This window comes from Bufo gargarizans, chromosome 11 (assembly GCF_014858855.1).
Source record: "Bufo gargarizans isolate SCDJY-AF-19 chromosome 11, ASM1485885v1, whole genome shotgun sequence".
Lineage (NCBI taxonomy): Eukaryota > Metazoa > Chordata > Amphibia > Anura > Bufonidae > Bufo > Bufo gargarizans.
This window is the reverse complement of record NC_058090.1, coordinates 24,939,996-25,012,084: the sequence shown is the minus strand read 5'-3', so window position 1 is coordinate 25,012,084 and position 72,089 is coordinate 24,939,996. Positions and strand designations below refer to the sequence as shown.

Sequence of the window (72,089 nt, the reverse complement as noted above, 5' to 3'; positions counted from 1 at the left end):
AAATAAAACCAAAAAAAATTAATTATAATGCTCCATGTGCTGGCCTTTACATAACTTCAGCGGATCAACCGCTGCTCCTAAACAGGTGTAGAAAATCGTAAATGAAAATGCCGCTCTCTCTCTTCCACATCACACCTACTTTTTTAACACTGGGCGTGAGCGGGGAAAAGTCGCCGATTTTCGGCGCAAAGTATTTTTGCGCTACAATCTGCGCCTGAAATACGCCTAATATAGGCACATTTCTGTATCATAAATGACCCCCCCAATCCAAGAAGATTGATGTATGGTAGTGGTATCTGTGGTGCTTGCTACATTGTTTCAATTCTGTTATTCTTTGAGAAAGTAGTCATTGAATTACAGATTGCAAATGACATGTGAGCTCAGTGCCCCCCTGACATGTTTTGCCGCATACGCTGCATCATCGGTTGAACGCCATATGTCTGGCACTATATGGCGGCATCTATTTTCACGTTCTCCCATACAATACGTGCATTTGTTGCTCTCTGACTGCATTTAAATCCAAAGCAACTGCAGAATTTTCCAGATTTTTCATGTTGGATACGGGGAGCTGCATCTGTTTGCACCCAAGCGAAGCCTCTGCTCTGACAGTGCCGCCATTCACTGTAATACTGATATACAGACAACTGCCGCAGCAGCTGCTACACCTCGCGGATGTATGTACTGAAGAGTAGGATCTACCAGCAGGTTAAATCCACTTACATTTTGCATCCTGTTTAAGTAAATGGGGTGTTTTATACCCGTTTGCAGGCAGCAGAAAAGAATCCATGTTTTCTTCATACAGTTTTTTTCCGCGCGAGTGCAATGCGTTTTGCACGCGCGTGAGAAAAAACTGATTGTGGTACCCAGACCCAAATACGGACTTCTTCACTGAAGTTCGGGTTTGGGTTAGGTGTTCTGTAGATTTTATTATTTTCCCTTATAACATGGTTATAAGGGAAGATAATAGCATTCTTATTACAGAATGCTTACTAAAATGTGGCTTGAGGGGTTAAAAAAATATATATAATTAACTCACTTCATCCGCTTGATTGCGCAGCCTGCATCGTCTTCTCTCTTCTTCTTTCAGGACCTGCCAAAGGACCTTTGACGTGAATCTTCCATCTTCCATCTTCATTCAGCAGAACCTGTGCTGACGTCACCGCGTTTACCACGTGGTGAGCGCGATTACGTCATCGAAGGTCCTTTGGCAGGTCCTGAAAGAAGAAGAGAGAAGACTACTATCTCTCCTTGGGGAGAGCGCCTTAATCGGCGTGAGGAGACTTATAGGCCATACATGCTCCTCTGGAATTCTAGGAAGAAAGAGATGCAAATTAGCTCTTAGCAAGCCCCGCCTCTGATGCCACCAGATGTAAAGCAGCTATCTTATAATGATATATATATATATATGTTTGACCCTTCAAACAAGCCTTGAGGCATGACTCGGATAATACATAAGCCAGTACCTCATCTGCAGACAGCTGTTTCGGGGTGATTGCCCCTCGTCAGTGCAGATAGCTGTCTTATATCTGGTGACATTAGAGGCAGAGCTTGTTAAGAGCTCATTTCCATCACTTTCCACCTACTGTAATTTTTTATGGCACCTGAAGGTGCACGCGTCCTTACACTCTTTTTTTTTTTATTTTTTACATTCCCAAGTCCTTTTGCTCTTATAAGCAGTGGGATGAGGGACACCCAACAGCTGTAAGAGATCTGTGCTGGGGGTCTATATTGACTATACGTCGAGCCCCCTATAGCGGCAGCTGCAGCCTGTACAAGGCACTCTCTATGGAGGGAGGCATGTTCCAACAGTTTAGGTCTTATCTCTCGAATGTAAATAGCTGCTCTCTCTCTGCTTTGTGAGGATCTGATTAGGCCCCGTCCGCTGCCAACATCAGGTTTAATATGTTCTTTATGTAGCAGAGAGAAGCTCAGGCTTTGAGGTTATGTCATAGGGGTGACAGCTGCTCCTATCCGGCAGGAATTCGTACCATGCCGCCAACATTCCTTCTTCCCCCTCTCTGTTTTACATACAAATGTATTGGAAGTGTTACAAAATAAAATTACAGTGACATTGTACCCGAAACAGGCGACTATTGTTACCGAGGAGGAACCCAAACAGCTTCTAGTATGCCTGGGGCCCCCTGCAAGAGCCCCGCAGAAAACAGCCCAGCAATTATACTGTTATTACAGAAATACAATAGCTAGCAAATGTTTCCTGCCATGAGTAGCTTGAAAGTAAAGATAATTTGTAAAAGTCAGGTCATGAAATGCTAAAGCATATGAACTCCATTTTATATATTTCACAGATTTTTACTTCCAAGTTAGCTTTACAAACATATCTCATTACTTATCCTGTACTGATCCTGAGTTATGTCCTGTATTATACTCCAGAGCTGCACTGACTATTCTGCTGGTGCAATCACTGTGTACATACATTACTTATCCTGTACTGATCCTGAGGTACATCCTGTATTATACTCCAGAGCTGCACTCACTATTCTGCTGGTGCAGTCACTGTGTACATACATTACTTATCCTGTACTGATCCTGAGGTACATCCTGTATTATACTCCAGAGCTGCACTCACTATTCTGCTGGTGCAGTCACTGTGTACATACATTACTTATCCTGTACTGATCCTGAGTTACATCCTGTATTATACTCCAGAGCTGCACTCACTATTCTGCTGGTGCAGTCACTGTGTACATACATTACTTATCCTGTACTGATCCTGAGTTACATCCTGTATTATACTCCAGAGCTGTACTCACTATTCTGCTGGTGCAGTCACTGTGTGCATACATTACTTATCCTGTACTGATCCTGAGTTACATCCTGTATTATGCTCCAGAGCTGCACTCACTATTCTGCTGGTGCAGTCACTGTGTGCATACATTACTTATCCTGTACTGATCCTGAGTTACGTCCTGTATTATACTCCAGAGCTGCACTCACTATTCTGCTGGTGCAGTCACTGTGTACATACATTACTTATCCTGTACTGATCCTGAGTTACGTCCTGTATTATACTCCAGAGCTGCACTCACTATTCTGCTGGTACAGTCACTGTGTACATACATTACTTATCCTGTACTGATCCTGAGTTACGTCCTGTATTATACTCCAGAGCTGCACTGACTATTCTGCTGGTGCAATCACTGTGTACATACATTACTTATCCTGTACTGATCCTGAGGTACATCCTGTATTATACTCCAGAGCTGCACTCACTATTCTGCTGGTGCAGTTACGGTGTACATACATTACTTATCCTGTACTGATCCTGAGTTACATCCTGTATTATACTCCAGAGCTGCACTCACTATTCTGCTGGTGTAGTCACTGTGTACATACATTACTTATCCTGTACTGATCCTGAGTTACATCCTGTATTATACTCCAGAGCTGTACTCACTATTCTGCTGGTGCAGTCACTGTGTGCATACATTACTTATCCTGTACTGATCCTGAGTTACATCCTGTATTATGCTCCAGAGCTGCACTCACTATTCTGCTGGTGCAGTCACTGTGTGCATACATTATTTATCCTGTACTGATCCTGAGTTACGTCCTGTATTATACTCCAGAGCTGCACTCACTATTCTGCTGGTGCAGTCACTGTGTACATACATTACTTATCCTGTACTGATCCTGAGTTACGTCCTGTATTATACTCCAGAGCTGCACTCACTATTCTGCTGGTACAGTCACTGTGTACATACATTACTTATCCTGTACTGATCCTGAGTTACGTCCTGTATTATACTCCAGAGCTGCACTGACTATTCTGCTGGTGCAATCACTGTGTACATACATTACTTATCCTGTACTGATCCTGAGGTACATCCTGTATTATACTCCAGAGCTGCACTCACTATTCTGCTGGTGCAGTTACTGTGTACATACATTACTTATCCTGTACTGATCCTGAGTTACATCCTGTATTATACTCCAGAGCTGCACTCACTATTCTGCTGGTGTAGTCACTGTGTACATACATTATTTATCCTGTACTGATCCTGAGTTACATCCTGTATTATACTCCAGAGCTGTACTCACTATTCTGCTGGTGCAGTCACTGTGTGCATACATTACTTATCCTGTACTGATCCTGAGTTACATCCTGTATTATGCTCCAGAGCTGCACTCACTATTCTGCTGGTGCAGTCACTGTGTGCATACATTACTTATCCTGTACTGATCCTGAGTTATGTCCTGTATTATACTCCAGAGCTGCACTCACTATTCTGCTGGTGCAGTCACTGTGTACATACATTACTTATCCTGTACTAGTCCTGAGTTACATCCTGTATTATACTCCAGAGCTGCACTCACTATTCTGCTGGTGGAGTCATTGTGTACATAGATTACTTATCCTGTACCGATCCTGAGTTACATCCTGTATTATACTCCAGAGCTGCACTCACTATTCTGCTGGTGCAGTCACTGTGTACATACATTACTTATCCTGTACTGATCCTGAGTTACATCCTGTATTATACTCCAGAGCTGCACTCACTATTCTGCTGGTGGAGTCACTGTGTACATACATTACTTATCCTGTACTAGTCCTGAGTTACATCCTGTATTATACTCCAGAGCTGCACTCACTATTCTGCTGGTGGAGTCATTGTGTACATAGATTACTTATCCTGTACTGATCCTGAGTTATATCCTGTATTTTACTCCAGAGCTGCACTCACTATTCTGCTGGTGCAGTCACTGTGTACATACATTACTTATCCTGTACTAGTCCTGAGTTACATCCTGTATTATACTCCAGAGCTGCACTCACTATTCTGCTGGTGGAGTCATTGTGTACATAGATTACTTATCCTGTACTGATCCTGAGTTATATCCTGTATTTTACTCCAGAGCTGCACTCACTATTCTGCTGGTGCAGTCACTGTGTACATACATTACTTATCCTGTACTAGTCCTGAGTTACATCCTGTATTATACTCCAGAGCTGCACTCACTATTCTGCTGGTGGAGTCATTGTGTACATAGATTACTTATCCTGTACTGATCCTGAGTTATATCCTGTATTTTACTCCAGAGCTGCACTCACTATTCTGCTGGTGCAGTCACTGTGTACATACATTACTTATCCTGTACTAGTCCTGAGTTACATCCTGTATTATACTCCAGAGCTGCACTCACTATTCTGCTGGTGGAGTCATTGTGTACATAGATTACTTATCCTGTACTGATCCTGAGTTATATCCTGTATTTTACTCCAGAGCTGCACTCACTATTCTGCTGGTGCAGTCACTGTGTACATACATTACTTATCCTGTACTGATCCTGAGTTACATCCTGTATTATACTCCAGAGCTGCGCTCACTATTCTGCTGGTGGAGTCACTGTGTACATACATTACTTATCCTGTACTGATCCTGAGTTACATCCTGTATTATACTCCAGAGCTGCACTCACTATTCTGCTGGTGCAGTCACTGTGTACATACATTACTTATCCTGTACTGATCCTGAGTTACATCCTGTATTATACTCCAGAGCTGCACTCACTATTCTGCTGGTGCAGTCACTGTGTACATACATTACTTATCCTGTACTGATCCTGAGTTACATCCTGTATTATACTCCAGAGCTGCACTCACTATTCTGCTGGTGCAGTCACTGTGTACATACATTACTTATCCTGTACTGATCCTGAGTTACATCCTGTATTATACTCCAGATCTGCACTCACTATTCTGCTGGTGCAGTCACTGTGTACATACATTACTTATCCTGTACTGATCCTGAGTTACAGCCTGTATTATACTCCAGAGCTGCACTCACTATTCTGCTGGTGCAGTCACTGTGTACATACATTACTTATCCTGTACTGATCCTGAGTTACATCCTGTATTATACTCCAGAGCTGCACTCACTATTCTGCTGGTGCAGTCACTGTGCACATACATTACTTATCCTGTACTGATCCTGAGTTTTACAGCAAGACACGGAGGCTCATATTGCTTTCTCCTTCTTTACTTTCCACCAATAGCAGCAAAGAAGAAATTTACATAATCATAACAACAAAGGCCCCTCCCCTCTCAGATCCTATATCAATCGGCTCCTCTTCAGAATCCTCCTCTTTCTTTGCTGCTCCACCAGCTAAGTACATCTGCATTTTCTCTTGTCATGTTGCTATATTGCTGTGTTTCTTGTAGGATTGTTTGTCTGCGCTGCTTTCATCTAGGGTGACTAACCCTTATGTGCAGCGCTTCCTGGTGGGTTATTTCCCCACTGTTTTTTATCCCCCTTTAGGTTCTGTATTTGCCTTCAGTTATCACTGTCCCCATTTTGGCCTGTGTTTCATTTTCATCCCCTTGCCACACTCCGTTTCTGCGCAGCGTTCCCCTTCAGTTTTCACTGTCCCCATTTTGGCCTGTTTTTCATTTTCATCCCCTTACCACACTCCGTTTCTGCGCAGCGTTTCCCCTTCCCGACCGCTTGTCTCTACATCGGGAGGCGGGGCCTCCCTCCCCGTCTTCCTCGCTTCACTCTGCCCGCGATTCGGGCCTTGCTCCCCGGCCGGCCGCGAGATCTCGCGAAATCTCGGCGGCCATCTTGGATGACGCGATTGTCCCGCGAGATCTCGGCGGCCATTTTTGTTTTCTTGGTCGCGATTTCTTGTGGGCAGTTCATACCCTGCGTTCCCTGCTTGCTGCTCCTGCCGCCCTCGTTCTTCTAGCTGCGCCCCCCCCTGTATTGTGGTACCTTGCGCTGTGCGTTACTAGGCTAGTCATTGCTTGGTTACGTCCCCCTTACTTGCGGCCAGTTATTTTCAGGTCTGATTACCTCATCATGTCCCACCCTGCCCAGTCTCCCACTAATGCCCCCCCCCCTCTTCTCCTGAGGATCATAGGGCACCTGGGGAGGATGCACAGGCGCAGGCTTTTCAGCGCTCTGTGTCTGATGCTATCATGGCTGCCATGGCTCCATGACCACCATTCTGTCCCAGAGCATTACCTAGGCGCTATCTGCGCAGCCTACAAGAGTAGCTCTGCAGGATACCCAGAACACACCGCAGCCTACCTGTATTGAGCCTCCTGTTTCTCAGGAGAACTTGACTGGTGCGCATCCTGCCACCCAAGGTAACGTGCATAGTTCACGTGCAAGGGCCTCATCACGCCAGGCAGAACGGGCGCGAACATGGAAGTGCGCTAGAGCACAATCCCCTAATATGTCTGACTCAGACAGAGCATCGGACGAGGAGGCTTTTGCGGATGTGGATTATGTGTCAGAGGAGGATATTTCTCCCCCATTTGAGGGCCCCTCAGTTTCCGCTCCTGCGGCCTCCTCTGCCAAGGACGTTGCGTCCTCCTCCGCCATGTGTCGGTCAGACATTCTGCTGGACTCAGCGGGTGAACCTATGTTCAACCCCGACACTTTGCGTCATCGGCGGAGTGGCTTCCCACTGAACAGGTGGGTAGCTATTTGGAGCACTGAGTGCGTCGCCCCCTGAGCTGTGAAACACGGAACAAACTTAGGGCCAAGTGCCCCAGGCCACTAGTCCCCATTAAGGTCTGTGACACCCCTGTGGTGGACCCCAGGATGTCTCAGTTTTTGGCCAAAACTGGTTGGAACCCTTAAAAGGGCCTGGACTCCGCCCTGCACAGCTGCCAGGATAAAGTGCTGGATATCTTCGGCCCGCTGGCCGAGATTTTCGAACTAGCTGAGGTAGCTAGGACTGAGGGCTCCCCTATTGACCCTGAAGACTTGCGGGGTTGGACCCAAAGGGCGATCTGCATCTCTGGGAATGCCAACACCACTTTGGCAATCAAAGGCGTAAGGCCATTTTGTTTAAATTGATCCCAAGTTGTCAAATTTGGCGCGCACAGAAGCGGGTAAGGACGCCCAGGGTCTCCTGTTCGGCGATTCCTTTATTAAGATATGGGGCAATTTGTTGGCACCTTCTCCGTGCTAGACAAGGCCCAATAATCCATGCGCAGGGTATTTCAGGGACGGGTCTCTAATCGGGCCGGCAGTAGCAGGGGCTACCTGTCCGGCCATGCAAACTTTCAGGCCCGTGCCGCAGGTAGAGGTTCCTTTGGTCAGCGACCTCCCTTCCAGGGTCAACGCGACCCATCTCCTTTCTTCTCGTCCAGAGGAGGCCAGTGGCGATCTCGCTCCTTTAGAGGCAACCCGACCTCTCGCAGAGCCTTCGGTAAGTTCTCCTCTGATTGGGGATTCTATGGCCCCTTGTGTAGGGGGCAGATTCCATCTTGTTTCTCATGTTTGGAGCCTCATCACATCAGACCCATGGGTGCTGACCACAGTCAGTTTTTGTATAGAGCTCACGGGGTCCCGTGCATGCTTCCCCTCCCCCCCTGCCCATACCAATGTCGCGCCCGGATTGCGCACTAGTAGATTCGGAGCCCTGTATACGGTGGTGCGCTACCGTCATTTCACAATGGAGGGGATTCACCTCCTTCGAGATCTTTTGACACCAGGAGATTGGATGGTAAAGCTGGATCTAAAAGATGCTTACCTGTCAGTCCCGGTGGACCCTCGTTCCAGGGACCTTCTCCGGTTCTTTTGGAGAGGAGGGATCTGGAGGTTCACTTGTCTCCCGTTCGGGTTGTCTTCGGCTCCTTGGTGCTTCACCGAACTGCCGCGTCCGGTCGTGTCATGGTTGAGAAGTCGGGGTGTTCGCCTCATCATTTACCTGGACGACATCCTCCTGATGCACGAATCCAGGGCGGGTCTTCTGGAACATCTGCAGTGGACGGCGGACCTACTGACGGACCTCGGTTTCCTCCTCAACGCGGAAAAAAAAATCATGCCTCATCCCATCGCAGAGGATGGAGTTTCAGGGCTTTAGGGTGGATTCGTTCTCGGAATCCCTCAGCCTTCCAATGACGAAGTTACGTGCGATCCGCAAGGAGTTGAGACATGCTCGTCTTGTCCCTCACCTTTCATTACGTCACCTGGCCCGCATCATTGGAGCTTCCTTCCGGAGTTGACCATCGAGTCGGATGCGAGCCTCCAGGGATGGGGGTCTCATTGCAACGGAGTCTCCACGGGAGGATCTTTGTCGGCGGAGGAGTCTCTCCTCCACATCAACGCCTTGGAGCTCCTGGCCGGTTCCTTCGCGGTCAGGGGTTTTTCCAGTGGGATCGCCAATGCATGCATCAGGCTGCGGATGGACATCGTCTCGGCAGTCCGTTACGTCAACCGGTTGGGAGGTACCCACTCGGCAACCTTGGCGCGGTTAGCCAAGGAGTTTTGGTCGTCTTGCCTCTCCAGGGACATCAGGGTGCAGGCGGAATACCTGCCGGGTCTGAGCAACGTCTGGAACTCTCGCTACCTGTCGGATGGCAGCGATTGGCAGTTGGATCCGGAGGTGTTCTCGGCGATTTCGGACATGTGGGGCCTGATGACCATCGATCTCTTTGTTTCTCGGCTCAACCGGCAACTCACCCGGTTTTACAGTTGGCGTCCGGATCCGGAAGCAGTGGCGGTGGACGCGTTCCTCCAAGACTGGTCGACTTCCCGCCTTTACGCTTTTTCCCCGTTCGCAATGATCCCGCGGACTCTCCTTCGGGTTCGTCGCCGTCGGGCGGATTTGGTACTGGAGGTCCCGTTCTGGGGGTCTCAAGTCTGGTATCCTACGTTGCTGGGGATCCTAGTGGAGGTACCTGTTCTTCTCCCGTCTCTCGTGGACCTCCTTCGCAACCCTCAGGATCTTCTCCTGCTCGGCGGTTCCCTTTGGCTGTTGGCGTGCCGGATCTCAGGACACCTGGAGCTGTCGATGGCATTTCGGAGGCGACTCGACAGTTACTGGACAACGCATGGGCTCCCGGCACCAGAAAGTCTTATCGGGCAGCCTGGAGAAATTGGGCTAGCTGGGGCTTGGAACGGGACTTGGATCCCGTTTCGGCACCTGTAGCTCACCTTTTGCAGTTCCTCACCTCCCTTTTTGAGGCAGGTAAGGCGTACCGGACCATCAACCTCTTCAGGTCAGCTATTTCCTCTACCCATCAGGGTTATAAAGGCGTCCCTGCGGGTCAACATCCTTCGGTTTCTCACCTTTTGAGGGGTTCTCGGTTGGTGCGCCCTCCTCGGCCTCGTTTTTCGACTACCTGGGACGTCTCTCTGGTGTTTCCTTTTTGTCCTCTTGGCCGGAGAATTCGGCTCTCTCTTTGAGACTGTTGTCCGCTAAATTGTTGGCTTATTTCTTGCGGACGGGTCTCGGATGTTCGGGCCCTCGGCTTTGGCGCACGTTCTTTTACCCCGGAAAGGCGTCACTTCCAACATTTCGCGTCGCACCAAGACTTACATCAATTCTGTCTCCTATCCCAGTTTTCCTTCTGCTCTGATTTTGTGTCCTGTGGCTTGTCTGAGAGAATATGCGTCCAGGACTAGAGCCCATCGTTCTTCGATTTGGAGGACGTTTTGCGGTTGGCTGATTGGTCTCATGTTACCACGTTTAGGGAATTTTATTTTCGTCCCCAGTCTCTTTTGTTTTCTTCTATTATAGATCGGCTTTGAACTTGCAATATGAGCCTCCGTGTCTTGCTGTAAAACTTAATGATTTTCCTATTCCATGACGTAAAGTCATAGTTTTATTAAAGACACGGAGGCGAGTATTGCCCGCCCTGTTCCCGCCCTTGGGTCTCCTCACGGTTTTTTATTGCAGTGGATTTTTTCCTTGTTTTTCTGATGATGGTCGTTTTTTGTTAATATTGTTATTGTTATGGTTGTACCTTTTAGTGTTACTGTTATCAGATCTTTTATGCTCTTATTATTTATATTATTATTATAATGCTTATTATTATTATCGTATATTGTTGATCTGTCATTTTATCCCTGTCATGTATGTTTGAGTACCGGGATTTCCGGATGTGACGGGTCTTGACGTGTATGTTTCACCTGGGCCTATGGTCTGTTCTCTTTTTCAGGTTGAAGGTCGATTCGGAATTCGGTGCCGTTTTTCTGGCTGAGTTGCCACGGTGTCTATGGTTCTACGTCGTTCTGAGTTTACAGAAGTTAGCCAGGGTGGCTCGATTTTGCGGTTTGGTGGACCTGAATGGTGGTCGTTCCTCGGGTCCAGTTCCGGTTCCAGTTTCAGTTACGGTGTTATGGATGGTGTCGGATACAAAGAAAGAGGAGGATTCTGAAGAGGAGCCGATTGATATAGGATCTGAGAGGGGAGGATCCTTTGTTGTTATGATTATGTAAATTTCTTCTTTGCTGCTATTGGTGGTTCAGTAAAGAAGGAGATAGCAATACTCGCCTCCGTGTCTTTAATAAAACTATGACTTTACGTCATGGAATAGGAAAATCATTAAGTTACATCCTGTATTATACTCCAGAGCTGCACTCACTATTCTGCTGGTGGAGTCACTGTGTACATACATTACTTATCCTGTACTAGTCCTGAGTTACATCCTGTATTATACTCCAGAGCTGCACTCACTATTCTGCTGGTGGAGTCATTGTGTACATAGATTACTTATCCTATACTGATCCTGAGTTATATCCTGTATTTTACTCCAGAGCTGCACTCACTATTCTGCTGGTGCAGTCACTGTGTACATACATTACTTATCCTGTACTTATCCTGAGTTACATCCTGTATTATACTCTAGAGCTGCACTCACTATTCTGCTGGTGCAGTCACTGTGTACATACATTACTTATCCTGTACTGATCCTGAGTTATATCCTGTATTTTACTCCAGAGCTGCACTCACTATTCTGCTGGTGGAGTCACTGTGTACCTACATTACATTACTTATCCTGAACTAGTCCTGAGTTACATCCCGTATTATACTCCAGAGCTGCACTCACTATTCTGCTGGTGGAGTCACTGTGTACATACATTACTCATCTTATATGTTGAAGCTGCTTATTGCAAAGTGGACAGGGCTCCAAGTTTCTGCCACATGGGGGGATTGGCCATAGGACGTATAGGGAAACTTACTGCTTGGTCTGCTTGAGCCCTCCTTATGGCCACCACTCAGAAGTAATGGGATGGTGGTCGCCGTTTCCCTCTTGACCCCTGAATCTGTATTACCTTCCTGAGGCAATAGGATGGAACGCGGCAGCTGGAGCCAGCCACCACAGAGGGACAAATTCTGGGGATATATATTTTGTACTGCTGGGGCACTTTGCGATGCCCTATTTTATTTCTCTCTGCTGCGGCGGTATATTGTGCTTTAATGCGTTATTTGGCTCTGCTGGGGCGATACTTTGTGCTAGAATATAGTATTGCTGTTCCCACCTACTTGTGTGGACCCCCTACAACATGGGGCCACTTTTATTTTTGTTCAGGGGACACTTTAACTTCCCAATCCGCCCCTGTTCTGCCATGTCCTGTTTGGAGCAGACCAGCTTGTCCACGATGGTGCCCATGCTCTGCATTCTACACTGGTAGACTGTAGCTTGCGGCCAACGGTACATTAGATGCCCCTCGCGGGGCAATAGCTACTGCTGGGCCCCATTCACGTAATGCCATGCTTTCAAGTGTCTGTGGCCCATCCAAAAGATAGTCCTAAGGCCTCCCTTTAAATAATTGATTCCAGATAAGGCTACTTTCACACTAGCGGCAGGACGGATCTGACAGGCTGTTCAACCTGTCGAATCCGTCCTGCCGCTATTTCGCCGTGCCTCCGGACCGCCGCTCCGTCCCCATTGACTATAATTGGGACGGGACGTAGCTCCGGCGTAGCACGGCAGTGCACGGCGAAAGGCCGCCGGACTAAAAGTACTGCATGTCCGACTTTTTAGTCCGGTGGCCTCTCACCGCGAACTGCCGTTCTGCGCCGGAGCTCCACCCCTGTCCCCATTATAGTGAATAGGGACGGAGCGGCGGCACAGCGAAATAGCGGCAGGACGGATCCAACAGGGTGAACAGCCTGTCGCATCCGTCCTGCCGCTAGTGTGAAAGTAGCCTAATGATATTTATTCATTGTAGAAAGAAAACATCTGCAACAATCCCTCAATTTAAATCAGTTCTTGCTGTCAGTGAATAGAAACAGTTTGCATCCAGAAGCTAAAGCATTATAACCCTCTTACTTCTCACTGCTGAGAATGAGTTACAGTTGCACCCAGAGTAGACCCTCCTCTATGAGCTGAACAGTCTGGACTCCAGACTGATGCATTTTATCTGCACTGATACATTGTAGCAAACTCTAAGAAGATCAGCGAGATCTGTGCTGCTGATGTGTTCTCAGAGAACTGTCTAGACTGGATACAGATCTAATAAGCCCTCAGCCTAAACAGCAATATTCCCATTCACTGACAAAAAGCAGAGATCCTGATAAAAGGGAGGAATTAAAACACAAAGGGGGTCATTTATGAATACTTTTTGGCATATATCTGTTGCAGATTTTGGCGCAAAGGTTATTTGTGGCAAAATCTGCGACTTTTGAACATTTTACACCGCTCACACCAAAATAAGGGGGCGTGATGTGGGCGAGTAAGATTGTGGGCCGGCAGGCCCGTCTCATTTATCATCTTCTTTTCCAGCTTTTGGCGTAGAAAATTACTTAAATGTACGCCAGCAAGGGAGCTGGCGTAGATTTATGCTTGGTGTACCCTGGCGGATCATGCGCCGCAGTTATTTAGACGCCTGCACCTTTAGATAACTTTGGCGCATCCACCGCCAGGGCAGGCGTATTAAGACCGGGTCTTTCTGGTCTTATTGAATGACCCCAAAAGTATCTTAGAAAGAACTAATTATTACATAATGATTGAGCTTTACTTTGATAACACCAGAGCCCCCTGCAGCGTGTGCTGCCATATAGTGTAAGGAACAATCGGCATTAACCGCGGCTTCCATGTTGCGTCAGGCGCTGAATGCATGGGGCGGGCAGGGAAGAGGCCATCGCTGCTGTAGCTAGATTCTTTTCAAATGTCAGGATGAAGTGTCCTTATCTTTGGTATTTGGGTTTGTGTCAGACGTTTGTGCAGAGACGATGTGCAGATCTGCGGTTACAATGCCCCTAGAATTCATTGCTTTCTGCTGGATAGAGTATAGGGTCATATTTCTGTCTCCTCAGCACGATATGGTGGCTGTCGTGTTGTGTCTGCGCTCCTGTCTGTGCCTTCCTCCGGGCCTCATCTCTACAGGTTCCCGACTTACTTGTGACAGGATCAATGTCAGACGGCTGTAATACAGCCACACATTATGGTACCTATTACAGCTGAAACACCTGGGTCCCCAACTAAAAATACAATCGTACACAGTGACTTCACCAACAGAATGGTGAGTGCAGCTCTGGAGTATAATACAGGATGTAATGCAGGATCAGTACAGGATAAGTAATGTATGTACACAGTGACTGCACCAGCAGAATAGTGAGTACAGCTCTGGAGTATAATACATGATGTAACTCAGGATCAGTACAGGATAAGTAATGTATGTACACAGTGACTGCACCAGCAGAATAGTGAGTACAGCTCTGGAGTATAATACAGGATGTAACTCAGGATCAGTACAGGACAAGTAATGTATGTACACAGTGACTGCACCAGCAGAATAGTGAGTGCAGCTCTGGAGTATAATACAGGATGTAACTCAGGATCAGTACAGGATAAGTAATGTATGTACACAGTGATTGCACCAGGAGAATAGTGAGTGCAGCTCTGGAGTATAATACAGGATGTAACTCAGGATCAGTACAGGATAAGTAATGTATGTACACAGTGATTGCACCAGGAGAATAGTGAGTGCAGCTCTGGAGTATAATACAGGATGTAACTCAGGATCAGTACAGGATAAGTAATGTATGTACACAGTGACTGCACCGGGAGAATAGTGAGTGCAGCTCTGGAGAATAATATGCATCAGGTATTAGCAGAGGCTTTCCAGGATTTGTTAGACAGCCTGCAGCTAGGTATCGCTCATCCATTCCTGTGACTGTTGTGACGTAGATGTAAGAGACACATTATAACAATGTAAATAAAGCGGGGAGTAAAATAATCACTATACATAAACACATATGGTGGGAGCTCTCATCTGGGTCCTTTCCAATAAACCATAAGCAGTGACGGTCGGAGTTCACATCAGTGCGGAGCGCCTCCCATTTTTCACTTATCCCCTGGACCTGCGCCCAGACTTCAGAGGAAATACCCATTTATGTCCTAAACAATGGAGATTTACAGACGTTTTGCTGTCCTCCACCACACGACTGTGCTCAGGATTACTGTACTGTGCCGTCCCCGTGACATAGCAGCAGCATAAGTCTATGAATCCTGGGAAAGAGAGCTGCAAAAATAGCATTTTCCTTGTATCTGATACTAAAGCAGGAGTGCTTGGTGCCCATGCCTTCCTGGGAGCCTGTTGGCAGGCATAGTGCAGTACCTGGCACAGCCACACCCATACACATGGCGCTGCACCCTAATGGGATGCAGATTTTCCTGTGATCAACAAAAATTGTGATCACTGGCGCTATTTCGCAATGCGGAGTGATAGTGCTGCAAGAAACTGGCGGTACCGCAACCAACTAAAATAATTGCGCAGAAACAATACTGTTTTTCATATTGCAAACTATCAAATATAAACCGTCTCTTAATTGACTCCTGTTGAGATTCCACCACATCCAATATTCCCCTCTACGAATAGCGCAGTTGGTTCGTGATATAAATCGCTCCTACCTTAGTTTCTCCCGGGGTCTTTTCCGTCGTTGGTCCTGCTGTGGTAAAAGCTCCAATGGCTTGGCTCAATCCCGGAGTCCTTTAGAGGCAGTTTAGTTATTTCTTTCAGATGGAAGCGCGCAGCGGCCGGTAGCACGCCTCCTGTTTGATGCTCACGCTCCGCTATGGACAACGGGATTGAGCCAAGCCATTGGAGCTTTTACCACAGCTGGACCAACGAAGGAATAGACCCCGGGAGAAACGAAGGTAGGAGCGATTTATATCACGAATAGTGTTGAGCAAACTTGTGTTTTAAGTTCTGCGTCCAAAGTTCGGGTTCGGGTTATCGAAGAATCTCGTTATGGATTCCAAATTCTGTTATGGTCCGTGGTAGCGGAATCTTTTGATAACCCGAACTTTGGACACAGAACTTAAAACACAAGTTCGCTCAACACTAATCACGAACCAACTGACTATTCGTAGAGGGGAATATTGGTTGTGGTGGAATCTCAACACGAGTCAATTAAGAGACGGTTTATATTTGATAGTTTGCGCAGAAACAATACTGTTTTCCTGTGATTGCTCATTCGTGTAGGTCAGAGGGGTCCCAGAGGTCAGACCTAGGTTAACCCTTTCCTTTCATGTGCAGTAATAGGACAGCTAGTTTATGTGAGCAACTGTACTATTGTAGCAGTGATGGTGCGGGATCAATCGTGCTGCGCCGTCCCTTGTTGGGGCTCCAGTCTCACTGCTGGAACCACAGTCAACTCCGATCCTGACAATTTAACCCCATAGGTGCTGCGGTCAATGATGACCTTGGCATCTAAATGGCTAGATCACTCCATTTGGCCCCCGTGTGTCACAGCCATTGGGTGCCCAAGGGTTTCCATGGCAGCCAGGGCCCTAAAAAATGGCCCCCCAGGCCTTGAATGTGAAAATCCTTTTGGAAGGACATAGTAGTCTATGTGACGTAATACACTACAGTACAGAAGTATTGCAGTGTATAACATGGGTGATCAGAGGGCTGCAAGCTCAAGTCCCCTACTGGTACTTAATTTAAAAAAAATCTGAAACAAAAACCCTGAACGTGATGCAAAAAAAAAAAAAAAAAACTTAAACTATATGTTTGGTATTTCCGTAATCATATTGACCTGCAGAATAAAGTCATCCAGTCTCTTCCCATTGTTGTGGATATCTATGGTGGTTAGGCTGTATATATGTGATGCTGCAGCTCTTCTATGAGGTTCTGCATCCGCTGTGGTTAGAGTTGTATACATACAGTGGATATAAAAAGTCTACACACCCCTGTTAAAATGTCAGGTTTCTGTGATGTAAAAAAATTAGACAAAGATAAATCATTTCAGAACTTTTTCCACCTTTAATGTGACCTATAAGCCGTACAACTCAATTGAAAAACAAACTGAAATCTTTTAGGTAGAGGGAAGAAAAAATATAAAAATAAAATAATATGGTTGCATAAGTGTGCACACCCTTAAACTAATACTGTGTTGAAGTACCTTTTGATGTTATTACAGTCTTTTTGGGTATGAGTCTATCAGCATGGCACATTTTGACAAGATTTGCCCACTCTTCTTGGCAAAAACATAAAAAATCTGTCAGATTGCGAGGGCTTCTCCTGGGCACAGCCTCTTCAGATCACCCCACAGATTGTCGGATTCAGGTCTGGGCTCTGGCTGGGCCATTCCAAAACTGTAATCTTCTTCTGATGAAGCCATTCCTTTGTAGATTTGGATGTCTGCTTTGGGTCGTTGTCATGCTGGAAGATGAAGTTCCTCTTCATGTTCAGCTTTCTAGCAGAAGCCGGAAGGTTTTGTGCCAATATTGACTGGTATTTGGATCTGATTCCCTCGAGCTTAACTAAGGCCCCAGTTCCAACAGCCCCTTGGCATGATGCTGCCACCACCAGGCTTCACTGTGGGGATGGTGTTCTTTTGGTGATGCGCAGGGTAGTTTTTGCGCAAAACATATCTTTGGGAATTATAGCCAAAAAGTTCCACCTTGGTTTTATCAGACCATAACACCTTTTTCCACATGCTTTTGGGAGACTTCAGATGTGTTTTTGCAAAATGTAGCCTGGCTTGGATGTTTTTCTTCGTAAGAAAAGGCTTTCGTCTTGCCGCTCTACCCCATAGCCCAGACATATGAAGAATACGGGAGATTGTTGTCACATGTACCACACAGCCAGGACTTGCCAGATATTCCTGCAGCTCCATTAATGTCGCTGTCGGCCTCTTGGTCGCCCCCCAGACCAGTTTTCTTCTCGTTTTTGGAGGGACGTCCAGTTCTTGGTAATGTCACTGTTGTGCCATCTTTTCTTCACTGTTCCATGGTAGATCTAATGCCTTGGAAATTCTTTTGTCCCCTACTCCTGTCTGATACCTTCTAACAATGAGATCCTCTGATGCTTTGGAAGCTCTCTGTGGACCATGGCTTCTGCTGTGGGATGCGACTAAGAACATTTCAGGAAAGACCAACTAGAGCAGCAGAACTTTATTTGGGGTTAATCAGCACTTTGAGGCACTTTAAACATTTTTACAGGATTCTGAACACGGCTACATCCCCAGTTATAAGGTGTGCACACTTATGCAACCACATTATTTTATTTTTTTGTTTTTTCTTCCCTCCACCTAAAAGATTTCAGTTTGTTTTTCAATTGAGTTGTACAGTTTATAGGTCACATTAAAGGTGGAAAAAGTTCAGAAATTATTTATCTTTGTCTCATTTTTTTTTTTTTACAGCACAGAAACCTGACATTTTAACAGGGGTGTGTAGACTTTTTATATCCACTGTGTGTATACTTTTTATATCCACTGCTGCAGCTCTGCTATGAGGTTCTGCACCAGCTGTGGTTGGGGCTGCATATATATGTGATGCTGCAGCTCTGCTATGAGGTTCTGCATCAGCTGTGGTTGGGGCTGCATATATATGTGATGCTGCAGCTCTGCTATGAGGTTCTGCACCAGCTGTGGTTGGGGTTGCATATATATGTGATGCTGCAGCTCTGCTATGAGGTTCTGCATCAGCTGTGGTTGGGGCTGCATACATAGGTGATGCTGCAGCTCTGCTATGAGGTTCTGCATCAGCTGTGGTTAGGGCTGCATATATATGTGATGCTGCAGCTCTGCTATGAGGTTCTGCATCAGCTGTGGTTGGGGTTGCATATATATGTGATGCTGCAGCTCTGCTATGAGGTTCTGCATCAGCTGTGGTTGGGGCTGCATACATAGGTGATGCTGCAGCTCTGCTATGAGGTTCTGCATCAGCTGTGGTTGGGGCTGCATATATATGTGATGCTGCAGCTCTGCTATGAGGTTCTGCATCAGCTGTGGTTGGGGCTGCATACATAGGTGATGCTGCAGCTCTGCTATGAGGTTCTGCATCAGCTGTGGTTGGGGCTGCATACATAGGTGATGCTGCAGCTCTGCTATGAGGTTCTGCATCAGCTGTGGTTGGGGCTGCATACATAGGTGATGCTGCAGCTCTGCTATGAGGTTCTGCATCAGCTGTGGTTAGGGCTGCATATATATGTGATGCTGCAGCTCTGCTATGAGGTTCTGCATCAGCTGTGGTTGGGGTTGCATATATATGTGATGCTGCAGCTCTGCTATGAGGTTCTGCATCAGCTGTGGTTGGGGCTGCATATATAGGTGATGCTGCAGCTCTGCTATGAGGTTCTGCATCAGCTGTGGTTAGGGCTGCATATATATGTGATGCTGCAGCTCTGCTATGGGGTTCTGCATCAGCTGTGGTTGGGGCTGCATATATAGGTGATGCTGCAGCTCTGCTATGAGGTTCTGCATCAGCTGTGGTTAGGGCTGCATATATATGTGATGCTGCAGCTCTGCTATGGGGTTCTGCATCAGCTGTGGTTGGGGCTGCATATATATGTGATGCTGCAGCTCTGCTATGGGGTTCTGCATCAGCTGTGGTTGGGGCTGCATATATATGTGATGCTGCAGCTCTGCTATGAGTTTCTGCATCAGCTGTGGTTGGGGTTGCATATATATGTGATGCTGCAGCTCTGCTATGAGGTTCTGCATCAGCTGTGGTTTGGGCTGCATATATATGTGATGCTGCAGCTCTGCTATGAGGTTCTGCATCAGCTGTGGTTGGGGCTGCATATATATGTGATGCTGCAGCTCTGCTATGAGGTTCTGCATCAGCTGTGGTTAGGGCTGCATATATATGTGATGCTGCAGCTCTGCTATGAGGTTCTGCATCAGCTGTGGTTGGGGCTGCATATATATGTGATGCTGCTGCTCTGCTATGAGGTTCTGCATCAGCTGTGGTTGGGGCTGCATACATAGGTGATGCTGTAGCTCTGCTATGAGGTTCTGCATCAGCTGTGGTTGGGGCTGCATATATATGTGATGCTGCTGCTCTGCTATGAGGTTCTGCATCAGCTGTGGTTGGGGCTGCATATATATGTGATGCTGCAGCTCTGCTATGAGGTTCTGCATCAGCTGTGGTTGGGGCTGCATATATATGTGATGCTGCAGCTCTGCTATGAAGTTTTGCATCAGTTTCCAAACATTCCAGCCAGTGCATCAATGATTGACTGTAATAACCCATCCTGCTGGCAACTTTTCCCACCCTCCCCCTCCTGCTGCCAGGCAGAGGGTGGGCAGGAGCTGACCAGCCAGCTGTTCTCTGGACCCTCACCAGCTCCCCCCTCTCCCCGCCCTGCTCCCCTCCCACCCTGAGAACTGCTTGGGGTCGGATGTGGAAGGTCCCGGGTCAGAATTCCTGCAGTCAGGCAGTGGGGCGCGGTGCTGCATCCTGTCCTCCAGCTCTCATCATGCGGGCCCGCCTGCTCCCTCTGCTGCTGCTCTGGCACTGCCTGCTGGCCTGCACCGCTGCTATCTCCCGGCAGGAGCTCTTCCCCTACGGGGAGCACAGGGGGGACCTGCTGCTGCCGGAGGGGGACGACGAGACGTCCCAGGTGCTGCCGCTGGATCAACCCATTCTCTTCTATGAGGCGGAATTTAAAGAGCTCTATGTGAGTACATCCCTGTGCAGAGCTGTGCATAGGGCATAGACCAATGTATGATGGTGTATAGACCAATGTATGACTGTATGAGGGTGTATAGAGCAATGTATGACTGTATAGAGGATTGTATGGGGGTGTATAGAGCAATGCATGACTGTATAGAGGACTGTATGAGGGTGTATAGACCAATATATGACTGTGTATAGAGCAATGCATGACTGTATAGAGGACTGTATGAGGGTGTATAGACCAATGTATGACTGTATAAAGGTGTATAGAGGAGTGTATGAGGGTGTATAGAGCAATGCATGACTGTATAGAGGACTGTATGAGGGTGTATAGACCAATGTATGACTGTATGAGGGTGTATAGACCAATGCATGACTGTATAGAGGACTGTATGAGGGTGTATAGACCAATGCATGACTGTATAGAGGACTGTATGAGGGTGTATAGACCAATGTATGACTGTATAGAGGACTGTATGAGGGTGTATAGACCAATGTATGACTGTATAAAGGTGTATAGAGGAGTGTATGAGGGTGTATAGAGCAATGCATGACTGTACAGAGGACTGTATGAGGGTGTATAGAGCAATGTATGACTGTATGAGGGTGTATAGAGGAGTGTATGAGGGTGTATAGAGCAATGTATGACTGTATAGAGAACTGTATGAGGGTGTATAGAGCAATGTATGACTGTATAGAGAACTGTATGAGGGTGTATAGACCAATGTATGACTGTATAGAGGAGTGTATGAGGGTGTATAGAGCAATGTATGACTGTATAGAGGAGTGTATGAGGGTGTATAGACCAATGTATGACTGTATAGAAGAGTGTATGAGGGTGTATAGACCAATGTATGACTGTATAGAGGACTGTATGAGGTTGTATAGACCAATGTATGACTGTATAAAGGTGTATAGACCAACGTATGACTCTATAGAGGAGAGTATGAGGGTGTATAGACCAATGTATGACTGTATAAAGGTGAATAGACCAATGTATGACTGTATAGAGGAGTGTATGAGGGTGTATAGAGCAATGTATGACTGTATATAGGACTGTATGAGGGTGTATAGACCAATGTATGACTGTATAGAGGACTGTATGAGGGTGTATAGACCAATGTATGACTGTATAAAGGTGTATAGACCAACGTATGACTCTATAGAGGAGAGTATGAGGGTGTATAGACCAATGTATGACTGTATAAAGGTGAATAGACCAATGTATGACTATATAGAGGACTGTATGAGGGTGTATAGACCAATGTATGACTGTATAGAGGACTGTATGAGGGTGTATAGACCAATGTATGACTGTATAGAGGACTGTATAAAGGTGTATAGACCAACGTATGACTGTATAGAGGAGTGTATGAGGGGGTATAGACCAATGTATGACTATGGAGGATTGTATAGGGGCATAGACCAATGTATTACTGTATGGAGGATTGTATGGGGGCATAGACCAATGTATGACTGTATGGGGGTATGGACCAATGTATTACTTTATTGAGGACTGTATGGGGGTATAGACCAATGTATTACTGTATAGTAGGCTGTTTGAGGGCATAGACCAATCTATTACTGTATGAGGGTGTATAGACCAATGTATGACTATGGAGGATTGTATAGGGGCATAGACCAATGGACCAATGTATTACTGTATGGAGGATTGTATGGGGGCATAGACCAATATATTACTCTATGCGGGTATATAGACCAATGTATGACTGTATAGAGGACTGTATGGGGGTATGGACCAATGTATTACTGTATAGAGGACTGTATTGGGGTATAGACCAATCTATTACTGTATAGTAGGCTGTTTGAGGGCATAGACCAATCTATTACTGTATGAGGGTGTATAAACCAATGTATGACTATGGAGGATTGTATGGGGGCATAGACCAATGTATTACTGTATGGAGGATTGTATGGGGGCATAGACCAATGTATTACTGTATGGAGGATTGTATGAGGGCATAGACCAATGTATTACTGTATGGAGGATTGTATGGGGGCATAGACCAATGTATTACTGTATGGAGGATTGTATGGGGGCATAGACCAATAGACTACTGTTTAGAGCACTGTATGAGTATATAGACTGTATTACTGTATAGAGGGTTGTACGAGGGTGTATAGACCAATGTATGACTTTATAAAGGGCAGTGTGAGGGTATATAGACCAATTTATGACTATAGAGGACTGTATGACGTTATATAGACCAATATATTACTGTATGAGGGTATAGAGACCAATGTATGACTGTATAGAGGGCTGTATAGTGGCATATACAAATGTATGCCTTGTTGGAGGACTGTATGAGGGTGTATAGACCAATGTATGACTGTATAGAGGGTTGTATGGGGGCATAGACCAATCTATTACTGTATGAGGGTGTATAGACCAATGTATGGCTGTATAGAGCGCTGTACGGGGGCATAGACCAATCTATTACTGTATGAGGGTGTATAGACCAATGTATGACTGTATAGAGGGTTGGTGTGATCCAGTACATTTTAATGTATATGCTGCAGAGCACCTCATAGTCTGAATGTACAGAATCCACTGCAGGACGTTTTGAATGAATGTGGGGTGTGCGCCGCCCCGACCTGCGTGTCGCCGGTATGAGGGTGTATATAATCCATCACAGCGTGACTGTATGGGAGGCCCAGAAGGCATCGTTCTGTATGAAGGCTATTGTAAAAGTGCACAGAAGTGTCCGGCATCACTATATTATGTACAGAGCATAGAGCCATCTGCCTGCATGGAGCTGGGCATTTGGCCCTCTGTGCCAGCCTCTATATGTGCACAAAAATCTATAGAAGCACAGCACCCACATAATAATGACAATCATAACAGTGCCTTCATCCCAGCGGCCATTGGGCCACCATAAAAGTGACACTGGCAACAATATCACTAAAGTATGTAATAGTGTCCTTGGTGCGCCCATAACAGTGACAGCGGTCTTAATGCTCTTATAACGGTGACGGAGGCCCCATCAGAGTGATGGCAGTGACAGGGGCCCCATCAGAGTGATGGCAGTGACAGGGGCCCCATCAGAGTGATGGCAGTGACAGGGGCCCCATCAGAGTGATGGCAGTGACAGGGGCCCCATCAGAGTGATGGCAGTGACAGGGGCCCCATCAGAGTGATGGCAGTGACAGGGGCCCCATCAGAGTGATGGCAGTGACAGGGGCCCCATCAGAGTGATGGCAGTGACAGGGGCCCCATCAGAGTGTTGGCAGTGACACGGGGCCCGAGGGCCGTGGTATAATGTATATTGATGATTGAGTGATCTACGCGGTTTGTTACAATGTATCTTCTAGGTTTCCGTATTTACTGTATCCCATTATTAATATCCTTGTATCACTGGCGTCTGTTGTTGTCCTCCATTCTTTGTGATCCCAGTGAGGCGCCCGTAGCCTCCACCTCTGGCAGACGGCCATGTTTTGTACCTCGGCTCAGTGTACAGCTTCTGTCTCCCACTCTCATTGTTACACTATAGACAGTGTTTGGGCGTTCTCCTCGTGGTGAGATTTCTGGGGTGTAGTAAGTGAAGGGGGAATGTCCTGTGCGGTCTCTCGTACAGGGAAGTTATGTAATATGTAGTTGTCTGGATGTAATAAATCTCATGGACAAGGAGGGATGCTGAACAATGGCCTCCGACACCTGGCACCCCAGCCCATGCCACACTGTCGCATATTGGTGGCATACCGATGGCACACCAGCACTGTTGGTGCTATCTAATGGCACACTGGTATTCGGGCTCCCCAACCAGTGACATAGTCAGGTTTATGTTCCCAGGCCAGTAACATGCTGATCCTTGAGGTGTCAGTGCAATAAGAATGCTGACACGGGGTCCCAGTCTAATGGTCCAGAAGTCCACGATGAGCCCCGGGATTACGAAAGACATGAGGGTCTTACTTAAAGGGGTTTTCCGGGATTTAAGAAAACAAAAATACTTAAATAGGACTTCATTATAAATATATTCCTAAATACCTTACATTAGTTTTAATGGCTAGTTTTATCTGGGGAGCAATCATTAAGAAAAACAAAATGGCCGCTGTCCTATTAGTGCACACAAAACCTGTCCTAATCACACAGCAGGACACGTTACTTCACAACACTGAGGTAATGAGCTCTCCTCTTTACTTGTAAGGGATTATGATCCTGAATACAGATTAGAAGATCTTCAGCTGAATCTCTGTAGGAATGGAGTTCATGTGGAGGCATGAAGTACAGAGAGGACGGTGAGGTGTGGATAATAAGCAGCAGCACTTGTTTACAGTCTCCATTACCACAGTCTGTCCTGTCCGTCTTCTCTGTACTTCATGTCTCCTCATGAACTCCATTCCTACAGAGATTCAGCTGAAGATCTTCTCATTTGTATTCAGGATCAGAATCCCTGACATGTAGAGAGGAGGATGAGGCAGCTCTTCAGCTCAGTGTTGTGAAGTAACGTGTCCTGCTGTGTGATTAGGACAGGTTTTGTGTGTACTAATAGGACAGCGGCCATTTTGTTTCTTCTAATGATTGTTCCCCAGACAAAACGAGCCATTATAACTAATGAAAGGTATTTGGGAATATATTTATAATAAAGTAATATGGGGCATAGATCAATGGCACACGGACACTTGGGGATCCAGATCAATGGCACACGGACACTTGGGGACCCAGATCAATGGCACACGGACACTTGGGGACCCAGATCAATGGCACACGGACACTTGGGGACCCAGATCAATGGCACACGGACACTTGGGGACCCAGATCAATGGCACACGGACACTTGGGGACCCAGATCAATGGCACACGGACACTTGGGGACCCAGATCAATGGCACACGGACACTTGGGGACCCAGATCAATGGCACACGGACACTTGGGGACCCAGATCAATGGCACACGGACACTTGGGGACCCAGATCAATGGCACACGGACACTTGGGGTCTTAAATAAATAGCACACGGACACTTGGGGTCTTAAATAAATAGCACACTGACACTTGGGGACCCGGATGAATGGCACACTGGCTCCTGATACTCCTGTCAATTTTGAGTTCCCAGGCAATACTGTGTTGACACTTGAGGTTTCAGTCCAATAAGGCGTTAACCTTTGGGATCTCAGACTACCACCACCTCGGGTTCTAGGACACTGGACATGGGCTTGATAGCACTTTGTAAACGTGAACATGCCGCGTGTTCCCACAGCCGGCCAGTATTTCATGACAGGAGCCGGACGGTGGGACAGTCCGAGCTCCTGCACACAATGAGAGTCTATGCAGTAATTGAATCACTTGCTGATTTCCCTCCAGTTTGCATTAGTCTTGAAATGGAATTTTTCATCCCGGAAGGAGGGCACGTTCCTCCATGAATGATGCTGCGGGTTGTGTGTCCGCCATTACATCACAACGCCTCTCTGTCTTGTTTGTTGCCATGCAGTTTGGTTTCTAAGAATTCCTAAATCCCACTCACTGAGAACAGCATAGATGGAGGGATGAACTGAGTCACGTTGTCTGTCTCCAGTGTCCAAGTCTTTGCCGTCCCATTAGTAGAATTGAAGATGATGAGGGGGAGACCATACTGAAGCTTTGATCATGAGACCTTCCAGATAGAGACATCCTCGCTTGGAGGTATAGGCCCCCACTTAGTGCAGGTCTGAAGGACAACCACTAGGGTAGAAGGACTCCCAACGGGGACGTCATTGATCTCTGTGAGGAGATGTCTATCATTTATGGTGCATTGACATCTGGGGAAGATTTATATCAACTACTGAACACCATTGGTTCTGCCCAGTGGTCACCGATGGAACTCACTTAGCAGGTGTAGACTTAGGTTGGGTACGGCTGTATAAAAATGTAGCTCTGCCATGGTCAGCCACTCTTTTTCAATAATTGTCCTTACTAATATTTACAAATAGCCAACAATTCTCAATTTTAGAATCTGTATGATTATTAGGGGGCAATGTAATGGGGGACAACATCGGAAAATGAATGCTGGTACCTTGTTCTGAGGCAGAACCTAGTATTCAAGAACCAGAACAGCTATTTCCAGCAGTCCCATGGCAGTGAATGGAGCTCCTGGCTGGCTCTCCATTCACCACTGTGGGACTTCAAAAAGCAACCGACAACCTGAAATCCCATAGGTGGGACCTGCACCTATCTGACATTGATGGTGTATCCTTATGATAGCTCATCGATTTCTGAGATTAGCCAACCCCTTTAAAGAGCACCTGTCAGCAGGATCAACCCCTTTTAAAGCAGCCCTGTTTCACTCTTGTACGACGCCTTTAAGGCTCTCCAGCTGACTTGCAGACGTCTTCTTGGCAAGGAGCTGTAGTACAATCTGTTCTTCCAAGGCCACAGTGCTCCAGAGCAGCCCCTCGCTAACAACTGGAACAGCGTGATTAACATGTGGGAACGTATTGTTTTCTTGTCTGCGTTTCAGCCTTATTTGTAAACACTACAAGGGAGGGAACGATTAGAAAACGAGAAAAAGTCAAATCACGTCACCGAGAAGAGAAGAGTTTCAGATGAGGAGCCCATAAACCTCTGATCAGATTACATGCGTGGGAAAAGGTCTCACTGTGACCCTGGGTTTACCTAGTGGTTGGTCTGTTAGGATGTCTGGTTCCTTTCAGTGACAGCAATCAGAGATCTTGAAAACAACAATAATTAGCTGGGGCTTAGCTGCAGAAATGAGGGAGCAGGGAGTTACCCAACAGCTGCCCTGTCTCCCCCATACACTTGGCTCGGCTTGGCTGAGCATGCATGTGTCCTGAATACGGATAGGGCCATTTGCTTTCAATTCTGTACTGTGCGTAGCGGTATAATGTGTATGGCTGACCACTTAAGGTCCCAGGAGGGTTTGAACCCCTCCAATCAATGTTTTATTCTTGGAGAACCTTTTAAATAAGGACGGGCCATGACCACCAACATAAAAAAAAAAAAAAAAGGTCCATCTCTGTAATATGGCCGCACAGAACGTTACTGGAGAAAGTATTAGGATAAATCTAAATTTAGGGTTTTAAGCCATTCACATTTCTTCTCTTTCTTCTTCAGGTAGGGACCAATGGGATCATCTCCCCTCACGACTTCCCCCGTGAGACACAGTATGTGGATGACGGCTTTCCCACTGACTTTCCAGTCATCGCCCCCTTCCTGTCTGATATAGACACGAGTAACGGCAGAGGAAAGGTTTACTACCGGCAGGACAACTCCCCTGAGACCCTCAGCACCGCGGCCAGGCAGATTGAGAAAGGTTTCCCAGAGGCCTGCCTTCTCCCCTATCAATGTTGTGCTGGTGACCTGGGAGAACGTGGGGCCGTACGAAGAGGTGACCAGACATTCCGAGCCTTCCAATAAGGTAAGAATCTCCAAGAATCGAAATTGAAATACTTGTAACTATGAATCTTTGGTCATAATAGATACACTAGCTCAGTGTTTCCCAACCAGTGTGCCTCCAGCTGTTGCAAAACTACAACTCCCAGCATGCCCGCACAGCCAAAGGCTGTCCAGTCATGCTGGGAGTTGTAGTTTTGCAACAGCTGGAGGCACACTGGTTGGGAAACACTGCACTAGCTGACAACTATAGTTTTTAAGTGGCTTGTCAGGCGGCATTCACTAAGTCATATTACTTAGGTCTTCCGCTTAAAAGCTATGTACATCTTTGGTGACAATTTTTTTAATTAATGCATTGTACTCAATTTGTGCTAAAAATCATTTTTTCACTTGGTGTTTAAAAATGTTGAGCCCCTTTCTCTGTACAGCCTTGAGATTCTTTAGTTTTGCAGGCTCTGTATTTTTACAATTTCCCATCACCTTATCTCTGATCTCTGACCTTATAATCACCCATTATTACTGATAAAAATGTGGCTTAAATAAGTGTTTGACTTTTTAGTAATTTAGAGATAAGGTTTATTAGATAACCAAGATGAAAGTAGGAGTCAAACAGTTAACCCTCTGTGACAGAACAGCTGAACATTTTTAATAAAGACCAATTGAAAGAAATATATATTTAGCCCACAATGAGTAAAATGCAGTCATAAAACAAAAATAACCCCGAAGGTGTACATAGCCTTTAAGGGGCGGTATCTTTTATGGATACGATATCAATTCCTATGGATGTCCATGTAGCCTAATCCAGTAACCGCCGCACAGTAAGACGGCTGAGCCTCAGTAAAGGGGGAGACAGTGAAGACCCTCCCAAGAATCCGCTCACTCTAGCGTTACATTGAGTTGCTCTCCGCTCCATCTTATGGGTTGAGGGGGAACTTCTGAAAGTTAGGGCTCATGCACACGAACGTATTTTCTTTTTGCTTCCGTTCCGTGTTTTTTTTTTTGCAGACCGTATGCGGAACCATTCACTTCAATGGGTCCCCAAAAACAAAGAAAGGCACTCCATGTGCATTCTGTTTCCGTATTTCATATTTCTGTTCCGCAAAAAAGTAGTGCATGTCCTATTGTCCACAAATCACGGCCCGAGGCCCCATTCAAGTCAATGGGTCTGCAAAAAATACAAAACGCACACGGAACACATACATATTTTGCGGATCCATACAGTAGAAATGCTATGCCCAGCCCATATTGCTCATGTGTTTAATGGTGATTAATAAGTTACTGTTTTAGTTTCCGTTCCGCAAAAAAACGGATCGCATACAGAAACCATATGGATATGTTTTGTGGAATAATGGAACGGAAGAGGACTTAAAGCTGAGGGGGAAAAAAACCTCAGATATGGAACAACGGATCTGTGAAAAATGGGCCGCAAAACAACAACGGTCGTGTGCATGAGCCCTTAAAGGGGTTTTCCGGGTATTTAATACTAATGACCTATCCTCAAGATAGGTAATCAATGTCAGATCTGCAGGGTTCTGACACCCTGGCAGCCTCACCGATCAGCTGTCTGAGGGGGCCGCGGTGCTCCAGTGAGCGCCAGGGCCTACTCGCAGCTTACCAAGCGCAGCTCTGTACATTGTATAGCAGCTGTGCTTGGTATTGCAGCTTAGGCTACTTTCACACTCGCGTTTGGTGCGGATCCGTCATTGGTCTGCACAGACGGATCCGTTCAGATAATACAACCCTCTGCATCCGTTCAGAACTGATCAGTTTGTATTATCTTCAACACAGCCAAAACGGATCCGTCTTGAACACCATTGAAAGTCAATGGAGGACGGATCAGTTTTCTATTGTGTCATAGAAAACGGATCCGTCCCCATTGACTTACATTGTGTGTCAGGACGGATCCGTTTGGCTCAGTTTCATCAGACGGACACCAAAACGCTGCAAACGGCCTCCAAGGCGGAATGGAGACAGAACGGAGGCAAACTGAGGCATTCTGAGCGGATCCTTTTCCATTCAGAATACATTAGGGCAAAACTGATCCTGAACGGATCTCACAAACGGAAAGCCAAAACGCCAGTGTGAAAGTAGACTTAGCTCCATTCACTTGAACTGTACCTAGGCCATGTGACCTAGAAAGAGGTCGCAGCACTCGCTGAACTCTGCGGCCTCTTCAAACAGCTGAAGGGTGGGGGTGCTGGGAGTCGGACCCCCCGCCGATCTGATATTGAGAACCAGTTCTGAGGATAAGCCATCAATATCAAAATCTTGGACAACCTCTTTAAAGGGGTCACCCTAGGCCTTACCATCTGCCTTGTTAGGGCATATATGGACATTGTGTAGGGTTCCCCTGCTCATGGCTCCAGGTAAACCCGGGGCCTTCCATATATCACGTTGATGACAATTCGTTTGATATCTGTCTGGCCATGGCCTCTCCAGGCAAAATCAATTAGGATTTTTGGGAGCTGGACGTGATGGTAAATGTGATGGTATTTGCACCTCTTTTTGGTCACCCAGTCTTGAGTTTTGCTGGGATTGAATCATGGACCTGACGGCCACCGCGGCCTGTGCTACGCTGCGGTCAATGTGCGGTCGCCTCTAATGTTACCCACGGCTGTTTTATGAATATCTTCAAGACCTCGCTTTATCCCTCAGATTGCAGACTTTTCTTCTGTTTTCTGCTTCCCCTGGGAATTTGACCAGTTCCTTTTACCTGACCCCCGGCAGCTCTTGTTGACTCAGCTGTAAGCGCCCCCTCGATCTGCTCTCCCATCTGAAGTGTCATTGCATCTTCATCCTCATACATGAAGTGCACGACTACCGTCTAACTCCTCGTATGCACCACTGCATGTGAATTTCCCAGCATGCTTTTTTCCCACCTTGTTCCCATTTGCGCACCCCCCCCCCCCCCCTTAGCTAGCCTGCAGTGACTGTTTATACCGTCATTACCATACTCCGCTGCATGTGTCATTACAGGCTCCCCCCTGCCAGGATCAAGTGCAGAGCCTCCGGTGGGGGGTCAATTTCCAGATCACGTTAAGTTTATTTGGACAAGGCTTTTTCCTAAACTAATTAAAAAGGGTCTTTGTAGCCGGAGGACGGGGGTTTTGTGTGTTTTTACAGAAAATACCAGCGTGAGGGGGAAAAAAAATTAAAACTTGTAAACTGGATTTTATGGAATGAGATGGTGGCACAGCTGCAGACATGCTGGAGGAATGGGAGCATCCTCCCGTCAGTCCGACATATGGAAGACATTCCCGTCACCTGGTGAGCGTAGCTAATGGCGGCTCCTACAGATTATTGCCACAGATTTCTGTTACTGGAATGGGAGGCAGGGATGAGTTTCTTGTGCCTGGCTTCAAGGAATGTGTCGATTTGCCTAATAATAATTTAATAGAGGGGAGGATCCAACATTCAGGGCCTTCTTCTTATAGTCAAAGTAATGAGCGGCTCTCTGGAGGACCCAAGAATTGATTAAAGGACTTGATTGTAATGGGAACTGTGTAATGCCTCTCTTCGCCTGTGGTAGTGCTGCAGGACAACTGGTTACCGCTGATCATTGGGGTCCCAGCAGCAGGACACTTTTGTTATCCTCCGTTCATACTGCAGAGGATTTTTGACACACTGTTTTCCAGACCGCGTCCAGTCTTGGTGTGGTTACCGCACAGGCACCCCGTGAAACCGCACCGGGAGGTGGCTCACACTTCAGCCCCATTCAATTGTGCCAAACCTAGAGCAGGTCCACGTGAAAACCCACGGCAGAAACCGCAGTACTGGGATTTGCCATGGATTTTGTCACAGTCTGAACGTTCCCTTTGAGTTGCCGTTGAGGTTTCTTGATCAGCGCTTCCTAATGACATTGCTGGCTGTCGTATTGTTCGGCTGGATCTTAGCCCCAAGATGCAGGAAATCCGTAGTAATGAAGGAATGCACCTGAACATGGGGCAGATATGGAGACCTTGAGTCATGCAGTCATATTGTCATCCAGGGAGCTAACGTGGAAAACATCCTCCAGGACATCTTTCCACCAGCTCATTGTTACCCGGCTTCCAGTTCTTCCTCCGGTGACTTTATCTTCACCATACCTTCTTGGCTGAATCCGGTCAGTAAAGGTAGAACCAGTCCAAAGAAGCGCCTAGAACATGGCGTTTGGAACTGGCAGCTAACTTTATGGAGATTCTCCTTGACTGGTCGTCTACGCTCTTGGATCTAAGATCTGCAATGTTATGTTCTGCCCTGATGAAACACTGCATCCTTATCAGTATACTGGAAATGTCCTGGCAAACAGTTGGGACTGAGACTCTAAAGGCTTCTCGCCCAGTACCAATAGTCACACTGATTGTTGACTCTAGGTTTGGTTTTCTGATTAACCTTCCACCTTCTTTAAAGCAGAGCTGTCGCCTCTCCTGACTTGTTTGTTTTAGTATTTACTTGCATTTCCCATGTAACACCCATCTGAACCTTCATTGCTAAACTGCTAGCAAATCATTCATAAGCTGTCCATTGTATAGTGGCCGTGCTTGGTATTGCAACTTAGCCCCATTCACTTGAATAGGGCTGAGAAGCACATAGCCCATGTGACCGATGAACGTGATGACACTAGCCGAGGCCTCTTCAAACTGCCGATTGGTGGAGGTGCCACTTGGTGGTAAAAAACAAAGACAAACTATACAGTTCCAGGGAAAAACTTGACTTAAAGGGGTTGTCTCACTTCAGCCAGTGGCATCTATCATGTAGAGCAGGCATGCTCAACCTGCAGCCCTCCAGCTGTTTCAAAACTACAACTCCCAGCATGCCCGAACAGCCTACAGCTATCAGCCTACAGCAGGGCATTGTGGGAATTGGAGTTTTACAACAGCTGGAGGGCCGCGGGTTGAGCACGCCTGATGTAAAGCACGACCACCACTGCTTGATTGCAGGGTGGTCGTAACCCCTTGGATAAGAGCAGTGTATAATGTGATGGAAAAATGAATCCAGCCAGCAAAGGAGTCAATATGGAGAATCACAATGCATTAGTAAGTGCCTTGTATTAACGTCCTCTACATGATAAATGCCATTGGCTGAAGTGAGAGGACCCCTTTTAAGTCGAACTTTACCCAATCATTACATCCTATCATAATGCCCCTTTTTACAAATGCAATTTTTGAAAACTTTTACAGCAATTTTGTACAATTTTTTTGTGTTGTAAACCGAAGGACTATTTAGATCTCTTGGGATGCGGAGGCTGTGAGAATCCCGCTATGGTCTCCATTACGCTGCCCCCGTTACTTCAGCAGACTGCACTGAAGCAGGACGGATGTTATTCGCAGTCTGGGTTTTTGGCACTCGCAGTCCTGGGTGTCCTTTCTAACAGAACCGTCCCTGCGAGTGCTCTTTGATCCATTGTTTCTGGGGCCGTGCAATCTGCAGCCGCTCAGCAGTGTAAAAAAGTGCAAGCGAAACACTAATGAGGTGAACGGCCGCCTGCTCCGCTCAGATGGAAATGAATATTTCCAAGAAGTGTTTTGGCAGGAACAGAATTGTTGTCCTGCGGGCAGCCGGGTAAAGGAATGGGGCAGTTTGTTCTTTTTCTATTCATGAGAACTGGCAATTCCTTTTTCAATAGTGGCTGCACATTTCTAATATACCTGTGGGTGTGGGCCAATGTGGGGGTTGGTAGGAGATGTCGAAAGTTTTCAGTAACAGCAGTGTACTATAGGTACCATACTGACGTTGGTAATGAAAGGTTTTTTTTCTCAAACAATACTTATCCCCTATCCACAGGATACATGTCTGATTGCTCAGGAGCCCACAGCAGGGACCCCTCAAAGATCATGAGATCTGGGGTCCCTGTGTTCCCCCCCATTTGAATGGAGCAGAGCTCATGCTATACCCTACTATCTCCAGCACTCCTATAGATTTGTGGTGGCACGAGGGTTGAGGACACACAGGACCCCATTCTTGTGATTGGTAGGGGTCACAATGTGGATAGGGGATACATATGGGAAAACCAATATAGGCACCACATGTGTACCCGGTATAACTTTGCCATATATAGGGGGGGGGGGGTCAGCAACACAAGGTTTCACCCAATGCAAGGTTCATAGTGATGGTGTCTAGGTTGCAGTATTAATAAGTTGTACCATCTCCTCACGTTACATTACCGTAGGTGACAACATTAAAGGTGAGGAATGACTTGGTTTCTCTTGGCCATCGTCCAGTATACATTGCCTGCAAAGAAGGCCACCAGTAGAGCCTATGGCCGCCATGTGTATATATATATCAAGAGTTGACTTTGCTGACCAAAATGTCTTTTGTTTCCACAGTTTAACACATTCCAGGCTGTTCTAGCTTACGATGAATCCGATTCCTACGCCATATTCCTGTACCCTGAACATGGACTCCAGTTTTTTGGGACCAGGCCTAAAGAGTCCTATAACGTCCACCTTGAGCTCCCAGCCAGAGTGGGATTTAGCCGAGGAGAGTCTGAAATCTTGAAGAGAGAAGCTCCTTTTTATAGCGTCACCAACAGTGAACAATCCGTGAAGAATCTGTATCAGTAAGTGCAACCTACCATCAGATGTGGCCTAGAAGAATTCATTCCATGTCACATGTCAAAATGGTCTCAGATAGTATGGAAAATCCAGTCTTGCTGGCGCCAGACGATAGAAATCTGGCCTTGAGAATGGCGGCCTTGATTTTCTCTGTCTAAATACATATTCTTCCTCTTTTATATTTTTTTAGAACAAGTAATGTTGGGGTCCCGGGAGTTTGGGTCTTCCACATTGGTAGCATTTCCGAGCTGGACAATGTGATACCGGCTAAAGTGGTGAACGTCCATGCCCAAGAACGGTTCATACCTCTGATCAACTCCCACAATGATTTCCCTGAACGCGGAGAGCAAGAAAACCATCTCACTGGGGACAACAACTACGATGAGAATTACGATGATACAGATGGGGACTACCCTCCTGGTCCAACTACGGAGCAGGCTGCAACGGACAATGCAAATGTCAACACTGGATTCTTGGGCATCGATGATACGGCCACGCTGGGTATCGTTGAAGAGGCGGAACAGGAGTCATTACCCTACTATCCGCCCAACAACCCTTTACCTCCATCTCAGAACGAGCCTAGCTGGACTCCGTATGGTTTAGGGAACCCCTTGGGGGAACCTCAGATCCAGCCTTCAGATAATAGAGATCTTGGCAGTGAACCATCTTATGAGACCAGAAAATATCCTTCTCAGCCATTTGTGACGCCAAATCCGCAAATCGATCAAGAGATTCCTGATTTGGTTTTTAGGAGCGGTCGCATTAATGGATACGATGAGACGGGAGGATTTGACACTGACGGTAAGTACAAATGTCGTACAAATAGGTCGCCCTCTACTGCCTGCGGTTTCTAGCAATATGGTGTTGCCCAATCTTCCAGCTCGTGAGGAGCCTCCTGGAAATTCTGTGAGACTTGACGTGAAAAATTGAACAGCAGTTCTTATCATCAAAGTAATGGACACCATGATGGAGGCTTGATAGACTCATTATAAGTCGGTGGGGTCTGTCAGGTCCTGTGGGTGTCCATCCTAGGATGGTTCCAGAACTCCATTGTATTAGATTTTCTAGTTCTGTGGCGGAGGAGAAGGTGTGAACAGAGCCTAATCATCACATGCCAGTTGTGGAATTTTTAGAATTTTCCAGTTTTCTGAACCTAGAGAGTCTTAAAGGGTTTTTTCAGGACTTGGATAATGATGGTCTATCCTCTGGAGGGGTCAGTATATGATTGGTGGGGGGGGGGGGGCATGCATCCCCACTGATCAGCCATTTTTGTATGGCATATCCACAGATGTGCTGTGAACGTCTGATAGATGTGGGTCCCTCCTCTCAAGAATGGCGGCCACCTCTCCATCTACAGCGGGTGGAACCTCCGTCCTTGCGCCGTAAATGTCTGAGATGGGAATACCCCTTTAAATGCTTTCTTGCAAACGTTGCAGCGGCAGTGCTGACCTCTGAGTGCGGCCTGGGTCTCGCTGAGAACTTTTTGAGATCCTTTCGTTTGATTTGATTTGATGAAACACTTTGACATTTTGCCTCCATTTCTCTCGTCTCCAGTGCTCACTTTTAACCCCGTCAGTAGAGAGACCTGCGAGAGGAAACCTGGGCACTGCTCACAGTACGCCTTCTGCATTGACTACGCGACCGGATTCTGCTGTCACTGCCAGGACAATTACTACGGCAATGGAGTGCACTGCTTACCCAAAGGTAACCTGGGGCCGAGTATAGGGTCCTGTTCTTCTGGACCTAAGTGGCTTTAAGGGGATCTCTAGAATTAGGAAAAACGTGGCAGCTTTCTTCCAGTAACAGCACCACCTCTGTCCATGGGTTGTGTCTGGTATTACAGATCAGCTCCACTGGAGTGATTGTGGCCGAGCTGCAATACCACACACAACCTGTGGACAGGTGAGGCGCTGTTTTTGTTAGAAAGTGGCCATGTTCCGGTGCTGGAGCTTACTGACTGTCTCCATATTCATGTGTTCGTCTTGTCAGGTGCTCCACACAGAGTCAATGGTAAAGTGAGCGGAAACCTGCTTGTGGGACAGACGTCCGTCAGCTTTGATAGCATAGACATGCACGCTTACATAGTGGTGAATGATGGAAGAGCTTACACCGCCATCAGTCAGGTCCCGGAGCCTGCGTCCTGGTCACTAACTCCTTTAACCGCCATTGGAGGACTTTTTGGTTGGCTTTTTGCATTGGAAAAACCTGGACATCAGAACGGGTTCAGTATAACTGGTGAGTTCATGCAAATTCTATTCAGTTCCCCCATATATGGCAGCAGCTTATTCATCTCTCCCTGAAAACACATGCATGCTCGGCCGAGCCTAGCAAGCATGTCTATGGGAGTGTCTGCCGTACAAGCTTTACGTCTTACTTTATGGCTCCGCTGCTCTGACTGTGAGTTGTTCTTCCTTTTCACGTAGGAGCGAAATTTGTCCACAACATTGAAGCTGTGTTTTCCCCGGGAGGAGAAGTCGTCCACATCACACAGGTTGCGAATGGTTTCGATGCAGATAACTACATCCACCTAAGAACCACCATAAAAGGCCAGATACCATTTATCCCCGAGACCTCAACTGTCCAGATCAACCCGTACTACGAAATCTACCAGTACTCTGGTTCAGGTAATACTCCAGATCCATACAGGATAAGTAATGTATGTACACAGTGACTCCACCAGCAGGATAGTGAGTGCAGCTCTGGAGTATAATACAGGATGTAACTTAATGATTTTCCTAGTCTACGACGTAAAGTCATAGTTTTATTAAGACACGGAGGCGAATATTGCTTTCTCTTCCTTTACTGATCACCATAGCAGCAAGGAGAAACAAAAAACAAATGCAAATGGTCACCATAGTAACCCATATGTCCCACCCCTACAGCCCCCATATAAGGCTGTGTCCAAGGTGGCACTTCCTCTTTCTCTGCGAACCAGTCCATAACAACCAATGAACAGCAACTCAGGAACAGTCCAAGAACAATCCGCGTCAACGAAACCCTCAGAATCCAAGCAGGAACTCTCCAGCGACAGGATCCACATCAGGAGACGGACTGGAACCAACATCCAAGACTCCCAGCACATCCAACGTGGAAGCAGCAGGAGCCGAAGGGAACAACCTCATCCAAAACAGGAGCAATCAAGGGCAGGAAGGCTCAACCTGAAAGAACAAGAGAGATAAACACCGATAAAGCGAGGTCATGGCACCAGCCAAAACCCATCTCCAGTGGACACACAGGTCCAGGCCGATGGTAAGCATACAATCAAGCACGAGCACATAATGGCGAACAACTGAACCCTCCCAGCGTACCAACAGACCCAAAACCTGCCTACCCACTAAGTAGAGGTAAGCGGCCAAACACACCCCCCCATACAACCAGAGTCCAGGGGAGGGAAGGGAGGGCAATATTCGCCTCCGTGTCTTAATAAAACTATGACTTTACGTCGTAGACTAGGAAAATCATTAAGTTTTACATCAGACACGGAGGCTTCATATTGCTAGTTCAAAGCTGGTTAACCAAGGGATCAAATAAATGAGGAGGAGGACGGAAATAATACTCACGGAACGTGGAGGAACTCGACCAGTCCGCCAATCGTAGGATGTCCTCCAGGCGAGCACCCGAGACCGCCAAGGAGGTAGACGTCGCCCCGCGCGCCGAATGAGCTGTAAACACCGAAGTGTCCACACCGGCAAGAGCCATAACCCATTTTAACCAACGGGCCAAGGTGGGACTAGTCACCGGGCCGAACGGGTGACGGATGGAGAGAAACAACTGCGGCACAGTCGGAGACCTGTGAGGACGAGTCCTGGCCTCGTACTCTTTCAAGCAAGCCACCGGACACAAGGCCGGGGAAGCTGGAAAGCTGGGATACGAGACGACCCGGATGTTCGTCTTCGTGCGTCTAGAAATGTTAAATGACACGCCCTCCGGGGTGAAGGATCTGGCGTCGTGGTCCAGAGCCCGCACATCAGAAACTCTTTTACAAGAAATCAAGCAAAAGAGCGTGAGCAACTTCGCGGAAAGCTGACGTAAGGAAAGGTCAGCATTGGAAGGCCAAGAGGACAAAAAGGTAAGTACCAGGGAAACATCCCAAGTGGAAGAAAACCTCGGGCGGGGAGGCCGAGAAAGACGTGCGCCTCGGAGGAGGCGCGAAACGGAAGGATGCTGTCCAGCCGGAACGCCATCAAACCCTAGGTGCGACGAAGAGATCGCCGAACGAAAAAGGTTGATCGTCCTGTAAGCCTTACCCCCTTCAAACAGAGAGGTGAGGAATTGCAGCAACTGAGCTACAGGAGCTGAAACGGGATCCAGGTCCCGTTCCAGGCACCAGCCAGCCCAAGTTCGCCAGGCCGCCCGATAAGATTTTCGGGTGCCGGGAGCCCAAGCGTCGTCCAAGAGGCGCCTAGCTGCCTCCGAAATTCCGTCGACCGCTCCTGGAGTCCTGAGAGCCGGCAGGCCATCAAACGGAGGGATCCGTCCAGGAGCAGGGGGTGGGGAGTCCCCTGAGGGCAGCGCAGGAGAGAGGTCGGGTTCGGTAGAAGGACTGGGATGTCCACCAGAAGCTCCAGGAGAGACGGGAACCATACCTGAGATTCCCAGAACGGGACTATCGCCACCAACTCCGCCCGATGGCGACGCACTTGGAGAAGCATCCGAGGAATCATCATGAATGGGGGAAAAGCATAGAGAAGGCCGGAGGACCAGTCCTGCAGAAACGCGTCCGCCGCCATCGCCTCCGGATCCGGGCGCCAACTGTAGAACCGAGGGAGGTGAGCGTTGAGCCGGGAGGCGAACAAGTCCACGGAAAAGGGTCCCCATCTGGACGACACCACCGAGAAAATCGACGGGTCCAACTGCCAGTCGCTGCCGTCCGTAAGATGGCGGGAACTCCAATCCGCCCGTACGTTGTGAAGTCCCGGCAGGTACTCGGCTTGCACCATGATGTCCCTGGAGAGACAATACGCCCAAAAATCCTTCGCCAACCCCGCCAGGGTGGCCGACTGGGTTCCGCCCAAACGGTTGATGTAGCGAACCGCTGAAATATTGTCCATCCGGAGACGGATACATGCATTGGCCAAACCGTTGGTAAAACTCTTGACGGCCAAAGAGCCGGCCAGCAACTCTAGGGCATTGATGTGCAAGCGCGTCTCGACCTGCGACCAAGGCCCCCCGGTGGAGACCCCGTCGCAGTGTGCTCCCCAGCCCTGAAGGCTGGCATCCGACTCGATGGTGAACTCCGGCTGGAAGCCAAAAATCGCCCTGCCGTTCCAAGCTTCCAGATTGGCGATCCACCAACGGATCTCTTCCTTGGCCTCCGAATCCAAGGCCACCAAGTCCGCAAAGGAGGCCCCCGAGCGGAGGTGCGCAATCTTCAAGCGCTGCAGGGCCCGGTAATGCAAGGGCGCCGGGAAGACCGCCTGTATGGAGGATGCCAGTAGGCCGATGATGCGGGCTAGATGACGCAGGGACAGGTGGGCACTGGCCAACGCCCGCCGCAGTTCCTTGCGAATGGACCGTAACTTGTCCCCCGGCAGGCTGAGGGATTCCGAGATCGAGTCCACCGTGAAGCCGAGGAAGTCCAACCTCTGGGAGGGAGTGAGCCAAGACTTCTCCAAGTTGAGTAGGAAACCGAGCGACTCCAGGAGATCCGACGTCCATCGGAGGTGTTGCAGCAGCGACGATCTGGACTGATGCATCAGGAGGATGTCGTCCAGATAAATTATGAGGCGCACCCCGCGACTCCTCAGCCAGGCCATGACCGGACGCAGGAGCTTGGTGAAACACCACGGAGCCGACGACAAGCCGAATGGAAGGCATGTGAATCTCCAAACCTCGCCCTTCCAGAGGAAACGAAGGAGATCCCTGGACTGGGGGGCCACCGAGACCGTCAGGTACGCGTCCTTCAGATCCAGCTTCACGAGCCAATCCCCGGGGGAAAGGAGGTCCCGAAGTAGATGGATGCCCTCCATCTTGAAGTGACGGTACCGCACGATGCTGTTTAGCGCCCGGAGATTGATGACGGGACGCATCTGCCCCCCTTTCTTCTGGACTAAGAAAATGTTGCTTATCACCCCCCTTGAGTGACCGTGAGCTCTCTCTATGGCCCCCTTGAGGAAAAGGGAAGAGAGCTCCTCGTCCACCCGAGCGGAGTCCGATCCCCTCCGCAGAGGGGCCGGCGGGAGCTGCACCGAGCAAGGGGCGTCTATGAGCTCTATGGAGAAGCCCCTGACCGTCCCCAGAACCCACGGGTCTGATGTGATTAGTTCCCAAGCGGGTAAAAAATGCCGAAGCCTGCCCCCTACATAAGGTACCGAAGAATCCCCGACCGGGGTCTGACTTACCGGAAGACTTGCGGGGAGCCGTGTTTCCTCGGAAGGAACGGGAGCGCCATTGTCCCCCTCTGGATGGGAAGAACGTCTGGGGAGACCGCTGGTCTTGAAACGCAGCTCGCTGGGAGAAGGAGCCTCTGGAAACACCCCTGCCTCGGGTGCTGGAACGGCCGGACAGACGGCCCCTGTTGCTGCCGGCCCTGTGAGAGACCCGGCCCTGGAAGACTTTGCGCATAGTGGCCTGCGCCTTGTCCAGAGCGGAAAACGTGCCGACGAAGCGGCTGAGGTCCTTAATAAAGGAGTCCCCAAAAAGTAGGCCTTCCGCCTCTTTGCCCGTCTCCGTCTGGGCGAGATTGATGAGCTTGGGGTCTATCCTAAGCAGGATGGCCTTGCGCCTCTCCACAGATAGGGACGCATTGGTTCCCCCGGCGATGCAAATCGCCCTCTGGGCCCAGCCCGTGAGCTCCTCCGGGTCAATGTGGGAACCCTCCTGTCTGGCGGACTCCGCCAACTCCATGATCTTTGCCAGTGGGCCGAAAATATCCAGAAGCTTATCCTGGCAGCCTCTAAGGGCCGAATCTAGACCCTTCTTGGCATTCCACCCAGACTTAGACAAAAACTGGGTCATCTTTGGGTCCACGACGGGCGTGTCGCAGACCTTATGGGGTATAATGGGCCGAGGGCACTCAGCCCGTAGTTTACTGCGCGCCTCTTTGGACAGAGGACGGCGGGCCCAATGCTCCAGATAGCTACTAATCTGGGACTCGGGGAGCCACTCCGCTGATCTGGGATGATGGAGGGCCTCAGGGTCAAACATGGGGGCCCCGGAGGAGTCCAAAGGTAAATTGTCAGCTGAGGTAGTGGAGGAACCTCTAGCTAAAGGCATAGCAGGGGGAGTGGCAATGGGGTCGGACCCCCGAGGGGAGTCATCCTCCACAGAAAAATCAGAAGCCTCTGCTGGATCCTCCGGGCCCGAACCCAGATCCGAGTCAGAGACGGCATCTGCTAGGGCTCTAGCGTGCTTCCACACCCGCGATTTGTCAGCCTGGCGGGGACAAGCTCTCTTACGCGACCTCAGCGCGTCGTCTGTGGTGGTCATCAACCCACCGGTCATCGTCTCCTGTCCAACAGGAGGTTCAGCAGCAAAAGAGTGCTGTGCAGTCTCAGGTGGAGCCAGTCTGGCCCCAGCTAGGGGGTGTGCAGACAGGGCCTGGGAGATGGTCTGGGACAAAACCGTGGACATGGACCCCATGGCCTGCAGGATTGCATCAGACACAGAGCGCTGGATGAGTTGCGCCTGTGAGTCTGAGCCAGGGGGACTAATATTGCCAGAGGTTCCACCCCTAGGGGGAGATTGGGCCGAGGGGTCCATGCTGCTTAAGCAAAAGAAACAGGGCACCTGTAAAGAGAGGGCAAAGAGGAGAGCCGGAGGCCAAGAAAAACGCAGCGCCAGTTAACTAAGGGGTTAATCACCCCAGGAGCGAGAGGACAGGAGCGCTAATACAGAGGAACCGGCAGCCGTCACGCAGGAGACCGGATGAAGCGAGATCTCGCGGGAACGGGAACCAAAATGGCCGCCGGAATCTCGCGAGATCTCGCTCCAGTCAGCCAGAGCGAGCGCGAAAGCGGGAAGAAAAAGGGCGCCGACCAGAGCGAAGACGCGCGCAAGGTGAGGGGCGTGCCTGAGGGGAGAGCCCAGCACAGGGGAGGTAAAATGGCGGCGAAGCCAGAGAATCGGCCCGGCACTGTGTGGAGTCCCAAGTAAAAGTCCCAGGGGATAAACAAAGTTAGACCACCGAAGCGACGGCACTGCACATAACCCTGCTTCCTGCTGTAGCAGAGAGGGGATGAGCGGAAGGGGCCCCAGGGAAAACGCCGCGCACGATCAGGTCCCAGAACTACTGGGGTAGGCAGAGGATGCCCCGACAGGGGAACAAAGATAAAATATATCTTTATATCTCGCTGCCTAAACGTCAACACCTAAAGGAGAAAACAAAACCCCAGGGGAGAAATATAACCCGGGGAATAGCCAGAATTAAACACTTAGGGAATAACAGCCAGCAGATAAAATAAAATGTCACTTATCTGGTGAGCAGCAAGAAAGAGGAAGTGCCACCTTGGACACAGCCTTATATGGGGGCTGTAGGGGTGGGACATATGGGTTACTATGGTGACCATTTGCATTTGTTTTTTGTTTCTCCTTGCTGCTATGGTGATCAGTAAAGGAAGAGAAAGCAATATGAAGCCTCCGTGTCTGATGTAAAACTCAGGATCAGTACAGGATAAGTAATGTATGTACACAGTGACAGCACCAGCAGAATAGTGAGTGCAGCTCTGGTGTATAATGCAGGATGTAACTCAGGATCAGTACAGGATAAGTAATGTATGTACACAGTGACTCCACCAGCAGAATAGTGAGTGCAGCTCTGGAGTATAATACAGGATGTAACTCAGGATCAGTACAGGATAAGTAATGTATGTACACAGTGACTGCACCAGCAGAATAGTGAGTGCAGCTCTGGAGTATAATACAGGATGTAACTCAGGATCAGTACAGGATAAGGCCTCATGCACACGGCCGTTGTTGGGGTCCGCATCCGAGCCGCCGTTTTGGCGGCTCTGATGCGGACCCATTCACTTCAATGGGGCCGCAAAAGATGCGGATAGCACTCCGTGTGCTGTCCGCATCCGTTGCTCTGTTCCGCGGCCCGAAAAAAATAATAACATGTCCTATTCTAAGAATAGGCAGTTATATCAATGGCCGCCCGTTCCGCAAATTGCGGAAGGTACATGGGCGGCTTCCGTCTTTTGCGGATCCACGGTTTGCGGACCGCAAAAAACAGCACGGTTGTGTGCATGTAGCCTAAGTAATGTACACAGTGACTGCACCAGCAGAATAGTGAGTGCAGCTCTGGAGTATAATACAGAATGTAACTCAGGATCAGTACAGGATAAGTAATGTATGTACACAGTGACTGCACCAGCAGAATAGTGAGTGCAGCTCTGGAGTATAATACAGGATGTAACTCAGGATCAGTACAGGATAAGTAATGTAATGTATGTACACAGTGACTCCACCAGCAGAATAGTGAGTGCAGCTCTGGAGTATAATACAGGATGTAACTCAGGATCAGTACAGGATAAGTAATGTAATGTATGTACACAGTGACTGCATCAGCAGAATAGTGAGTGCAGCTCTGGAGTATAATACAGGATGTAACTCGGGATCAGTACAGGATAAGTAATGTATGTACACAGTGACTGCACCAGCAGAATAGTGAGTGCAGCTCTGGAGTATAATACAGGATGTAACTCAGGATCAGTACAGGATAAGTAATGTATGTACACAGTGACTGCTCCAGCAGAATAGTGAGTGCAGCTCTGGAGTATAATACAGGATGTAACTCAGGATCAGTACAGGATAATGTAATGTATGTACACAGTGACTGCACCAGCAGAATAGTGAGTGCAGCTCTGCAGTATAATACAGGATGTAACTCAGGATCAGTACAGGATAAGTAATGTATGTACACAGTGACTGCATCAGCAGAATAGTGAGTGCAGCTCTGGAGTATAATACAGGATGTAACTCAGGATCAGTACAGGATAAGTAATGTATGTACACAGTGACTCCACCAGCAGAATAGTGAGTGCAGCTCTGGAGTATAATACAGGATGAATAGAATGCAGGATATAGTTTGTAATTTAAAAGATGGTCTGTCACCTCTCCTGACTTGTCTGCTTTAGTTACCACTTGTATTCCCCATGTAATAGCAATTCTGGAGCATCTATTCTATGACTCTGTGTTGTACAATTCCTTTATTATTCCTGCAAGACGTTATTAACGAATTGCTACCAGTTTACAATGAAGGTCCAGATGGGTGTTACCAGTTGCGGCTGTGTCCCTGACAGTGGCAGCACTAATTGGATTTAGCTGGTGACATCCAGCTGGATCTTTATGCAAACAGGTAGTATAACATTTATAACTTCTAAGAGGAGTAATAAAAGAATGGCACAATTCAGAGTCGTAAAAATAGATGCTCCAGAATAGTTATTACATGGGGAATACAAGTAGTGACTAAACCAGACATGTCAGGAGAGGCGACAACTCCTCTTTAATGACCATCATCTACCATGTTGCTGGCTTGACATAGAATTATTGGGTAGAATTGCATACTCTAAACCAGTGGTCTCCACACTAAGGTATGGCTTCTAGTTTTTGCAAAAATACAACTCCCAGCATACAGGGCATGCTGGCAGTTGTAGTTTTTCCATATCTAGAGGACAACAAGCTGGAGACCACAGCTCTGCCGGTGGGTCTGCTACATGGCCTGCCACGTACAATGTACACCCATCCTCTTGGTCGCGTCTTCTGACTCCCTTTATGTCACTTTTTTCCAGTTGTGACGTCCACGGCTTACCGGGAATACACCGTATCATCCGCAAATAATGAAGTGCAGAGACTGTCCTACCGACTGAAGCAGAATATCACCTATCAGGACTGCGTCCACTCCCAGAGGTTCCCCCCCACCGCCCAGAAACTCTCTGTGGATCGCATGTTTGCCCTTTACAACAAGGACGAGAAGGTTCTCAGATTCGCCATCACCAGTCACATCGGATCCGTGCACGGTAAGCTTGGAGAATTCATGTCAGCCATTTCTATACAGAGGGGGTGGGGGTCCTTTATCATTACGGAAAACATAACCGAATGGTCAGACTTTTAAAGTATAATTATTCTTATGTACTTTGGGTTTTGTTTCCTTACCATTTTCATGATCTCTGTTTGCTGTCAGTGAATGGGAAGTATCACTTGTCACAGCCAGAGGCTGTAAACTTCCAAGCAGACCTTTAAAGGGATTGTGCAAGAATGGGTGGGGGTTGAAGGGGAGCTTATTTACCTGCTTCCTGGCACTGGCTCCCCGCTCCTGAAACATATCAGAACTTTGCAAGCTGCATTTAAACTACCTGTTAAAGGGGAGAAACCTTATTATAAACCTTTACTCAGGACAGGGGATAAGTATCTTATTGGTAGCAGTCTGACTGCTAAGACCCCTACTGATTGGGAGAACGGAAGTCGTGCCCCCTACTAATCGTCCGACTGCTGGACCCCTACTAATTGGGAGATTGTGAGTCGGGTTCCCTACTGATCGTCCTACTGCTGGGATCCCTACTGATCGTCTGACTGCTGGGACCCCTACTAATCATGAGAACGGGAGTCAGACCCCCTACTGATCGTCCTACTGCTGGGAGCCCTACTGATCGTCCTACTGCTGGGAGCCCTACTGATCGTCCTACTGCTGGGAGCCCTACTGATCGTCCTACTGCTGGGAGCCCTACTGATCGTCCTACTGCTGGGAGCCCTACTGATCGTCCTACTGCTGGGAGCCCTACTGATCATCCTCCTGCTGGGAGTCCTACTGATCGTCCTACTGCTGGGAGCCCTACTGATCAGGAGAATGAGAGTCGGGCCCCCTACTGATCGTCCTACTGGTGGGACTCCTACTGATCGTCCAACTGCTGGTTGCCCTACTGATCAGGAGAACGAGAGTCGGGCCCCCTCCCTACTGATCGTCTGACTGCTGAGACCCCTACTGATCATGAGAATGGGAGTCGGGCCCCCTACTGATCGTCCTACTGCTGGGATCCCTACTGATTGTCCGACTGCTGGGAGCCCTACTGATTGGGAGAATTGGGAGTCGGGACCCCTACTGATCGTCCGATTGCTGGGACCCCTACTGATAGGGAGATTGGGAGTCGGGTCCCCTACTGATCGTCCGACTGTTGGGACCCCTACTGATCGGGAGAATTGGAGTCCCATGTTCCCATATGAATAGATTGGCAGCTCACGTGTTCATGTGGCCCCTCCGTTCACTTTCTGCAGAACTGCTGGAAACAGCCAAGTTCTGTACTCCGCTACCTCCAGCATACGCAATACGTAACCTGCTGCTCCATATTCATGTAGGGGGAACAGGACCCCGTTGGGTGGGGGCCCATTCCAGTGCTTGTCCCTCAACACGTGTATAGGGGATAGATTTATAACTCTGTGCAGCCCCTGTAAGTGTCGCTCCTTGTCTTACGTCTGACCTTCTGCGGGTTTCCTCTGCTCTACACGCTGTCGTGTCTTGTCGCCTTTGTTGTATCTTCTCCCTCAGCAGAATGTCTTTCAGCAGGCCTCATTCTGCGCGCCCGGGCGGGAGGGGAAGGGTCTCCTTGGCTTCTTTTTCATGTAACAAAGCCCCTTTTCTGTTCTTTAACTGCCTGAGTAATTTGGCGGCAGCTTTCGGGTCAGGAAGTCAAGCAACCTAATGTGCTCAATAAAGTCTCCTGAAGAGGGGCGGCCACCATTCATTAGCCAAACACAAAGGGCAGCGAGATAAAGATCCCTTTGAGAACGTCACAAGAACAAAGCCCATAGGAAGTTTCGAGGCAAATGACATGCTTGTGAGAATCAATGCCTTCATGTAGGGGCTGAAGGGGTAAATTAACGTGGCGCTACGGAAGATGGACGGAACGAGGCGCCCCATGTCTCACCTCTGCCTTCTTATAAAACGGATGAGGAACATAGTGGAGAAATTGCTGCACAACTTTCTGATATATGCTGTCTCTATTCATTGCGGTCTTCAAAACCTTTGGTTGATGTCATTGAATAAGGAAACCTTGACCAGTCAAATCGGTATCTCAGATTTTTACTACCAGAAATCTCTGAGCAGTGCCAAAGGGGTCTGATCGCTGGATAGAGCCCTTACATTCTGCAAGTCAGTGATGGTCTGAGATCTCAGTGTCATCTTCTCTCATGTGTTCCATCATTGCAAAAGCTTTTCAACAAAAACAGCACCACACCTGTCCACAGGTTGTGTGGGGGATTGCAGCTCAGTCCCATTCACTTCAATGGAGCTGCAATACCAGTCACAACCCATGGACAGGGGTGGCGCTGTTTCAAGATGAAGGCAGCCATGATTTTCTAATCCTGGACAACCCCTATGACTGTTCATTAGATGAAGGTATGGGAGTCTCCCAGTGGACCCTCAACATGAAGCGTAGGTTAGGTTTTACCAATCTGGAGATAAGCGGTGCCAGAAAGTGTCTGCCAGTCACTTATCTCCTAATGGTTTGACATCTAATGAACAATTTCAGATTGCGTCTCCCTTGAGGATCCCGCAGCTATGGATGGATAAGCCATGTGGGACGTTTTACACGCACGTGAAACTGTTTTCTGTTTTACCCGCAGATTCTTCTCAGGAGCCAACACAAGTCAGTCCCTGCTACGATGGAACGCACGTGTGCGACACGCGAGCCCAATGCCAGCCGGGGTCAGGCCTGAACTACACCTGTGTCTGCGCCTCCGGGTACCAGGGAGATGGCAGAGACTGCACTGGTAAGTCTGACCGCACACCCCCCGACCTCGCTTTCTCCTGTGCTCAGTGTCGCCCCCGCTGAGTAGAGGGTTTTGTAGGATTGCAAAATGAGTGAGGGGAGTTAGATAACTTTACTTAACCAGCGTTGAAATTCCGGAAATCGTGCAGATCCGACATGAGATATGAATAGTCCAATGATCCGGAAATTACAGGACATGCAGTTGGCAAGTACTAGATTGATAATCCACTGTGGTCTCCACCATGCTGGATTGTTGGACATTTCCCAAACTATTATGCAGCCCTTACAGACAAGGAAATAGAACTGAATGGGTAAGGCCTCATGCACACAAACGTATTTTATTTCCGTGTCCGTACATTTTTTTTTTTTTGTGGACCATATACGGAACCATTTATCTCAATGGGTCCGCAAAAAAACTGAAGTTACTCCATGTGCATTCCGTTTCCGCCAAAAAATAGAACATGTCCTATTATTGTCTGCATTACGGACAAGGATAGGACTGTTCTATCAGGGGCCAGCTGTTCCGTTCCACAAAATACGGAATGCACACGGACGCCATCTTTATTTTTTTGCGGATCCGTTTTTTGAGGACTGCAAAATACATACGGTCGTGTGCATGAGGCCTGAGAGAAGCGTCTCTAGAGTTGCCCTTTAAGCATCTTTCATCCAGACCTATGTGAGAGATCCTCCTCTCATCGCAGCTTTGCACTTGTTTCCTGGAATCTGTTTTCTATTTTATGTTACCAGATGGATTTCCTATTAGACTGAGCAGGAGGGCGGACCGCGGCCAGCCGTATGCCTGTTCTCATAATTCCCTCTCCATGTACGACGTCTGCAGGGCTGGTAGTGCCAGTCACTGGGGCTCATCATACAGAAAGTCAGTCCAGTCTGTTTTTCCCATCCGTACGCCACAGTGAAGTCCTCCCCAGTCGCCATAACAGTGACATCTACAGTGAAGGCATCCGCCATAACAGTGACAGCCGCACAGAAAGCCTCCGCGGCTACCGTAACAGTGACAGCCACAGTGAAGTCCTCCGCGGCCACCATAACAGTGACATCCACAGTAAAGGCCTCTGTGGCTGCCATAACGGTGCAGCCACAAAGCCCAATTACAACAGTACTGGCCGGAGTGTCCCCATAATGTTCATGACTGCCATAGTGCACCAACACACTGGTAGCGGCAGTGTGACCCCTCCACAAGAGTAATGGCCACGGTACCCACTTAATATTGAAGATGGCCATACTTTCCCCCTCACAACAGTAATGGCCTCAGTACAACTTAAAGGGGTGTTCCTGTCACTTTATGATCAGTGGACTCCTGACCTCCGTGACCCACAAAATCCTAGTAATGAAGGTACCACAGCTCGACCGTTTCATTTGAATGGGTCTGTGCTGCAGTTTTTGCAGAGTGGTTGGCCGGGCACCGCTGTGCAGAAACTAGAGTGAAAGGGGCGCAGTGCAAGGGTCCGACCTAGTCATTACTTTACACAGTGGTGATACCCATTTAGACAGTGTTGGCTACCATGACACCTTCATAACGGCCACAGTATCCTTAGGTTCAGGTCCTTGATGGTTGTGTCCGAGACCTAAAGTCCCAGATCTGCTCAAACTGGCCCATCAGACCACATCTGAATCCGTGGTGCTCTGGCCTGGTCACTCAAGTGAAAATAGGGGTTGGGGTGGTACACAATAAAATCGATACCCTCCTGCCTGAACCAGTCCCCTTGGTGAGCTATGAGACCGGCTGGAGGTTACTTTCCCTGCATTGAAATCATTAGGCCCCTGTGGATCACCAGAGCTGGACGTGGTACTTGGCTGTAGTTCATAGCGAGGGTCTCCACATGTCCAAGAAGGACACATAACGTGTCTGAGGGCACAATTGCTTCTAATGCAGATTTCAGGGTCCCATCGTTTAGATTCATGATGCTCTGGCTGCTTACTTTAACCTCTTCCCTTCTCCATCATGGCTGACGATGCACGTGATAAAGGAGGAGAGTTTGTGCTCTGTGTATAGATCCGGGGGGATTGGGTCGATGTGTGACATCTGCAGACAAACCGCCGCAGGTTCAACATCACAAATGGTTTCTTCCGTGGGAGAAAAATTTCGCAATTCACAATCTGCTCTCGTGGGAAGAGTCTGTCAGCGCCGGAGATAGCAGAAGATTCATAGCGGTGAATACAGATTACAGAAACCCGCCTGGCAGAGTTTATCCCTCAGATTGCTGAACTCGGCCAAAAATCTGACAAGGCTGTAGATCCTGTCCATGTCACCTCGACTTCATTCACGTCTGGATCGGGCATTTTATCATAGAACAGAAAAATGCAATGGAAGTCAAAGCTGGATCCGTCACGTGACGGACAGCAGTGGTGCCCGATGGACCTCACTGACCATAATGGGCTCCGTCGGGTTTCCATGCTGTGCTGTTCTCTCCAGCATTTTTACTGGATGTGAACGAGGCTTAAACCAAGAGTGCGATCAACCAGTATTAGTTACATTGTATCTAATATTATTACTATTTATTGTCAGTGTTCTAGAACCACCTAGTGTCTGTCTGTAGTTGTGCTAGAACCCTCATGTGTTAGTCTCATTGTTCTGGAATCTTCATCTGTTTATATGTCCTTGTTCTAGAAACCCCAAGTGGTTCTAGAATGTTAGTGTCAATGTGTAAGTGTTATAGAGCCACCAAGTGTGTCACTGTCCTGTCACCCCGAGTGCCCATGTGTAATTATACTGAAAACCTAAAGTGCCAGTGTGTCATTGTTCTAGAATGATCAAGAGGTGGTGGTTCTAGAACAATTATATAGTGGCACGTGGGACTGGACAGTGACACACTTGGTGGTTCTAAAATATGTGACTGTGCACAATTGTTCTAGAACCCTCAAAGATAAGTGTGCCATTCTTCTGGGACCTTCAAAGATCAGTGTATAGTTATTCTAGAACCTCCAGATGGGCACCTGGGACAGGACAATGACACATTGGTGGTGCCAGAATAACAAGTGTCAATTTTCTGTCACTATGCATAATTGTTCCAGAACCCTTAAGAGTTAAGCTGGGTTTACATCTGTGCGGCGGAGGAACAGACTGCCGGAGTTCACCGTATCCCGGCCTAGTCGGATACCGCCATGCACCGCTGGGTCCCCATTCACTGTAATGAAAAAATGCTGCGTTTTTAGTATTTATTTTTTTCTGGCCGAAAGCCGGCATGTACGCTGGATACAGTGAACTCCGGCAGTCTGTTCCTCCACCGTACTTTAGACTGTTCCAGTGTCAGTATGGTTACTCCTATGTTCTAGAATCTGTGCCATTGCCCTATAGCTGTGATGGCTGACCTCCGGCACTCCAGCTGTGGTAAAATTACGACTTCCAAGATGAACACTTGCTTGGCTGTTCTCGGAAGTCCATAAAAATGAATGGAGCATGCTGGGAGTCGTACTTTCACCACAGCTGTAGTGCCGGAGGTGAGCCGTCACTGCCCTATAGCATCATGTCTCGGCGTACTAGGACCCCCAGACATCAGTTTATCACTGTTCTAGAGCACCATTGTTAAGGTACATTTTTCTTGGAAGCCAAAAATTACTTTCTCACCGTTTTGCAATCTAAAATTCATTAATACCCTCCAAAATTATTGTGGGGGTCGCCTTCCCTCATTATAGATAGACCTAGGTCATGGCTTAGTGTGACTATGTAACGTCTGTGTATCTGTTTCTTTCCTCACTAGATGTTGATGAATGTGAGGCCGGACTCACCAACTGTGGCCGCAACACTCAATGTCTGAACCTTCCCGGCAGCTACAGGTGCGAGTGTCAGCCTGGATATGTGCATTCAGCAGAGGGACAGAACTGCGTGTGTAAGTACCATGAACACAATGCAGGAGCCATGAGCCAATACCACACATCATCATCATCATGTGCCAACAACAGGGGGAGCTCACTGTTTAATTATACAGATCACTGTATATGTATGTGACTCCACCAGCAGAATAGTGAGTGCAGCTCTGGAGTATAATACAGGATGTAACTCAGGATCAGTACAGGATAAGTAATGTATGTGTACACAGTGACTGCACCAGCAGAATAGTGAGTGCAGCTCTGGAGTATAATACAGGATGTAACGCAGGATCAGTACAGGATAAGTAATGTATGTACACAGTGACTGCACCAGCAGAATAGTGAGTGCAGCTCTGGAGTATAATACAGGATGTAACTTAGGATCAGTACAGGATAAGTAATGTATGTACACAGTGACTGCACCAGCAGAATAGTGAGTGCAGCTCTGGAGTATAATACAAGAGGTAACTCCGGATCAGTACAGGATAAGTAATGTATGTACACAGTGACTGCACCAGCAGAATAGTGAGTGCAGCTCTGGAGTATAATACAGGATGTAACTCAGGATCAGTACAGGATAAGTAATGTATGTACACAGTGACTGCACCAGCAGAATAGTGAGCGCAGCTCAGGAGTATAATACAGGATGTAACTCGGGATCAGTACAGGATAAGTAATGTATGTACACAGTGACTGCACCAGCAGAATAGTGAGTGCAGCTCTGGAGTATAATACAGGATGTAACTCAGGATCAGTACAGGATAAGTAATGTATGTACACAGTGACTGCACCAGCAGAATAGTGAGTGCAGCTCTGGAGTATAATACAGGATGTAACTCAGGATCAGTACAGGATAAGTAATATATGTACACAGTGACTGCACCAGCAGAATAGTGACTGCAGCTCTGGAGTATAATACAGGATGTAACTCAGGATCAGTACAGGATAAGTAATGTATGTACACAGTGACTGCACTAGCAGAATAGTGAGTGCAGCTCTGGAGTATAATACAGGATGTAACTCAGGATCAGTACAGGATAAGTAATGTATGTACACAGTGACTGCACCAGCAGAATAGTGAGTGCCGCTCTGGAGTATAATACAGGATGTAACTCAGGATCAGTACAGGATAAGTAATATAATGTATGTACACAGTGATTGCACCAGCAGAATAGTGAGTGCAGCTCTGGAGTATAATACAGGATGTAACTCAGGATCAGTACAGGATAAGTAATGTATGTACACAGTGACTGCACTAGCAGAATAGTGAGTGCAGCTCTGGAGTATAATACAGGATGTAACTCAGGATCAGTACAGGATAAGTAATGTATGTACACAGTGACTGCACTAGCAGAATAGTGAGTGCAGCTCTGGAGTATAATACAGGATATAACTCAGGATCAGTACAGGATAAGTAATGTATGTACACAGTGACTGCACTAGCAGAATAGTGAGTGCAGCTCTGCAGTATAATACAGGATGTAACTCAGGATCAGTACAGAATAAGTAATGTATGTACACAGTGATAAAAAATAAAGAAAAAAAGGAATGTGGCATTAACCAGTATGTACACAGTGACTTCACCAGCAGAATTGTGAGTGCAGCTCTGAAGTATAGGATGTAACTGACAATGACTGCAGGAGAAGTAACACAATATATTGGGTCAGGTTGTGGTCTGGCTGGTTGGTTTTCCACTACCACATTGAAAACTGCACTCTGGTTGGAAGGTTACCATGAGCGGTTTTATCAAGGGCTTCTCCTTGTTGAATGACTGCATACTTATAATGGGGTGTATAATAACATCTTCACACTTCTGTCTCTATGTTTAGTGGGGGGCTCATTTGGTAACCCCTGTGAGGACGGCACACACACTTGTGACACTACCACATCTCGGTGCGCACCACGTGGTGATGGCGTCTTTACCTGTGAATGTTTCCCTGGGTACACGAGGAGCGGGCAGACTTGTATCGGTAAGAATACGTTCACTCTGTTGTGCCGTATGTGTGCGTTACACGGGGGTGCCGTATGTTTGCGTTACACGGGGGTGCCGTATGTTTGCGTTACACGGGAGTGCCGTATGTTTGCGTTACACGGGGGTGCCGTATGTTTGCGTTACACGGGGGTGCCGTATGTTTGCGTTACACGGGGGTGCCGTATGTTTGCGTTACACGGGGGTGCCGTATGTGTGCGTTACACGGGGTGCCGTATGTGGACGTTACACGGGGTGCCGTGTGTGGACGTTACACGGGGTGCCGTGTGTGGACGTTACACGGGGTGCCGTGTGTGGACGTTACACGGGGTGCCGTGTGTGGACGTTACACGGGGTGCCGTGTGTGGACGTTACACGGGGTGCCGTGTGTGGACGTTACACGGGGTGCCGTGTGTGGACGTTACACGGGGTGCCGTGTGTGGACGTTACACGGGGTGCCGTGTTTGGACGTTACACGGGGTGCCGTGTGTGGACGTTACACGGGGTGCCGTGTGTGGACGTTACACGGGGTGCCGTGTGTGGACGTTACACGGGGTGCCGTGTGTGGACGTTACACGGGGTGCCGTGTGTGGACGTTACACGGGGTGCCGTGTGTGGACGTTACACGGGGTGCCGTGTGTGGGCGTTACACGGGGTGCCGTGTGTGGGCGTTACACGGGGTGCCGTGTGTGGGCGTTACACGGGGTGCCGTGTGTGGGCGTTACACGGGGTGCCGTGTGTGGGCGTTACACGGGGTGCCGTGTGTGTGCGTTACACGGGGTGCCGTGTGTGTGCGTTACACGGGGTGCCGTGTGTGTGCGTTACACGGGGTGCCGTGTGTGTGCGTTACACGGGGTGCCGTGTGTGTGCGTTACACGGGGTGCCGTGTGTGTGCGTTACACGGGGTGCCGTGTGTGTGCGTTACACGGGGTGCCGTGTGTGTGCGTTACTTGTGTGTACTGTGCATATAATACCTATTTGGATAACCATTCATTTAGGCCCCTTTTTTGTCCTTTGGATCAACACAAAATACAAGGTTGACCTTCATCCTGACAACCTGCTCCTCTTTTCTAGCGTGGACGTGTAGTCAGTGATGCATGGCGGCAGAGACGAGAACTCATTACTGCTGTGCTAATGACATTGTCTAGACGCTGGAGCCCGCACATACATGTTACATGTCGCACCGCTATCTGCACCCTGCCTAATAAATTAAAGCTCCGACGTGAAGATTCTCCCAGTGAGACTCAGTAGATATAACGGGGCAGATTTACTAATGGAGTCTCAGAATATAACTCAGTCTTAATATTAGACAAATTTACCATTCTGGAGCATGGGCTTTGGTAAATTTTTTGTATCGTAAATCCAGCACAAATTTTACATGAGAATTCTGTCTGTGCACCAAAAATTCAGCCCGTGTGCTAAAAACCCCCAAAAAACGGTCTAGTCTAAGTTTACATCACCTATAGTCGTACTCCAAAAATGCACCAACGTTTTGGCGCTCAGAAGTGCATTGAGGCCACGCTCCTTTCCCATGAAGTCGCTCCCGCTTGTCGGACAAGGCATAAAACTAATTAGAAAATTGTGTAGAACAGTTGGTAATTGTGTTGCACGCCAAAACTGGTGCGTCCCATTGTGGGTCAGATTGTACATTGTATATGAGGTGGTATTTGTGTGGCCTCTTCCTTCCCATCAGACACAGCGATATCACAGCACCCGCTGGATGGAGGGAGAGTTCACATCACTGATATTTTTCAGTCTCCTGATCCGTCAGAAGAACAGAAAAAAAAAATGGATCCCGTGCATCAGTTATGCACATTTAGCATCCGTTTGAGCCACTTCCGTCTGAGGTCCATTATTTTTTCTGTCTAAAAAAACTGATAGCAGACGGATCCAAATGTCCATAACTGATGCACAGGATCCATATTTTTTTTTCTGTCCTTCTGACGGATCAGAAGACGGAAAATGAAGCGGAGATGTGAACCCGGCCTCAGTGATCTGTCATTCACTATGCTCTTTAGTCTATGGTGTCAGCCGCTGGATTTATAGGACGGCTCCACGAGGCCAATGATTAATCCTCTCTCTTGTTATTCAGTAATAATTAACCTGTTTTCCCGCTGATTTCATTCTGTAAACTTCAGGGGTCGGCAGGTCGAGGTAATGGGGCACGGGAAACCAGTGTTAATAAATTATGAGATTTTAGATCTGGCATTCAAAGCTGAAATACTGGCAGCACCTCCAACAACAATCACCTGAGCACCCACATTGCCAGCCGGATACTGCCCCCAAGTGCCAGCTATAGCACCTCCTCTAATAGTTATGGCCGGACACTGCCCCCATAAGTGTCAGCTATAGCACCCCACTAATAGTGATGGCCGGATACTGCCCACATTGCCAGCCGGCTATAGCACCTCCTCTAATAGTGATGGCCGGACACTGCCCACATTGCCAGCCGGCTATAGCACCTCCTCTAATAGTGATGGCCGGACACTACCCCCATAAGTGTCAGCTATAGCATCCCACTAATAGTGATGGCCAGTCACTACCCCCATTGCCAGCCGGCTATAGCACCCCCACTAATAGTGATGGCCGGACACTACCCCCATAAGTGTCAGCTATAGCACCCCACTAATAGTGATGGCCGGACACTGCCCACATTGCCAGCTGGCTTTAGTACCCCCTCTAATAGTGATGGCCGGACACTACCCCCATAAGTGTCAGCTATAGCACCCCACTAATAGTGATGGCCGGACACTGCCCCCATAAGTGTCAGCTATAGCACCCCCAATAATATTGCTGGCCAGATACTGCCCCCATAAGGGTCAACTATAGCACCCTCACTAAGGCTACTTTCACACTGGCGTTTCTGGGTCCGCTTGTGAGATCCGTTTCAAGGCTCTCACAAGCGGCCTAAAACGATTCAGTTTAGCCCGAATGCATTCTGAATGGATAAGGATCCGTTCAGAATGCATCAGTCTGGCTCCGTTCAGCCTCCATTCCGCTCTGGAGGCGGACACCAAAACACTGCTTGGAGTGTTTTGGTGTCCATCTGGCGATGTGGAGCCAAACGGATCCGTCTTGACTTACAATGTAAGTCAATGGAGACGGATCCGTTTTCACTGACACAATATGGTGCAATTGAAAACGGATCTGCCTCCCATTGACTTTCAGTCTAAGTAAAAACGGATCTGTTTGCATTATCATAAACAAAAAAAAAATGGATACAAGCGTTTGCATTATAGGTGCGGATCCGTCTGTGCAGATACCAGACTGATCCGCACCTAACGCAGGTGTGAAATTAGCCGAATAGTGATTGCCAGACACTGCCCCCATAAGTGCCGGCTATAGCACCGCCACTAATAGTGATGACCAGACACTGCCCCCATAAGTGCCGGCTATAGCACTCCCACTAATAGTGATGACCAGACACTGTCCCCATAAGTGTCAGCTATAGCACCGCCACTAATAGTGATGACCAGACACTCCCCCCATAAGTGCCGGCTATAGCACCCCCACTAATAGTGATGACCAGACACTCCCCCCATAAGTGCCGGCTATAGCACCGCCACTAATAGTGATGACCAGACACTCCCCCCATAAGTGCCGGCTATATCACCGCCACTAATAGTGATGACCAGACACTCCCCCCATAAGTGCCGGCTATAGCACCGCCACTAATAGTGATGACCAGACACTCCCCCCATAAGTGCCGGCTATAGCACCGCCACTAATAGTGATGACCAGACACTCCCCCCATAAGTGCCGGCTATAGCACCGCCACTAATAGTGATGACCAGACACTGCCCCCATAAGTGCTGGCTATAGCACCCCACTAATAGTGATGACCAGACACTGCCCCCATAAGTGTCGGCTATAGCACCGCCACTAATAGTGATGACCAGACACTCCCCCCATAAGTGCCGGCTATAGCACCGCCACTAATAGTGATGACCAGACACTGCCCCCCATAAGTGCCGGCTATAGCACCGCCACTAATAGTGATGACCAGACACTGCCCCCATAAGTGCTGGCTATAGCACCCCACTAATAGTGATGACCAGACACTGCCCCCATAAGTGTCGGCTATAGCACCGCCACTAATAGTGATGACCAGACACTGCCCCCATAAGTGCTGGCTATAGCACCCCACTAATAGTGATGACCAGACACTGCCCCCATAAGTGTCGGCTATAGCACCCCCACTAATAGTGATGACCAGACACTGCCCCCATAAGTGCTGGCTATAGCACCGCCACTAATAGTGATGACCAGACACTGCCCCCATAAGTGTCGGCTATAGCACCCCCACTAATAGTGCTGGCCGGACACTGCCCCCATAAGTGCTGGTCATAGTGCTCCCATTATTATAGGGGTATGAACAATACCAGCCAGATTTCCCTTTATAAACACTGCCGTCAGAGTGCCCCCATTACTAGTGTAAGCCAAATCTGAGCCCCTGTGTCCCCAACTTTGCTCCTGCGTATCAGAATGCTGTCCTACAAGCCGCTGGGAGTTCGTGGAAAAAGCGGATATGGCGGCAACACCATTGTGTGGTGGATGGTGCCGGGTACTGCTGCACCAAATCACTTCAGTGGTAGATGGAGAGGTGTTTGGCAGCAGCTTATTCTCCTTTCTCCGGTAAAAACACATGCATACTTGGCCAGAGCAGTGCACGTGTATGGGGAAGTTGAGAGGAATAGTGGTCCATTCAGCTGACATTTACAAGTATAGGACCAAGCTCTTGGGGCCCCTCACATACCTTTTTATAATGATATAATAGGGCCCCATTTTTATCCAGTCACCTAGCCGTATACAGAGCACATTGCCCCAGGACAGAGTATGATGACCTGAATCCACTGCTGATCCACAGACAAGACAGATAAGAGGACACGTCCCCATTAAGGAAGCTTCCAGTGGAAATCTCCTAAAGGCAATCGCTCCAAGCAGCAAGGTGTGGATTTCAAACAAACCCTTCAACACAGCGGCCATTGTCCTCCGCTTCCTGCCTGTTAAGAAGGGCACCGGGGTCTTTTAACTTAAATTGGTTGCCCGAGGCTTTAAAAAAAAAAAAAAAAAATGCCTATTACGAGAAGAGGTTTGTGAGTCACAGTCGGGGCCCGAGAGCAGAAGTGCAGCTGTAGGTCAGCGCTCTGCTGGTATTCACACCTGCAGCGAGCAGTAGCCGGTTCTGATGGTTACGTTATATGTGACTATATAGGAATGATCGATATCGGGGGCCTCCGATGGCCGTCACTGTACTGACATGACTGACCGTGGTCACCGTCCACGATAGATACTGATTAAAGGATATTTCCACATAATGTAAAACTACCCGTCACAAATCTGAGCAGCGAGCCATACTTTGGTGACAATATTTCATTTATTACAGATATTGTCATGTTTTCATTTGGTTGAAGCCATTTATTCAAAAGTGACGATGGCAGCCATATTGGTTTATCCTCCTTGATTGTGCGTCTCTATAAAGTGATGGGACCTGCTTCCATCGGTCAGAGCTTTCGGAGAACTGAAATAAACCAATATGGCTGCACTTCTGCAAAAATGGCCGCCACTACGAAACCGTAAAATGGAACATAATTACCAATCTTTGACTTCTGATTTACTAGTATATGTCAATTTTTTAATTTAGCTTTTTAGTGGAACATCCCTTTAAGCAAATATAGCAAATAATTTGTGAACGTGAGGCTGCACTGGGGAATGAGATCTCTGTCCTCAGATGCTGAGCAGTAAACACTGGATTATTGACAGCGCCTGGGGCCCCCGCCATATGACTCTGTTCTCGGCCCGTGTGGCCACCATCGCTCTCTTGATGTACGGTTCAGAGACTACGCAAACCCCGTGCCAAGCGCTTCCCTTTCATCTCCGGCTGTGACTTACTAATTGTACCGTCGTAAAAAACTCTTCAAAGAATCGGAGCAAATGTGCGAGTATTTAAAGAGACAACGTATTAATTTTGAGGCAATTCCGCGTGGCCTTTGTTCTGCATCAGAAGTCGCCTGATTGATGTTAATTGTCGGTGGAGGGGGGATGGGGGGGGGGATGGCGACTGGACCCCGGTTATTAACAACCAACTCAAGTGCTATAAGGAAATTATAGACCAGGGATGCCCAAACTGTGGTCCTCCAGCTGGACAGCCTACAGCTATTAGGGCATGCTGGGGGTTGTAGTTTTGCAACAGCTGGAGGGCTGCTCATTCGGACATTGTCCCATATAGCACTGTGCCTTTACTTTATGCCGATGTCTAGTATCCTCGCTGTCAGCCGAGAGTGCGTGTGTTCTGAAAAGAGCTGCTGGCAGACCCCCCTGGCGACAGCTTATCTCCCCAGAGGATTGTACATGTTCAAAGCCAACATGCCTGACCCTTCTCTCCCCAGCTACCAAACCCCCTCTGGCTGTGGTTCATCTCCTGTGGTAACAAAGGATTGGACATGTTTACATCCAACATGTCCAACCCTCCTTTCTCCTGATGTGCTGTAAGGTGGCCCCGCAGATGGTTGGCTGGAATTTGTGGGTGCGTCTCGCATCCATCCATCACATTAAGCAGATGGCAGACCCCTCTGGCAGCATCTCCCCTATGAGCGTCCATCACTGTAACCCCCACCCCCGAAGAACTGCTCTGCAGTGTAAACTGTCACCTCAGAGTGGTATTCCCAACCCAGCTGACCCTGGGACTGAAGAGACCACAGCACTGTTTCAGGGGGCACATCACTGCCTTTCTTCTCAGGATGATGGGGGTCCCAGAGGTCGGACCTCCATCGATCATACACTGGTGGTTATTTACAATACAGGACTCCTTATTGCCCCGTATAATGTGATATACCCTTCTCATCTGTTATACCCCTTTCAGTTATGCCGGTTCTGTACAGGGGTCTGCACCGTGTCCACCTCATCCTTGGCGTTCATGGTCCCGGGTCGGTTTTGTGTCTTCATGCTGGGAGGTCACGTCTGGCCACATCTGTATGTTCTAGAAATGTGAATCCTGTTTTCTGTCTTTCCTTTTCAGATGTGGATGAATGTTCCGAGCGCAGGTGTCACCCAGATGCTTCCTGCACCAACCTCCCCGGTTCATTTTCATGTCAGTGTAATGACGGCTACACAGGCGACGGCTTCCAGTGTACACGGGTCCCAGGTATGGAAATCGGATCCAGTCTTCCTTTGTGTACGATTGTGTGGAAATGTAAAATCCTGCAGAGATGTGGAACGTGTGAGGGTCTAGGTTTATGTTCAGGGTGACAGATATGTCCAAAGAGTAAGGATAGTAAAACTGCTGACTAAAGTGAATGGTTATTCTAATCTTGGGCATTTATGACATAGCAGGTGGAACCCACATCTATAGAGGTCTCTAGAATGAGGCCTCAGCACTCGCCTGTTTTCAGAAGTCCCATGGTGGTGAATGGAGGGGTTACTGCTCATTTGATGTGATTTACCCTCCATTCATTTTAGGGCCCTGTTCTTGAGATATATGCAGGTACCAGAGATGGACCCACATCTATTGGGAGGGGAAGGGGGTCTGTAGGATCAGGGTAATGGGTCTGCTGGACTTTGCATTATAACATGTTAATTTCCTCTGTCTCTGTACAGATTACAGACCTCCCCTTGTTTCTTGCCTGGAGAAACGTCTCAGCCTCCTAGGACACTCCCAACCTAGAGGTCCTCGCCCTGGTCTTTTTGTCCCCGAGTGCGACTCTGAAGGGAATTACGCCCCTCTGCAGTGTCACGGGAGCACAGGACAGTGCTGGTGCGTGAACAAAAACGGAGAAGAAATCGAAGGCACAAGAACATTACCCGGCCGAGGTACCCCTAAGTGCGGAGTTCCCGGTAAGTGGTGGTATACACATCTCACGTATCTTTGCACCCACTAATGCTCCAATGTCTACATGCGATAAGAAAATTGTAAAGGGTTAAAAGACTTTATAAAGCCATATAAATAAATGGATAAGATTGTGATTGCTTTTATCCACCACTAGGTGGAGCTCTCTGCATTTGGATTTACACAGTACTGACTGAATTCAGGTAGCACCCTCTAGTGGTGGCAGATGGCATTTTATAATTGGCAGTTTTGTAAACCTTTGTGTTCTCCTATGGAAATTAAACTGGTAATTACACACATGAAAACATGGCCAAAAAAAAAAGTGCGGTTTACAAAATTTCATTAAATGCAATGGGTGCGGCAGTAAGATGCTTTATTTTCAGGATTTATGGCCATGAACCTTTATCTGATGAGATGTGACCAGTCTTGTCTTTTTCTTAAACAGAACCTACTCAACGACCTCAGACCATGTGCGAGAGGTGGAAGCAGAGCCTGCTGGACCACTACGGTGGCACCCCCTCTGCAGAGCATTACATCCCTCAGTGTGACACCTACGGCGAGTTCAAGCCTCTGCAGTGTCACGGGAACAGCGGCTATTGCTGGTGCGTGGATAAAGATGGCAGAGAGATTGCGGGGTCGAGGACGCAGCCAGGAATGATCCCCGCCTGTGAGTATCGCACATTTCTGCTATAGCCAGCTAGAACACCGTTTTTTGTATTGGCCTCATCCGCTCACTATGCTCAATGCAGGTTTGCCAAGTGTAGCTCCACCCACTGTGAGGCCCACCCCTCGTCCAGATGTAACCCCTCCTACTTCGGGTACCTACCTCTTGTATGCGCAGGGTCAACAGATCGGATACTTACCGCTGGATGGCGTCAAGTTTAATAAAGACAAAGCAAGGACCCTGCTGTCACTACATGTAAGTAACGTCCCATGGCTGCGGCGCGTCACAACAAATCCCAGCAAGTCCTGAGAACCTGTGCACTGGTTACATGACAGAACTAGCACTTCTCACAGCTGACAATTTGTTGCAATTGTATCCATCCTTCAGGCCGAAACGTTTTACCTGCATTGTAGCTCAGAGGAATGTCTAGACAGGATCCAATTGTAGCGATCTCTTCAGCTGTGAGAAGGTCTAAGTAAGCATCCTCTCATTCCAGATACCTACCGACAATCTGTGTCCTGAAAATATGTCAAATCAGGGTTTTTCCAACTATCGGCAGGAGTAATACGACACTCCGTGCCGGACCTAAGGGGCGGAGCTTGACAGGTTCTCTTAATTCCTTGTGTCATGCTCCGCCCCCTGCATTAGGCATAACAACGCAAATGCGCGTGTCCCGGAGTGTCCCTATAACCACAGAGAAACCAACAAGAATAACAGCTGCCTCTTTAAACCTGGGTCCCCCCCAATATTCACCCCCCCGCTGTGCCTCAGCCGATTACAACAGCTGCAAACACAAACTCCCCACAGATCCACCTCGACCCCACGATTTGTGGTAGGACTGCCATCGCCCATCACAGAACGCTGGGGGTTGTAGTTTCACCACAATAGTAGAAGTTTGTAGGTGGACCTTACCAGGTCCCTTTGGAACGTCTTGGAAACCCTTGTCGATAAAGCAGTCGGCTGTCACTCCGGTCGCTCAGTTAAACGCTTTAGCAGCAGAGGCCGTAAAATATTCACTTGGGGGATAATTACAGCGAGTCTTGTTCCTGCACAGAATCCTCCATTCCCACAAGAAACCAGATCTCATCCGTGTGTAGGTTGCGGCGAGCGGCGGCCAAGTCTGCTGGCTGAGCCCTCCAGAAGGCGGAGGTCTACAGCTGTCTCTCAGCTGTATGGGATGCATTCCAGATTTCTGCTCCGGAGGGAACAACCTCAATGTTATTATTTATTGAACCCCCCTGGGGAGGTACCTAAGCCGTCATTCTGCTCCCCTCCCCCATTTCTGGTCGCCTCCTGTTTGCTGTAAGCAGCGCTCTTCCTTGATGAGAATCACTTGTGCAAATAAGAGAAATAATCTCCAAAACAATTGAAAGGGGAAGCGGCCAACATCGGGCCGGAAATACTTTCCACAAATGCACAAAGACGTATTAATTTCTTGCGTTATGTCTGTTTGTGTATTTCTATGTGGGTGGGGGAGGGGAGGCTTCAGTGAGGGTCCGTACGTACAAGGATTTACTATGGGATCAGGGGTGTAATGAGTACTTACGGGGCCCCCATGTCACCAGGACGGTGGGGCTTATGAATATTCTGCCTTGTGTATTTTCTGTCTATATTTGGAGTAAGAAGAAGCCTTGCGGCTGTGAGAGCTCGTGTTACAGCACTACACCCCTTTAGAATAGTATTCTGATGTAGCAGAGCTTAATTTGGTCCTTGCATTATAGCTCTGAATGTATTGCAATGACGTATCCCGTCTAGACCCGTTACCCTCAATAGCTGCCATTATTTCTGCCACTTTGAGTTTGTCCTCAGGGACCCCCCCCCCCCCCATCAGAATGAAGAGGCCACAGCACTGGTTTAGCACTGCGCCCCTTCTAAGTTTTCCATGCCCTTTACTCACCCCCCGCTGTGCTGCTGCCGTCCTCTGTACAGCTTGTGACTGGGTTGCTGCAGCTTCATTCTCATGATTTACTATGCTGTCACCTCGTCTGACATGTCAGTTTTAGTAACTATCCCCATGTAATACCAATTCTGCAGCATCCTTTCTTATGACTCTGTTGTGTCATTTCTGTTATTCCCACTAGAGGTTTATGAATTGCCAGCAGTAAATGTCCAGATGGGTGTTACTAATTGGGGGCTTGTCCCTGCTCAGCCAGACTGAGCAAGGAAACACCCCCAACTGGTAACACCCATCTGGACCTTCATTGCTGGCAATTTATTTGTAGACTTCTAGTAGAAATAATAGAGGAACAACAGTCATAAGAACAGATACTCTGGAATTGTTATGACATGGGGAATGCATGTAGTCACTAATCAGACCTGTCGGGAGAGGGGACGGCTCCTCTAAGTATTGTAAATGTGAGGAGGAACAGTTGGGATAATGAGTAGAATATCACATCGCCCGTCTCTGCCTCCTGCAGGGCTCCATCGTAGTGGGCATTGATTATGACTGTCAGGAGAAGAAGTTCTACTGGACGGACGTTGCTGGGCGCACTATTAGCCGGGCGAGTCTGGAGCCCGGTGCGGAGCCTGAAGTCATCATTAGTACAGGTAAGTTATGGCGACTCGACACAGACGTGTCTTGCCTCTGAGGTCAGTGGTCCCGCGGCACACAGGGATGTCCTATGCACAGTTATAGCACCATTTATTTCCAAGAGCATTATTGTGTCTTTACAGAGTGTGGACTTGTGTTTTCTGACTCAGAGGCTCCTGCTTCTTGTAATACACGGGGGAATTTATTACCCAACTCGGCATAACCAGTTGCAAATTTTGGCATAAAGAAAATTCTATTTCACACCTCTGTCACCCAGATCAATCCTCCCCTACCAGACATAGAGCCTCATGTGTGTTGTTGGCACAGCCCTGGTTGTTGGCATCATTGTGGAGAAAAATGAACTTTTAAAATAATGCAACTGGATTATTCAAGCACCACAAGGCAGGCCAGAGACGCTCCTGGTGCTCCATAATGACGCCACCCTGCCTTTAGATTGACAGTGCTAGACCGCACTCATGTTGTGCATACCCGCCGTTCTAGCGCTGTCAATCTAAAGCAGGAATCCTCAAACTGCGGCCCTCCAGCTGTTGAAAAACTACAACTCCCAGCATGCCCGAACAGCCTACAGCAGAGCATTCTGGGAGTTGTAGTTTTACAACAGCTTGAGAGCCGCAGTTTGAGGATGCCTGATCTAAAGGCAAAGGGGGCGTCGCTGGAGCCTTGCTCGAATAGTTCATTTGCATAATTTTTTTAAGTACATTTTTCTCCACAAGGACATAATACAGGTAGGTTGGTCTGGGTGACAGAGCGGCTGTAAATACAATATTTATACTATAATTTATGCAGAAACTGGTGTAAATAGTATATCAAATCTACACGGACTACTAGAAGATGCTCCATAATAAATACTATGTACAGCAACGCCTTCTCAAACAGCTGATCAGCAGGGGTCCCGGGTGTCGGACCCCCACTTATCACCGATCCAGAGGATAGGTCATCAGTATTAAAGTCTCGGAAAACCCCTTTAATATTTCCTGTAGGCTACCAGGTAACATTTGGAGCTGGAGGTTTTTGCCTAAAAATTAGTGCAACTTTTTTGGTTGACGCTTTTTCCAGTAAAAATTCACAACCCTCAAAAGGGTCTTATTACCAGGAAATTCACTGTAAAAACGTACCTGCACTTTAATACAACTTGCTGCACCTACAGAATCTGTCGCCATGTAAGCGGAGTATGGAGTCCACAGTTCTACAAGGATAGGCACCGCAGTGTGCTCAATAGTGGCAGGGGCACACATCGCCGCTACATCCTGGCAAAGGACATCATGGCAAAAGAGCCTGCACCAATGCCAGGATGTAGCTGAGCGGCGATGCGAGCCCCTGCCCGTACTGAGCTCACTGCTGTGCCTATCCTTGTAGAACTGTGGAATCCCTACTCCGCTGACATGGCGACAGATTCTGTAGGTGCAGCAAGTTGTGTGAAAGCCTAGGTACATTTGACACCAGGTCGTGTAGGGCTAGCTCACCTGACTGTGAGGATACCTTTCACTTTGCATCTGTTGCTTCATTCTGGAGAAAAATGCTTCTAATCTAATCCTTGTACAAATTAACAGTTAAGTGCACTGAGGGTGGGTCCAAGCCACTCGGTGCACCCATGCTTCTCCTGCCAGCAGCTCCCTCTCCTAGATTGACAGAGCCAGGAGAGAAGACTATGCTGGAACCTGGCCCTGTCAATCAAGGAAAGGGAGGGACAGCAGGAAGAGTAACCCTGGGTTCAGACCTGAGCGTTGCGCAAACACGCGTTTTACGCGCGTTTTTGTTGCGCATTTTTATGCACGTTTTTTGTAATAGTAAACGCGCGTTTGACGCGCGTTTGTGTGATTGACTACAGTGTCCTATGGCCACAAACGCGCGTCAAAACGCCCCAAAGTCGCTCATGTACTTTTTTGAGCGTCGGGCGTTTTACAGCGCGATCGTACGCGCTGTAAAACGCCCAGATGTGAACCATTCCCATAGGGAATCATTGGTCTCTCCTTGTTGAGCGTTTTACAGCGCGTAGGAACGCGCTGTAAAACGCTCAGGTGTGAACCCAGCCTAAGGGTGCACAACGCAGCTTGGGTCGCCCTCAGTGCACTAAACTGCTCATTCGCTTATGGTTTAAAAGTGCGTTTTTGGCAGAAGGGAGTAACAGATCGCTAAGTGAAAGGTATCATTACATTCAGCTGAGCGAGCCCTACAAAAGCATTGTTTTAAAGAGGACGCCCAGTGATGGCTGCAGGCAGGCGGAATGTAATCATTTAAAGGGGTTGTCAGATATTAGCAAAGAGTTGGGCACAGGCAGGGGATGGTGTAAATAATTACCAGTTAAATCGCCCACCGCTCTGGTCCTCCTGTACAGAGGTGCAGCGCTGAGGTAACAGAGAACAGATGACCGCTGCAGCCAATCACTGGCTTACTAGGGTGCACACGGCTGACAGACTGCACATGTGCGTGGCGGCTGCTCCATTCAACTCCAGCAGTCCCAGAGTGTAAGCGCTCGGCTATCTCTGGCAGCTCCAGTGTGCATGATACTAAGGCGCACAGGCCGCAGTGGATCAGACACTTATCCTGTGGATAGGGGATACATTGTCTTAATGGGACATTCTGGTGCATTTCTCTCCTGTTAGATTTAATGAGCCCCGAGGGCCTGGCCATAGACTACCTGCGGAGAACCATGTTCTGGACAGACAGCGGCACAGATAAAATCGAGACCTCACGGCTGGATGGTTCCGATAGGAAGACGCTATTTGACTCAAACCTGGTGAATCCACGCGCCATCACCATAGACGCCATGCGAGGGTAAGAAACTCAGACCTCCTTTATAGGGTTCAGATGGAAGGCAGCAGAGTTTAGGACATCTAAACTAACAAGGCCGCAGGTTACCAGCAGAATAGACCTGCGGTGCAGACTATACATCTGCTCAATATTCATTTTGGTTGTGATATTAAAGGGAATCTGTCCCTATGACACCGGCTGACCTGTGACCTGTTCCATGTGTGCTGAAGGCATCGGTGTTGGTCCCATGTTTATTTTTCTCAGCAATGTTGGCACATAGGAAGTTTTAGTCTATGAGCCTCTAGGAGTTATGGAGGTGTTGCTGTTACACCTTGAGGCTCTGCACTTTGAGTGCACCAGATGTGATGTTTAGTGCCTGGCGTGGCAGTTGCAGAGAGAGCAGAGCCTCTAGGTGTAACGGTAACGCCCCCATTGCTCCTAGAGGCTCATTTGCATATAATAAAACATCATTTTTCTCAGTATTGTGGCCACATATGAACATGTGACCGATGCATTTAACTGCCCAGTGCACATGTAACAGGTCAGCCGGTGTCATAGGGACAAAACTGCTGACAGATGCCCTTTGCAATGCAAAAGGGTGAATCTGCAGCAAATGCCCATCAAAGTTTTTGCTGCATGTTACCCCTGTGCCTTAACTCGCCGTTCTCTGCATAATTCAGGGATTTCATCTGTTTGCGTGTGGATGGATGATGTGTTGTGTGTCGCCCCCTGCAGGAACCTCTACTGGACAGACTGGAACAGAGAGGCCCCAAAGATTGAAACCTCTTATATCGATGGCTCAAACAGAAGGATTCTGGTGAATGACAACATCGGATTACCGAATGGACTGACCTTTGATCCTTTCTCCAAGCAGATCTGTTGGGCAGATGCAGGTATACAGAAATAGCTAAAAGCATATGCAGACCTATGACACAGGGGGTCTATAAGGTGTGATGGTGGGCAATAGCATACACATATGTGCCAGGAATCGAACCACAACCTACCAGTGTAGCACAGGTTCAGCGAATAACCCCGGCCATCTTGTTCAGTCAGTATCTCTGCTGTGACTTATTGTGTACCTGAGGATGTGCTTAGATTCACGTCATGCCAGCTGCCAGCCTGTGTAACATGGTGGTCTCACCTTACTAGACTCCAGTGGGTTAAAGGAGGTTATCCGATTCCTGAAATGCCCCCCATACACAATATTCTTACCCTGCCAGGGGCCCAGGTATATGGTGGAGCACTTCAGGGGTTGAATAACCCCTTTAAATACAAAAAAAAGGGGGATTTCATTTTCATGCATTCATCATGTACAATTTTCTTTTCATAATAGGAACCAAAAAACTGGAGTGTGTATTGTCCAATGGAAGCGGAAGACGAGTGGTACAGAGTAATCTCAACTATCCCTTCAGTGTCGTGGCCTATGCCAATCATTTCTACCACACAGACTGGAGAAGGTGAGGGCGGACATTGCACCCATTACCCCTTTATTATAGAGGCCGTTTTATCTGATCCAAACACGTACAGCGCCATGGAGACAAAACCGCCATGTGCCTCATTTGGGAGTAAAATATGAGTACCCCATTACATTGCTGGGTTTTACAGACCTTCCTGTAACATTTCTGAATCTTCTCGTCTGCCTACAGGGACGGCGTTATATCTGTAAATAAAGATAGTGGTCAGATTGCAGAGGAATACCTCCCGGAGCAGCGATCACATTTGTACGGAATAACCGCCATCTACCCCTATTGTCCTTCTGGTGAGTGCCTATATAACACAGATCCACATGATGGGTGATAAAGTGAAGATTCTGTAAGGAAAGGGGAATGAATGGGAAGCGACATTTCAGCAATCCATAAGCAGAACCCGGCTTTAGGCCACCTGCACACATTCCTGCTACTGTATTACGCTGCTCAAGAATCCACGCAGAAAAACCGCACACAATCCGCAAAGTGTATCAGATCAGACGAATCTCATGTACACTTTTGTCTTCCATATGGAAATTGACCTGCAACATGTCAATTTTGTTTTCAGTTTTTGGTGTGGATTTTGCCCTTTTTAATAGAAGGGTGAGATCTGCAGCAAAAGTGCGGATCTTCTGCATGGTTAACAGCTCCCCTGTGCAGGTAGGGAGAATTCACATGCAGCAGAGTTATTACAAAAAACTTAAGTTGTCCCATTCATTTGAATGGTGTTTGTTTTGTTTCAGAAATGTCTGAAAATCCATTCCATGCATCTGAATGGGGTTGTTTCTACAGTCACACGTGAATTCACAATTTTAAGGGGATTAACTTTTTCACTGTATTTCTACCGAACTGATGGAAATACAGGGGGTGTCAGGCCAACTTCATGGCTAGGGCTACACAGCAACTTTAGACATTTCCAGGTTTTTGTACTGATGGCATATCCTCATAATAGGTCATAAATATCTGACAGGTGGTGGGTCTGACAACCTGCACATCAGATGTTCCCGAGTAGCTCTGGTACCAAAAGTACCAAGCTCCATCCACTACACAGCTACTCGGGAACAGCTGATCAGTGGAGACGGGGAGGGGGGGGGGGGGGTCCTGCGTAGACATGAGTGAATTACGCTTCAGATCATAGATCTGAAGTCGGTTCGTTCAAACATTTTGTGTTAATGCTGTCCGGAATCTAAAGCCTGGTTTGGTACAGAGGTAGCAGCCCCGACTTCGGATTCCAAATTTGAAATGTTTAAAGATGCAGAAATACATTTTAATGCTGTTCGGCGAAAGGTCTCTGGCTAGCATTAAAACGAGGTGTTGGATCTGAAGGAGGTTCGTTCAATGATCCAAAGCTCAACACTAGTCCTGAGGATACACTTTTTATTGTCCTGATGAAGAGGGCTGTACGCCCTTGAAACACGTTGACAAATATAATAAAAAAAAAAACAACTTTCTTTTTAAAAAAAAGAAGCATCTTTGCCTCCTGTGTTCAGCGCCAGAAAAAGGTTCAGAAAAATTTCCTTTTTATCTCCAAGTCCTGAGGATAGGCCATTAATATAAAAATCCTGGAAAACCCCTTCAAGATCACAACGGTACATTGCTAAATTTTAACTATGGACAGTGAATGTGACATGCAAGGTAACACATCCACAATCCGTACACATGTCAACGCCACTCGCTCAGCTACGAGTTAGCAGCACGACAAACATCTTAATCCTGTACCTTTAAACTGCTTTCCACGTGCCCTGGTGGAGCCTCTGGATGCCATAACAGGGGGGTCGCCCTGAGCCATCCATGCTCCATGTCTGGAGTCCCTCAATACCTTGTTTTTGGTTCCTAAATATTCCTCAGAATGCCATATACTCATTTCTGATCATTTACGTTGCAGGCAGGAAGTGATAACCCAGAATACAACGACCAAAAGAAGCCGCCATTGAGGAATCTTCTGCTCTGGCTCCGTTAATAAGGATCACGAAGCAGAAGGAACAACTCAATCATATATGGCAACCAGCACAGATTTCCGTACAAGAAAAAAAATAAATCTAAAAAGTGTAAAGTTTTTTTTACCTCAGTTTTTACTACTGTATTTTTGTACCTGTAAAAAGGAGTGAGATGCGTCCAGTAACCTGTTTAGCCGCGGAGAGGCGTCGTCTCAGGCCAGAGTTTCATCTGAACTGTTCTGCGTTTACTTTAACTCGAGATTTTAATGGTGCCGATTTTTTTAAAGTTTTTTTTTTTTATATCTTTCCTTAATATTTAGTTTTCAATTCATATTAAAAAAACAAAATGTCTACTGTGAAATAGCTAACTGTATATGGCTGTGTCATACCTATACCAAACAACAAGCTATAGAATAACTATACACCCACGTGATCCGCTGAAGTCTGTCTGCGCAATGAAACACGTCAGATAATTCCAATAAAACCCTTTTCTTTATAAACTGGAGGTCTTCATGTTACTAGCAGAGAAGAGCGAATTTCATATTTTGACGTTTGTTGGGTAAAGGTGAATTGCGTTATGGATTCCGTTACCACGGACCATAACGCAATTCATAATAGAAGTCTATTGGCTGCAAAACGGATCCGTCCCGTTTCCATTATGCAGGGAAGCATAAGGCCTTATTCACACGTCAGTGATTTACATCAGTATCTCTGTGTGGGTTGCACTGGTTTGCAACCCACTCAAAGTATAAAGGGAAAGAATCTCCATCTGTTCCGTTCTCCGGGCTTTTAATATTGATGACCTAACCGCAGGACCGGTCATAAATATCAGAACGGCAGGGAGTCCGACGCTCCCACCGATCAGTTGTATGAAGAGAAGACACGTGCAGCCTCCCTT

General features: G+C 47.9%; 1 protein-coding gene across 1 annotated transcript; it reads left to right on the top strand.

The window, feature by feature from the left end:
• The first annotated feature begins 20,330 nt into the window (after positions 1 to 20,330).
• Positions 20,331 to 71,691, top strand: NID2 (nidogen 2). Its single transcript, XM_044272439.1, is given in 22 exon segments — positions 20,331 to 20,618; positions 27,686 to 27,898; positions 27,900 to 27,989; positions 34,270 to 34,502; positions 34,688 to 35,298; positions 36,052 to 36,201; positions 36,487 to 36,732; positions 36,921 to 37,121; positions 45,228 to 45,455; positions 48,055 to 48,201; positions 51,920 to 52,048; positions 53,858 to 53,998; positions 61,016 to 61,141; positions 61,594 to 61,830; positions 62,268 to 62,489; positions 62,572 to 62,741; positions 64,904 to 65,033; positions 67,641 to 67,812; positions 68,524 to 68,681; positions 69,122 to 69,245; positions 69,435 to 69,547; positions 71,140 to 71,691. Coding segments are annotated over 22 exon segments (4,131 nt in total). The 5' UTR covers positions 20,331 to 20,339; the 3' UTR covers positions 71,151 to 71,691.
• Positions 71,692 to 72,089: the final 398 nt, after the last annotated feature.